At 50.1% G+C, this 65,910-nt stretch overlaps 2 protein-coding genes across 11 annotated transcripts; one reads left to right on the top strand and one right to left on the bottom strand.

Annotated features, from left to right (window-relative positions):
• Positions 1–10,352: 10,352 nt before the first annotated feature.
• Positions 10,353–20,348, top strand: Cd74 (CD74 molecule). Of its 2 annotated transcripts, XM_050158013.1 has the most exons (9): positions 10,353–10,563; positions 15,685–15,854; positions 15,997–16,076; positions 16,756–16,818; positions 17,584–17,676; positions 17,939–18,026; positions 18,958–19,155; positions 19,538–19,600; positions 19,788–20,348. In XM_050158013.1, the coding sequence occupies exons 1-9, from the start codon at positions 10,487–10,489 to the stop codon at positions 19,793–19,795; spliced, it is 840 nt and encodes a 279-aa protein (XP_050013970.1). In that variant the 5' UTR covers positions 10,353–10,486; the 3' UTR covers positions 19,796–20,348. The 2 variants fall into 2 exon arrangements, with proteins under 2 accessions (XP_050013970.1, XP_050013972.1); XM_050158015.1 differs by lacking the exon at positions 18,958–19,155 and having other exon boundaries at positions 10,367–10,563.
• Positions 20,349–21,435: 1,087 nt separating this feature from the next.
• Tcof1 (treacle ribosome biogenesis factor 1) lies at positions 21,436–52,496 on the bottom strand. 9 transcript variants are annotated; one of them, XM_050157988.1, is made up of 26 exons: positions 52,315–52,495; positions 49,803–49,858; positions 47,555–47,697; positions 44,270–44,343; positions 43,493–43,667; positions 42,874–42,947; positions 40,373–40,597; positions 38,513–38,725; positions 38,181–38,405; positions 37,885–38,085; positions 37,604–37,765; positions 37,289–37,444; positions 37,023–37,196; positions 35,041–35,172; positions 34,704–34,898; positions 34,382–34,588; positions 33,262–33,369; positions 29,048–29,234; positions 28,086–28,207; positions 26,923–27,142; positions 26,470–26,552; positions 25,624–25,807; positions 23,568–24,068; positions 22,545–22,642; positions 22,103–22,148; positions 21,436–21,899 (listed from the first exon to the last, which is right to left on the bottom strand). In XM_050157988.1, exons 1-25 carry the CDS (start codon positions 52,420–52,422, stop codon positions 22,122–22,124), a joined length of 4,050 nt encoding a protein of 1,349 aa, XP_050013945.1. In that variant the 5' UTR covers positions 52,423–52,495; the 3' UTR covers positions 21,436–21,899; positions 22,103–22,121. The 9 variants fall into 9 exon arrangements, with proteins under 9 accessions (XP_050013945.1, XP_050013950.1, XP_050013941.1 ...); XM_050157993.1 differs by having other exon boundaries at positions 38,181–38,402; XM_050157984.1 differs by having other exon boundaries at positions 33,262–33,387; positions 52,315–52,494.
• Between the last annotated feature and the right edge of the window lie 13,414 nt (positions 52,497–65,910).

Here is a 65,910-nt window from a genome sequence, read left to right as displayed (position 1 = left end):
ACTGAGAAGGGAAGATGACCTGCTGATGAGAGTCGTTTCAAGGACGCCTGAACTACTTACTTCATTCTCTTCCCCAAGTCTCTCCCCGACCCTAAATGGGCCTCAGAAAGGGCTGGCTGGAGAGATGGCTCAGTGGCTCGTTGCTGACTGATCTCCCAGAGGACCCAGGTTCAGTTCCCAGAAACCACACGGCGGCTCACAACCATCTGTGACTCCAAATCCCAGGGAATCCAAAGCCCTCTGCTGTCCTCCCTGGACGCTAGGCGCACAGGCATGAATGCAAGCAAAGCATCCATACACACAAAACAAATCAACTGATCAAAAAATGTCTAAGAAAGACTGCCCAGGAGAATAAGGGGCCTACGCAAGGCAGTGTGCGTGGTTGGTGGCACAGTGAGCTCTACAGACAGACCTGGATTCCAGTGATGCTTCTTGTGCTTAGTACCACTGAGAGTAATTCGCACCCCACCAAAGAGGTGGCATGAGCTCCCCTTGAGGGAATGACAGCCACAGCCAGCCTGTACGAATCCACAGTCTGCTTGTCCCTCCAACTCTCTGGGCAGCGTGCGGAATGAGGCACGGAGAAGTTCTGACTTCTGGAGCCAGAGTGAGGAGGGCGGGCGGCAGACATTTTGATTGGCTGCTGGGAAAGTCACTCCGGGGGCCCAACTGGGGCTGTTCCCGTGTCCTCCCAGCTAGGTCTGTGCTTCGTCTGTGAGACCCCCTTTCCGCCCCCATTTCAAGCATGTGACACATCTGAGTTCCTTATTATGCCGCCGTTCCTCTCATCCCTCACCCCTGTCAACGTCACCCATCCTCTGTGCTTGCTGGCTTGTTCTCTGGGTCGTTTGACATGGGTGGCCATTCTCTCTTTGGGCCTCTATGAGGATTCCTGTGTGTGCCCTGTCCCATCCCTCCTCCCGCTGCTCAGGTCTACTTTTCCATCCAGACTCAAAACAGGGGCTCCTTTCTCATGGTTTCAAAGGCTATCTGCCCGGTGACGGCTCCCGGATGACCGGCTCGCTCTTTTCAAGTTTCACGGTGGTAACTTTCCTACGTTGTCTACTCCATGTTCCAAGCGTGAGCACAGCTGTCACAGCTGGAAGAAAACTCTGGGTCCCACCTATTCCCATTGCGTCAGTCCTCCCCACCTCAGGGAATGCCATCACTGTGGACCCCCATCCTTGCCTCCCTCACCCTTCCTCTCTTCCATGACACCCCTCCCGCAGATCTCTCCCTCTCCACTTGAACCCAGGACTGTCTCCAAACCCTGACTCCCTCTCTGGCCCTCCTGGGACCTATAGGTCCTGATACATCTACTCCCAACATGAAACAGATCCAGCTTCCCTGCCCAGTACCTCCTCTAGCTAGTATCGTTTTGGAAATCATCTGGCCAGGACTCAAGGCTCAGGATTTGGATCTGTAAAGTCCAAAACCTCCCTCTACTCCCCCAACCCCGGGGGGGGGGGGGGGGAGCTCGCTGCCCTCAAACACACGGCACTTCTTTCTGTTCCTCAAATGTGGCAAGGACAGTCTGCTTTTATAAACAACATCACCCTTCTCCATCACTCAAGCGAGAAAACTCAGTGGAGTGTAGATCCCACTTTCTGCCTGTGACCAGGTACGAACAATGGCACCCACTTGACCTGGTACTCTCCCTCCCTTCCTTATTCCGTCTGAGCCTCTCACCACCAAGGCCCTCCCAGTAGCTTCCTAGCTTCGATGAGCCACAGACTTCTGATCTCCACTTCCAGCCCCTGGAACCTGGGCCACAGTCAGTACCCGATTCTTGCACAAACTCAGCTGTTACCCACCAAGGACTCCTGTGACTCCAAGGGCCTCGGGGGCCTCCTGGTCCCTTTCCTTGCTGGAATAGAATTGCTGCTTCACTAGGATTGTTGGACGGATGGATATGGATACCAGAGGAGAGATTCAGGAATTGTCCAGAGAGTCATGCCTTCTTCCTACCTGCCAGATGGTACCTCCCGCTGAGAAAAGTGGGGAGCCCCAGGTTGTAAACTGCCTGTGGAGTATGTAGCTCTGGGAGAATCCTGACTGAGGTCTGGACTCAGGAACCCATTCAGCTGCGAGGGAATGACCAGCTTCTCTCTCCTAGAAACAGTGTGGCTACCGGGAGACCTTTTACTACAGGGCCTCCCTAGTCAGTCTCCCCTTTGACCATAGCTGTCCCATGAGCCCCTGCGGCTATCTCAGACTCTCAATGGGGCAGCCTCCTACAGTATGAGTTTGATGAAGGTCCTCCTTTGCTCAAGACCTCCCCCGCTACCTGTAGAGGAAAACAAGACATGTGGGTGCCTGGGGTAGCCATGCTGGCTACAAGGCTCTCCTCCAGCCACATCAGACCCTGTATCACCATGTAGCCTTTGTTCTGACTACAGCATCTACCTAGAGCTTGCTGTCTAACCTTCTTCAGTCCTGACCTTGAGTCTGACCTTGTCAGCCAGGCCCATTCACTTCCCGTGAACACAGCAACCTGGCCCAATCCTGCTTCTCCAGCATCCTTCCTTTTCGCTGTGGCATGTACCTCTCTGTAGCACCTAATATAATTTGCTTGTTTTCCTGCCTCTAAGATATACGTCTGCATGGATGGGGACATTATGTCCCTATGCATCCCAAGCACCTGGGTCAGTGCCAGGCCCAAAGTAGACACATTGGTAGGTGAGCAAAGGAAGAGAAGTTCCATTGCCTGGGACCGACATATCAGATACAGGGCTAGAGCCCAGGCCTATTCCCTCCCGCAAAAGACCACCTTTCCAGCTGGGCAGTGGTGGCGCACGCCTTTAATCCTAGCAGGTGAGAGGTAGGCAGATTTCTGTAAGTTCGAGGCCAGCCTGGTCTACAGAGTTAGTTCCAGACAGTTAGGGCTGTTACACAGAGAAACTCTGTCTTGAGAAACCAAAAAAGAAAAAAACAAAAAACAAAAAAATCACCTTTCCGGGGCTGGAGAGGTTGCTCCATTAAGAGAACGTGCTGCTCCTTCAGAGGATCTGGGTTTGGTGTCAGCACACATGAAGGGCTCACAAGCACCTGTCACTCCAGCTTCAGGGATCGACACTGTCTTCTGGCCTCCTTGGCCTACATACGTGTGGTACACACAAACAAAAATAAAAGCAGATCTTTTTCTTTTAAATTTCACCTTTTCAGATCCCTTATCAGGACCAGACAAGTACTGGGCTTTGCTGGGGTCTATATACAGTCACCAGCTTGGGAGGTGGTGCATAAGATCTGGGGATAGGGGATGGGGTGCATCATCAGAGACTGAGGGCAAGGAGGCGGGGCCCGGGGACTCTCCACCTGCTTACCCTAGCCAAGGTAAACTGGAAGAAGTCACACTTTGGGGATTCTAAGTGCCAAGACTAGGGAAAAGCAGGCATCTTAGTAAGTCACTCAAACTATCTCATGGGTGACAGACAGCACAGGACCAGACAGACTCCAGGAAGGTCCAGAGAAGAAGAGGGCGGTCCTCCCTTTCTCTGTTGAACAGTGTCAAATATTATGGCAGGTCCCACAGTCAGACTGAACACATTTGCTGGAAAAAAAAACTGTATCACTCACTGAGCAGACTATGATTTAGGGCACGTGTGCATTTAACCTGTGCAGCAACTCACTGAGATAGGCCTTACCATACCCATCTTATAGGTGGGGAAACCAAGGCACGGAAGGGTTGGCTCATCTGTTCCAGATCCCACATCTATAAGTGGTGGGACTGAGGCTGTTTCGCCAAAAGAAAAATTGACAGTCGCTGGGAATTTCTCGAGGGATTAAAACACGCATGTCATGCTGCGGAAGAGTCCTCATCTCACATATCAACATAACAAGGATGTGGGTGTGGTAACACACCTTAAATTTCAGCACTGAGGGGAGAGAGGCCGGCAGATTTCCACGAGTCTAAGGCCAATCTGGTCAACAGAGAGCTCCAGGCCAGCCAGGGCTATGTAGGAAGACCTTGCTAATCAAATCAAATCAAATTGCTATTTAGCTGAGGATGGTTTTGAACTTCTGATCCTCTTGCCTCTCCCCGCTGAATGCTGGGATTCCAAGCATGTGCCAGCATGTTGGTTTTATGGGGTGCTGGGGTCAAATATTTCAGAGCTTCATGTATGCTGGGCAAGGGCTTTGCTAGCTGAGCTCCACTCCCAGGCCCTCACTTTCTACCTTTCCCTCTGCTTCCTTGTCTTCAGAAAGAGCTTTCCCTGGACAACTGAAATGGAGTCATAACTGTCTATGGAGGCAGGCAAATTATTCCATTGCGGTATGTCTTTGTTCTGAACGTGTCTGGCAGATGTCCCTTCGGGCTGGTCCCGGGTCCTTTTTTTTTTTTTTTTAAATATTTATTTATTATGTATACAATATTCTGTTTTGCGTGTATGCCTAAAGGCCAGAAGAGGGCGCCAGACCTCATTACAGATGGTTGTGAGCCACCATATGGTTGCTGGGAATTGAACTCAGAACCTTTGGAAGAGCAGACAATGCTCTTAACCTCTGAGCCATCTCTCCAACCCCCGGGTCCTTTTGATATGTCCCAGGAGCTTGAGTATTTGGGGGTTTGTAAGGAAAATAGGTGCCACAGTCACCCACATTTTCTCTTTTCCAGCCAATTCTTACTGACTCAGGCAATCTGCCGGAACCCCTGTGTTCTTCCCACCAACACACTGTGGGGACTAGTTCCTGCTCTATGGGTCTTGCTGTGTGGAAGGACTCAGTTCCCCTTCCCTTTTTGAGTCAGACTCTTCCCTACAACACTGGAGTACTGGATTCTACCCTCCCCACCCCACCCCCATGAGGGTACAACATCCAAGTCTTCCTGCTTCTGGGAACTGCTTCCCTCCCAGGCAGGCAGGAGCCCTTGAAGCAGGGGACCCTCACTGGGCCATGGGTCAGCACAACACCTAGTGGGGCTGTGACCTCTGCTTCTTCTAGGTGTCTTACAGGAGACTGTTGTCCAGGCCACCCTGGGTGTTGGGACTGGACTCAAGGAAAGCATGGCCTTGGGGAGAAGAGTCTGGGTTTCATTTCATCACAATCAGCTCAGCATCTATGGACTTTGAAATATTTTTTCTTTATTTTAAAATTTAGTTTTACTTTGTATCAAAGTTACCAACCAATTCAGCTCATTTAAAGAATCAAACATTTCAGCTGGGCGGGTGGTGCACGCCTTTAATCCCAGCACTCAGGAGGCAGAGGCAGGTGGATCTCAGTGGGTTCGAGGACAGCCTGGTCTACCCAGTGAGTTCCAAGACAGTCAGGGTTGTTACACAGAGAAACCCTGTCTCGAAAGACAAACAAACTAAAAAACAAGAACAAAAACAAAACAAAGCAGAAGAACAGGTACTTCCATAAGCCTAAAGTTTCCTGTGATAATAGTGGGCCCTTGCTGGCTTTCCACACAGCCTTCCCATGCTCAGCACCTCCCTTTGGTTATTTATCCCGTGGCTCTGAAAACATTCTGGTACTGTTTCGTCCTGAATTTTTCACTTTAGGCATTTTCTGGATAGCCTTTTGTTTGTTTGTTTTGTTTTTAGAGTCAGGGTTTTTCTGTGTAATCCTGGCTGTCCTAGAACTCAATGTAGATCAGGCTGGCCTCCAACTCACAGAGATCCCCCTGCCGGTGCTCTTAACCTCTAGCCCTCTCCCCGGCCCTATTACCTTTTTTTTTTTTTTTTTTTTTTTTGATTTTTTCGAGACAGGGTTTCGCCGTAGCTTTTGGTTCCTGTCCTGGAACTAGCTTTTGTAGACCAGGCTGGCCTCGAACTCACAGAGATCCGCCGCCTATGCCTCCCAAGTGCTGGGATTAAAGGCGTGTGCCACCACCGCCCGGCTCTTCAGTTACTTTTATCAGGTATTTTCATCGCTATAATGAGAAACTAATATCATCTCTGTGATGATTTGCCTCAGTGAAGACTTTAGGATGGAAATGAGTTTTCTTATAGGATTTCGAAGGCATTACTCCATCATCTGTGGTTTCCAGAGGCATGATTAAGAAGCGTAAAAGTGTTTTGAGACCAGGCAGTGGTGGCTCTCACCTTTAATCCCAGCTCTTGGGAGGCAGAAGCAGGAGGATCTCTGAGTTCGAGGTCAATCTGGTCTACAGAGCTAGTTCCAGGACAGTCAGAGCTATTACAGAGAAACCCTGTCTAAGAAAAAAAAAGGGGGGGGCATTTTGATATCAGAATCTTTGAGTATGTCTTATTTTCTCTTTCTGAAAATTTGCAAAATATCCTTAGTGTTTACTTTTTTGAACTTCATGGTGTATGCCTTGATGTGAAATTACTTTTTTGTTTGTTTTTCGAGACAGGGTTTCTCTGTAGCTTTGGAGCCTGTCCTGGAACTAGCTCTTGTAGACCAGGCTGGCCTTGAACTCACAGAGATCTGCCTGCCTCTGCCTCCCAAGTGCTGGGATTAAAGTGTGTACCACCACTGCCAAGCTTCTATTTTTAATTTTTTAAGAGTTCTTTTTAGAGTGCTGGGATTAAAGGCATGCATCACCATCATAAAATTACTTTTTATCTTGTCCTTGGTACCTACTGGGTCCTTTCAGTTTGGAAATTCATGTCCTTGACTTCTGGGAATTGTAGTAAATTACTTCACTGGTAATTTATTCCCCCTCTATTTTTTTTCTGTTCTCTGTTTCTAGAACTCTGGCATTTGGTTATTTGCCTTCCTAAATTAGTCATTAATTTTGTTTTTCAAGGCAGGGTTTCTCTGTGCATCCCTGTCCCTGGCTGTTGTGGAACTCACTCTGTAGACCAGGCTGGTCTCAAACTCAGAGATCCACCTGCCTCTGCCTCCCAAGTGCTGGGATTAAAGTGTGTGCCACCACTGCCAAGCTTCTATTTTTAATTTTTTAGAGTTCTTTTTAATCTCTCCAGGAGCACTCACACTTCTTAGGAGTCTCTTTTTGATTCTAGATGCAGCTCCATCCTTCACCACATTGGGAGGCTGACGAGTTTCTTTCTTCCTTCTGTTTCCCCCACCTGTGACTGTTATACTTGCTTCTTCTACGCTGATGCATTTCTTTGGATGTCTCATGACCCTCGATTTTCTGAAGCAGAGGCTGGCCCACGAGTGGGGCTTGGCTTATTCAGAGAATGGCCTGCATTGAGTTATCTGACTGGGCTGCCCTATTGAGGACCATTTCCAGACTCTTAAAATGTTTTCCCCTGTGATGGTCATGGCCCCCAAAGAAGCTTCCTTCAGTCTATGACCTGGAGGAAGAAAGCCTAAATCCCGGCATTCTCTCCACAGAAGACAGATTCTCGGCATCAGAGTGTGCATGTGCCTTGCTGTGTCAGGGGAGGAGACTTTCAGTCTGCTTTATGGGAAGAATGAATTAGTCTCTTTTGGGTCACTGTAACCCAGAAACTATCTGTGGAAGGAAAGATTCATTTTGGTCCATGGTCAAAAAGTTGTAGTTCATCATAACGGGGAAGGTGGAACCCAATGGCTCAGGCATGACAGTCGGGGTGGGGGACAGTGGCTATTCACATTAGATTAGGAATCGGAGAGAGAAGGCCCAATTAGGAGCATGTAGAACCTTCAAAAGCCACCCTGTAGTGTTCTATTTCTAACAGCTAGGTCCCAATTTCTAAAAGTTCCACAGCCTTCAGAATAGAGTCACAAGCCAGGGAATAAGCCCTCAAACAAGAGCCCATGGGGAACAATTTAGATTCAAACTGTGTCTTAATTACTGTTTCATTGCTGTGAAAAACACCTCAAAAGAGGCGACTCTTAAAAAAGAAAGCATTTAATTGGAGGCTAGGTTACAGTTTCAGAGGGTTAGTCCGCAATCTTCATGGCGAAAAGCAGACAGGCATGGTGCTGGAGCAGTAGCTGAGGGCTTTGTATCCTCATCTGAAGGCAGCAGACAGAGAGAGACTGGACCTGCTGTGGGCTTTTGAGACCTCGAAGCTCACCTTGAGTGAACACCTATTCCAACAAGGTCACACCTCCTAATCCTTCTCAAAGAGTTCCACTCTCTGGTGACTAAGCATTCAAATCTATGAGCCCATGGGGGCCTTTCTCTCCCCTCACTCATTCAAGCCATCACAGAACAAAAAAGGGGGGGCACCCAGGGAAACACTCTATTTTCCAGTTTATTCTAGGAGAGCCAGATGAAGAGGTAAAAGATACATGGTGTCAGGCGATGGTGGCGCACGCCTTTAATCTCAGCACTTGGGAGGCAGAGGCAGGAGGATCTCTCCAGGCTGGTCTACAAGAGCTAGTTTCAGGACACAGGCTCCAAAGTTACAGAGAAACACTGTCTTGAAAAACCTAGAGAGAGAGAGAGAGACAGAGAGAGAGAGAGAGACAGAGAGACAAAGAGAGACAGAGACACAGAGAGACACAGAGAGACACAGAGATACATGGCGTGAGGTATGTGAGGTGGGTCCCTGGCACAGCATTGTCTGTTTTAGTGTTGAATGTGCCACTGCCTTGAAGTATGGCAGCTATTCAGACCCTGTCCACTAGATTTTTATGGACGTTCTGCTTCTGAAGATATGGTTGAGTTATTTGTCAATGTGATTATGCTCAATCTTTATCCTTCTCCCCTCTGAACAGATTTCAAGCTCTCGTCCTCTCATCAAACGTTTGGTTCCTCTGGCAGCAAAGCCTTCATCCTAATTAACATATAAAATATACCCTGTCTTGAAAAAACGAAATTGCGGGGGCTGGAGAGATGGCTCAGAGGTTAAGAGCATTTGCCTGCTCTTCCAGAGGTCCTGAGTTCAATTCCCAGCAACCACATGGTGGCTCACAACCATCTGTAATGGGGTCTGGTGCCCTCCTCTGGCCTGTGGGCATACACACAGACAGAATATTGTATACATAATAAATAAATAAATATTTAAAAAAAAAGAAAAAACGAAATTGCGCTGGGGATGTAGGTCAGAGCGTTTATCTATCGTGCAAGAAGCCCTGGATTTAATTGTTGCGGGAATCTTTCCAGCACAAGCACTGAAACACAAACGAGAGGAGAGGAGCGGGGACGACGCAGTGGACCAAAGCCAGAAGGGACAGCTCCCGAAAGCCTTTGATACCGGGTCCCGTTTGTATTCTCGTTTTATACTCTAGAACCATTCGGTGGGTTGGGCAAGCAAGCAAATAAGACTTTACAGAACCGTATGTGACAGTCAGCAGGTTGTTAGGGGCAAAGACCCACGGTTCCAGCTATTTCTCTAAGTCTTTCTGTTTCAGGTAGCAAGGGAAGTCACTTTTGGCAAACAGGCAGAGCAAGCAGTGCTTTACCTAAATCACTGATAAACCGATAAACTAGCATCTGAGGATAATAACTGGCATTTTCTACCCACTCTGCTCCACAGTCCTCCCCACTCTGCTCCACGGTCCTCAGCACCATGCAGATGTGATGTGGCGGGGCACGTGTGTAACTCAGGAGGTGGCGGCAGGAGGATCCCAAGTTCATCATTAGCCACATAGTGAGTTTGATGCCAGCCTGGGCTACACGAGACCCTCTCTAAAACAACAAAAAGTCCTTAGCACTCTCGACCCCAAGGCCTTAGTGGTTCTTTTGACAGAGACCAAGAACAGGGCTAAAGATCTTGCTTCCTATGTACTTACAGTATAGGCACAGATGTGGTTGCTAAACACTTGCCTGTACAGCTAAGTCTCCATGGCACCCCCTTTGAGCCTCCCTTTCCCTGCTCCTTGTCACACTGGCACACATAATCTGAGCCCTGGGAGGCAGAAGAGAGTGGGACAGAATCTGGGCTCCATCCATCCCTGCCTGCATGTATGAGGCTAGGCACACACAGCCTCTCTGCATCATGGTCTCCACCCAAAACACGGGGGACAGAACACTTGTCTAAGGCACTGCAAAGATCCTATGGCCAGCTATGATTCGATCACGGTACCTCACAAAGATGGCTGTGATGGCAAGTGTCAGCTGAGAGCCTTCACACCATGGCACGGGGTGGATAGAAGCAGAGGGGACACCAGTCCAACCTTCATCTCCACTTTGGAGGGGACATGCACATCAGAGAGAAGGCGACTTGCCTGAGCCCCTTTCTTCCCTCACTTATCATGGATACGGTGGGTAAACAAAGGCACTTTCTGCTTCAAAACGATTTCTTGTCTAGGGAGACTGCCTGTTTCTAGAAGCATCCAAGGAGCCTAATGAATCCAGAGGTCTGCCTAGAAACAAGCGACAAGAGCCTTGGCCAGCCAATAAGATCGCGCCGGGCTTCTACCTGGTTAGGGAACTCCCCCTCATCCTGCCCAGGGAGGGCAGCTTTGAGTGAGTGGGGTATTTCCAGATTTGTGGCTTTCACTTCCACATCTACCACGTGGGCGGAGTGACCTGCTGTGGACGAATCAGGTTCCTCCCAGCACCAGCTTCAAGAGGTGATCCTGGGGCTCAAGGGTCCCAGACGAAGAGGAGGAGCGGCGGCAGCAGCAACAGCAGCAGCAGCAGCAGCAGCAGCAGCACCTGTCGAGAAGACTAGAGGCCATGGATGACCAGCGCGACCTCATCTCCAACCATGAGCAGCTGCCTATGCTGGGCCAGCGCCCTAGAGCCCCAGAAAGGTATGCGTGAGTACCAGCGGGGAGCCCTCAGTTCTGGAGGGCACAGAATGTGGGTCTGGGAAGGGACATGGCATTGAGTTGCGGGAAGGCTGCCTTTTAAGCACTGACTTTTTGACATATAAACATATATGTAAGGCAGGGTCTCTCTCTCTATAGCCCTGGATTTCTACATAATGAAAACTCACTCTGTAGACCAGGCTGGCCTCGAACTCATAGAGATCCACTTGCCTCTGCCTCCCAAGTTCTGGGATTAAAGGAGTGCACCATCACACCTGGCTCTGAGTATTCTTGACCCCGTCCCCCCAGCTCCCACCTGCTAAGAGTATTGACTTCCCCATCTGTAAACCGAGGGGCTCCTTGAGGATGTGTAAGTGTTAAGAGAGCCCTGGGTTCACGCCTCAGAGTTTCACCGACCCTTATGCAGCTGGGCCATGACTCTAGGCTGAGACGTAAGACCATAGTGTTCCTCCCTCGGATGAGTTCTCACTTTTCCTCAATAGATCTGTCTGCTTTCGTAGCCTCAGATTTTGGAAAAGTTCCGATGCCAGTGGAGATACCATTTCTGAGGGCAACAGAAGCAACTTAGTCTTTCCTTATTGGCCAGAAGGCTTGTAGGAGCCTAGATAATCAGTCTGGCCATATCCGCATCCATACCTGAAACAGGATTAGACTTTCTTTGTGTGTGGACGCTGGCTGCCATCTCAGCGGCTGCCAAAGAGAAGGAGCACCTGTTACATGAGTGGCAGGGGCTCAGAGCTGTAGCGGGGTCAGACCCATCTGCGAATCTCTTCCTGGATCTGCATCAAGAGGCTGCCCCACCCATCCACGTAGCCCCGGGTTCCTCTCCCAGACCCCGGATGACCTCATTCTTGTGCCCTCCACCTTCCAAAAACCCAAACAGGACTAGAATTCACCTGCCCTCTTGTGCTCCTTCCCCCACCCCAAGCTCTCAAACCTGATTTGCTTGCTGTCTATGGGGGAATCAAAAGCAGAAGTGACGTCAGCTGTTTCCAGGCAGAAGGGGTTCTGAGAGAGCCTCTGAGAGACTGTAGGGGAATTGTGTTCTGGAAAGAAGGTAACCAGATATAGAGCAGGAGAGCAGTGGGGACTTCCAAGGCAACTTTCACTGCTGTCATCGATGACCACAGAAAGGTCACAGCCTCTTTCTGGGTCTCCACTTAATGGCAACAGGTACAGTCCACCTACTGTACGCTCTTCAGCAATCTCTGATGCCACTGACCGCCATCAGAATCATAATCAAGCTACAGACACTACCTTCATTCTTACAGATGCTTGCTGTAGCTAGGAGTTGGCCTTTTCTATTATTTCCCCCTGCCCTTGTCTTTTTCTTTTTTCTTCGAGACAGGGCTTCTCCGTAGCTTTGGAGCCTGTCCTGAAACTCACTCTGTAGACCAGGCTGGCCTTGAATTCATAACGATCCACCTGCCTCTGCCTCCCGAGTGCTGGGATTAATGGTGTGTGCTACCACCGCCTGCTCTTTTTTCTTTTCTTTTTCTTATGTAGCTTTGGGTGGAACTCACAGTGTAGCCCAGGCTGGCCTTAAACTAATAGATATTTGCTTACCTCCCAAGTGTTAGGATTAAAGATGTGTGCCACCATGGCCAGCATTTCCCCCATTTTTACACAAAAGGAATCTGAATCCATCCATTCTGGTAAGTAAACTTACAGGTTGTCTCAGCTAGTGAGTGTTGGATAGAGCATTTGAACCGTGACTCATCTGAGCTTGTTCTCCTATGTGGGTCCTTTAGAGGCCTCATTTGTGGAGAGGGGAGGTGGGAGCCCCCTGACCTTAGGCCACTCAGGGAGGGCTGTGTTCAGAGATGGTGGCTTAAGCTCTCAGGCCATTCCAGGCAGGGTTTGACTTGGGGCATTTTCCGTGAACACTTCTGCCTGGCAACATCTGTGTCATGATTCCTGATAATTCTGATTGGCTTCTGACTTTAGTCAGTTACTTTTTTTTTTCTTAATTACATAAGAAGGAAGTACAAAGGAGGAAGTAAAACCAGAAGGTGACAGAGTTGGCACTCAATCAAAACCAAGGGCCAGACGATCTAGAGACAAAGAGGCTGAGTGTGATTGTGCAAGCCTATAATCTCAGCATTTGAGAAGTGGAGGCAGGAGGATCAGGAGTATAAGGCCAACCTTATCTACATGAGTCCATCTCTCAAAAACAAAATAACAGTAAATTTTATAAAAGAGGAAGGAGGGCAGATGCTAGATTTGAAGTATTATTGATAGAGTAAATGTGTTGGGTGTTGGAGCCAAGTGTTTCATCTCTATATTATTTTTATTTATTTAGGTTTTGTTTTGTTTTGTTTTGTTTTTTGAGACAGGGTTTCTCTTTGTACTCCTGATTGCCCTGGAAGTCAGTCTGTAGACCAAGCTGGCCTCGAACTCTGGGATCCTACTTCCTCTGCCTCCCAAGTGCTAGGAATAAAGGCGTGCATCACTACTGCCCCCTCCATCTCTGTGTTATTTAACAACCTCTCATCCCAAGCTTTTACCCATTTCACATATAGAAGGGTCAGCTTGCTCACTCACACCCCCCAGAGCTAGGCCAGTGGAAAAGCTGGGATGCCAGTTGCAGCTACCTGCTCTTGTCTACTAGATCAGAGTACAGGGCTGAAGAGCGGCCCAGGGGTTCCGCGAGTCACCCAAGTCGATAATAAAGCAGAGGACCTTGAGCCCAGGCTGCATCTTCCTTCAGAAGGCCAGGAAGGAGAACGTACTCCCCTTCCTAGTCTGACCTCCCTTCCCCAACAAAGAGGTTTTGCCTTCTCCTTCCAAAACAACTCTTCCTTGGCTCAGCTGTTGGCTTAGAAAACACAGAGAGTCAGCCAAGCAGAGAGCTAATGAGAATTAGCTGTGTCTGTGACATCATAAGTTACTAGGCAGACAGGTCTTCTGGCGTTTCCTAAATCTCCCTTCCTGGTTGCTGGAGGAGGCAAGACTAAGACTGATTATGGCAATTTCAAATGGAGTCTGTCTTAGTCTGAGTTACTATAACATATTATAATACATGTTTAATATATAAGATATATACTGTATATATATTACTATAAATACTATATACTATATACAGATTGGGAGATATGTGTCCAGGGACTTATTTCCCACAGGTTAGGAGGCTGGGAAGTCCAAGATCAAGGTGCTGACACCTGATGATGACTTTCTTGCTGTAAATGTTGGAGCCCAACTTCTTTTGTTAAGCCTTTTTTTTTTTTTTTTTTTTTTTGAGGCAGGGTTTCTCTGTAGTTTTGGAGCCTGATCTGGAACTCACTCTGTAGACCAGGTTGGCCTCAAACTCAGAGACATCCACCTGCCTCTGCCTCCCAAGTGCTGTGATTAAAGGCATGTGCCACTACTGCCTGGCAAAACCCTGTCATTTTAAAGGGGACAAGTTCAAACATCGGCAGAGTACTGATAGTTCTTTCCATCTAAGGGCTAAGTGGAGGAAGAATGGATGGGAACTTTCCAGGTCTGGAGTTATGATCCTTATGTTCCATACTGTAATACGGGCATGCACCCTCTCCACCCCCCACCTCCTCTCTACCCCCTCCCCCAGACAGTAGTCAAAGCATCAAACTGTAAGCAATCACTGAGGTCTGAGGGTCTGGCCACCCAAGAGCATGACACATTCATCCAGGCCTAGCCATCTATGTTGCTGTTGAATTCCCCCCAATTGGGTATCACTACAAGGTGCTTCTATGGCCAAAGGAAGATCTGTCTCAAAGAGAACTGTGCTGGGGAGACAGCTCAGCTGAGAAAGTTCTTGCAACACAGGCACAAGGACCTGAGTTTGAATCTCGAACACTCGTTTGAAGAACAAGCGCTAGTCCTAGTGTTGGGGAGGCAGAGACAAGAGGATCCCTAGGTTTGTTGACGAGGCAGTCTAGTGGAATCTTTGCGCTCCAGGTTCAGTGAGAGACCCTGCCTCAAAACATAAGGTGGAGAGCAATTGAGGAAAACGTCCGAAGTGAACCTCTGGTCTCTACATATATGTACACATGAGCACCCATATGAATACGGATGTGCAACACATACCCCCCCACATACCCCCCCACATACCCCCCACATATAACATACACACACCCCATATACTATATATACACACCACACACACACACTACACACATCCCACACACACCACAACACACATACCCTCCACCATATATAACACACACATCACACACACCACACACACACATACCCTCCACCATATATAACACACACACACACACACACTCACACACTCCACACACTATACATACACACCACATACACTCACCACAAACACATACCCCTCACCACAAACACCACACGCACGTACTACACATACCACACCCACACCCACGGGTTGGGGAAGAACCACATTTTAGACTTGCTGGGGTGAGAACGACTCGTGTGATGCATGACAAAAGCTAGGAGACTGGTGGAGATTTGTCCAGAGATTCCTGGAGACTGGCACACAGGCTGTGTCCCTGGAGCGGTGGCACCTGGCCCTGTTCCAGCTGGATAATCTCCTCCCCCCCCTTGTAAGATGTCTAGGTTCTACTTCTCTTTGCGGTCCACGCCACATTGCTGTCCCCTTTCTCTTTAAGTCTGACGTCACTGCAGGGGCTGGGGATAACACGGGGGGGGGGGAGGATGGAAACCCTTCTTCCCCTTACACAGTAAAAGCACCTATCTTTTCCTGCTAACTAAAATACATAAACAAACAAACAAAACCAAATTGTTTTCCCCTGAGGGTAGCTCTGCTCCTCGGATCTCCAGGGCAGAGGGAACCTGAATAAAGAGGCAGGACAGGCCATTTTACCCCGTCACTGTACAAAGGGGACACAAAAACCCAGAGTAGGCAAGGAACTTGGCTCATTTTTTTTCCCATAGAAGTTGGGCCCCAGGTGGATCTAATTTCTTCCCGGAAAGGACATTGGTGGTCAGCTGGGGCAGGGGGCAGGGGATGTCCTCACACACACCTCTATGGCCAGGGGAGTGGGGAAGGCTTGACAGAAGTCCGAAAGGGCATGGGTGAGGCCATATGTCCCCACTCCCAGCCAGCCTCCAACTCTGGCTCCTACCTTTACTCCCTCTTCACAACAGGTGCAGCCGCGGGGCCCTGTACACCGGCTTTTCTGTCCTGGTGGCTCTGCTCTTGGCTGGGCAGGCCACCACGGCTTACTTCCTGTACCAGCAGCAGGGCCGTCTAGACAAACTGACCGTCACCTCCCAGAACCTGCAACTGGAGAGCCTTCGCATGAAGCTTCCTAAATGTGCGTGTCCCTCGCCTTACAAGCCCCACCATTTCTCCATCTAGCCCCTCCCCCCCCATTCCCGGGTTCCAGATCTCAACCCCTGGCCCCCTACTCCCTTGGACCTGGACTCATGCTGTCTGTTCTCCCTGCCTCCTCACAGCTGCCAAACCTGTCAGCCAGATGCGGATGGCTACCCCCTTGCTGATGCGGCCACTGCCCATGGAAAACATGCTCCACGGGGTAAGGAAGGAAGGTGGCAGGAAGGGAATGGTATAGCTGGTCTAGGCAGAGAGCAGGTGCCAAAGTGGAGGGGCATAGAGTAACGGCTGGCCAGGAAGCAAGGTCCTAACTGCTGGGGAGGAGCAGGGGCCACCTCAGCGAGGCTTGCCAGGGTGATGGAGGTTACCCTGATGGGGAGAGGACAGACCCACAACTCTTACCCGCCACAGCATCGTACAGTCCCTCGCCTCCTCCAAGCCTCTGACAGCAGCGTTACTCATAAAACTATTGGTACTTTCCCCAGGGAAGAGCATGCCAATTGGTAGCATTATATGAACTAGACTATAATTAGGAAATATAGTATATACATAAACATATACTCAAGCAATAACAGTAAATAAAAGAGAGGCCATGAATTTGAAGGAGAGCAGGGAGGGGCATAGGGAGAGATTGGAGGGAGAAAAGGAAAGGGAGAAACGTGGTGATTAAATTATAATCTTAAAGCTTATGCCAGCCTGACCAGTGGGGACATGGAGGCAGAAAGGGGGTGAATAGCTGGAGCTCCCATGTCAGGAGGTGACAGAGCTGAGCTGGTGAGCGCAGGGACTTGATTCTCTCTAGACTCCAGCCGCTGTGTTCTCCCCTCCCTGCCCTTCCCGCTTCTCAGCCAGTGCTGCTAACCCTTTTCCTCTTCCCACAGCCTGTGCAGAATGTTACTAAGTACGGCAACATGACGCAGGACCACGTGATGCACCTGCTCCTGGTGAGTGTCAGAGCCGGTGGACGGTCCCGTTCCACGTGGGACCCCGACCCCCGCTCACATGCTAGGCTCACTATAAACTCAGCACTGCTCACCCCAGGGAATAGAAGGTGGTCATTAAATACTGCATCCAGTCCAACCCAATTCCCATCTTCAGACAAGTGTCTGTGTAGCCCTGGAACTGGCTGTGCTATGTAGACCACGTTGGCCTTGCACTCAAAGAGACACGCCTGCTTCTGCCCACTGAGTTTTGGGTTTAAAGGCGTGTGTCATTACACCAGGCTCTAGCTTTGTCACTTTTGGGGTGGAAAAATTAAGGCCCAAGTCTTGCATGTGACTTGTCATGATATTCCGTTCTCCTTCTGAAATTAATATCTCACACGCCTGCTCTGGTCCGGGTACTACACAGTTCTCGGTCTGCAGCAGGGGAGCAACTTTAACAGACCAGTGATCAGGTGATGAGGGACAAGCGCTGGCTATGTGGACAGTCAGAGGACCCAGTCTAGCTAGGGGTGGTCAGGTCTTCCGGAGATGAGACCTTCAAAACAGGCAGGCATCTGTGGGGAGAAAATCAGTGGTGCTGGTAAGGTTGATCTGGACCCTGACAGGAGCCACACAGCTGGGTGGCCCATACCCCTGCTCTCCGTCACCAAAGCCAAGGTCCAGGCTTGCTGCTGCGAACATCCTTCCTCAGCACATGGTGTGCCCATTTCCCCTTGCCGATCATGGAGTTCTTTGTAACGTTCCTCTTGCTCTGCCAATCTGCAGAGGTCTGGACCCCTGATGTACCCACAGCTGAAGGGAACCTTTCCGGAAAACCTGAAGCATCTTAAGAACTCCATGGATGGTCTGGACTGGAAGGTGAGCAGCTTCTGTCCACCTCTTTCCACGGCAGCCTCAGGACTAGAGTGGCAAGGGGTGGGCAGGCCAGGGGAGCTGTTCTCTGGGCTACAGGGGGCATTCGAAATCCACAAAACCCCTGTGGGTCTTCAAGAGGCACCCAGGCTGCAGCTGGACTCCAGATGTTGGGCCTGTCTGATCCTCCAAGTTTGTCATCAGGGTAAAGTCCGGTAGGGGGCGGTGTTGACTCCTGACCCTGATGGCCTGCCTCTGTTCCCATTAGGTCTTTGAGAGCTGGATGAAACAGTGGCTCTTGTTTGAAATGAGCAAGAACTCTCTGGAGGAGAAGCCCACCGAGGCTCCGCCTAAAGGTACTAGATGCCAGGGCCCCCTGGAGCTGCTGAAGTTAGGGCCTCCAGCACTCTTAAAGGAAACTTGCTGCAGCACCCCATCCTCTCAGCTCACTGTGTCTTCTTGTTTGTTCCTGACACGTTGTCTGTTGGCCTGTTCTTTCACACACATGCCGAGTATAGAGGCCTCTTGTCTCTCTGTCTTGGAGCAAAACCAATTCGAAACATACCAGGCATGGGTCCTCGGAAGGACACCTCCCCAGCAGCACACCTCAGCACTTGAGGAGCAGAGGGTCATAGAGTCAGCGAATGCCCAGGACTCTAGGCACAGCTCACCTCACCAGTCATACCGGCACACAGGAGGCTGGAGACCTAAAACATGGGGAATGATTTTTTTTTAACCCTGGCGCTGTCTCTTAACTTGCTGTGCAGAGCCGGAGAGCTGGACAAGCCTGTCCCACTGGGCTTCTCTGTCCCACAGATGGAAGGCCAATGGCCCATTCTTCTCTAGACCTGCTTCTCTGATACAGAAGAGAGCTCGCCTGTGATCTCAACCAACTTCTAGCTAATTTTTTTAAATCCCCTTTCCCAGCATCCCCAACAAATGACAACCTCCATTTTTACTTGGGTCATCCAGCTAACAGGAAGGTCAGGTTCCCAAAGGTGCCCATTACTGTCCTGCAGAAACCAGAATCACAGGAATAATCACCAACTATAATAAAGTCTGAGTGCTGGAAGTAATCATTTTGAGGCAAATGATCCAGCCATGCTTTTTCTTTTTGGAAACCTTCCTGGTTTCAGCCTCCAGCCTCAGTTTCCCCATCTGTGCCAAGGGAGGAATGAGAAAGTAACTTGGATAGGCATTAGGCCCATGGCAGTGGTGTGTGGGCCTCTGCTCTGCTGAGATCCCGGCCCAGAGCCCACTCACTCACTGTCTTCATCATGCCTGTAGCTTCAGGGCTGACCAAGTGCCAGGAAGAGGTCAGCCACATCCCTGATGTCCATCCGGGTGCGTTCCGTCCCAAGTGCGATGAGAACGGCAACTATATGCCGCTCCAGTGCTACGGGAGCACTGGCTACTGCTGGTGTGTGTTCCCCAACGGCACTGAGGTCCCTCACACCAAGAGCCGCGGGCGCCATAACTGCAGTGGTAAGCAGGGGCCGCTGTGTCAGTAATCTAAAGCACTAGGAAGCATTAGGAAGGCTGAGGGTCCTGAGGTCCCTCTTAGTAAACATGGGGTCAGGACATGGGTTGGCTGTGCCCTGAGGACGGCCACTGTTAATCATGCATCTGGCCCTTCATCCACCTGGGCACTCCTGTGTGTCCCTTGCTCTCCTCTCACGTTCTCCACACACACGCTGTCCTACAACCCCCGTCCCTCCCCCATGTCACCGTACCCTCTAACCACACTACATACTGTGGTGCCTCCTTTCCCGGGCTCAGGGCCATATCTGATTGGGAAATACGCCTTTGGGCACAATGGCAACCAAGTGTGTGGTGGGGTAAGGATAGCATGATGATTCTTTTGCAGAGCCACTGGACCTGGAAGACCCATCTTCTGGCCTGGGTGTGACCAAGCAGGATGTGGGCCTAGGTAAGGGGACCCGTGGAGGGTATAATACTGGGCCGGCTTTTATAGAATGGGCTGGTGCTTGGAAACAGAGTATCAGACCAGCACAGGGGAAAATGGGGTCCCTTGACTGCTCTGCAGTTCCAAGATGCTGGGAAGAGGCAGGTCCAGCAGGAGAGCCAACCATATTAACGTCTGCTTCCCTTTCTAGCCATGTGAAGACAGAGGCTGGCTCTGCACAGCGGCAGCTTTCCTGCTCTCCTGTGGTGCCCCAGCCTTCCTGCCTTCCCTGACAGTCACATCCCACTTCTTGTCTCCCTGCACCTTGGGGCTTAAGGCTGGTTCTGCGTCATCATCCCTGGACACGACAAATAAAATCAGAACAGAATGAGGATGCTGGAGGGAGGGCCCTGCTGCCCAGCCCTATCTAAAGGGACACAAAGCTCAGAGTGGGCAATGCTAGGTGGACCCCATTTCTGACCCATTAGCAGTCTCCAGTGTGGGGCTTTGAGATGTAGGCCCACAGACAGGGATAAGGGGTACTCAACCCTTAACCCACACTGAACACCTCTGCTGTCTTCTCAAGGAAGAACCCAGGCCCTCCTCCCAGCAACCCTTCCTCACTTCCTGCCAACCCCCCCCCCCCCCCCCCCCCCCCCCCCCCCCCCCCCCCCCCCCCCCCCCCCCCCCCCCCCCGGGTTCCTTGCTCAGCCAAGCTTATCAGCAGCCTGTAGGATCATGGCTCACGTGACAATAAAAGGTAGTAAGTAAACATTCTTGCTCCTGGCTCTTCTGTTGGGATCCAATTAGTTTACCCTAAGAAAGTCAATGACAACCTTAACCCCAATCACCTAGGTTCCCAGGGCCTGAGGAGTCCAGGGTGATGGGCCACAGACACTCAGTACCTGTTTAACATTCAGAACAGATTCTTGCCCAGTTTAAAAAGCACAGCTCATCGTGTCCCAGCTTCCATTCCTCATGTCCCCAATTCCATTTCTGTACTAAGAACAGCGTAAGTGTGATGACAGATGGACACAGGGGCCTGGGTGTCAGGAATGGATGCACACGGGGCTGCCACCAGCTGGGTATCTGTGCAGGAACCATGGCTATTCAGCTCCAGTCCACTGTCACTGGAAAAGGGAGCAGACCCCTTACCACCCAGGAGTCCAGCATGAACAGTAGTGGCAGCGTCCCGTTTTTTAAGTTTAAGTACTTCTGTGAGCGCTCAGCACAGCCGTTGAGAGCCTTCTCTGCAGACTGATCTGGGCCAACAGTGGGAACGAAAGGAACGGCTGTCCATGTCGGGTGGTGCATCCCAAAGCTCTGCACACAGGGTGCCCAGGGCCTACGGCCTTTGAGGCGAATGCTCCGACTTCTGGCGCTCCACAGACTCTGATTATGCAGAGGCAGCCAGACTGACTGCCACTCTCCTCCCTCTGTCTACCCCAGTTACTGTCCCAACACGTCGCCGTCAGCTTTGTTCCCTTCTTGCCTTCACCAGCACAGAACTGTTCCCTGGACAGAGGACAACTCGTGGCCTGGCTTACTGGTTCTTCTACCCTTCCCATGCCAGCCACCAATGTTTTCCTACCTTCCACACCATCCTAACCTCCAAACTTCCAAAGGCCCCCAGCCATCAACTCTGGCATCTGACCCACCTTCTCTCCCCAGGCTCAGTGGCCATCTCCTCCAGGGAGCCCTCCCTACATCAGCGCCTGGGGGGCTTCACAGAGCAAACTGTCAGACTCACAGTACCATAGGCCTTGGCACAAGGGCAGGAAGGAGCCCTGAGTGACCTGTGCTCCTCCAGGGTCACCAGTCTTTCCTAGTCAGTAACAGTTCGGGGACAGACGCATGGGTAAATGCAAATCTTTAAAGTCTTTTATTTTGAGTTCTTAAAAAAAAAAAAAATCAAACAAACCCCAAACAGCTGGAAAATTGATAGGACAAGGCCTTGGGATAGGCCTGGAATCCAGGGAACAGGATGAACTACAAGCAGGACCTCGTGGGTCTGCAGTGCAGAGATGGAGGTCCTGAGGCCTTCGGGCATGTTGGATTTGAAGGGAGAGAGGCAGTCACTTAAAATATATATATATACTGTACACATCTTATGCAGCACTTGGAGGGGGTGGGCGTGTTTCATCCCACTTCCTCCTGGACTGCCACCCCCTTGCAGGTTCTCCCTTGCAGGTCCACCGGCTTGGCCGGCAGTACATGCTGGAGCTGGCCATCATCTTCTGTTGAGGGAGGCAAGTTAACAAGTCCAGTCCCAGATTACTCTGGCCAGAGCTCAGAGGTCAGGAACAGTCACACCGACAAGACTCTAGGAGAAGAAAACAAACCAGGCCAGGAGGAAAAAGTCAAGGGAGAGGCAGCAGCTTTGCTCAGGGCACTCTTTGCATGCTGCTGTACCCGCTACCAGTGTCCCTCAGTCCCACTGACGCCGGGGAAGGGAGTTGCTGTCTCTCTAGCTCCCTCCATTTGGGCCCACCCAGCTATCCAGAAAGGCAAGAAAGAGTCAGGTACCTGTTCTATGTGCTGGCCCTCACACGGCAAGCTCGGCTGCCTTCTTCTGTGAGGAAAGAAGGGCAACAGGGTCTCAGTGCCGTGGGTCTTCATCTCATGGACTGTCTTAAGAGTCAAACTCCTGTAGCTCCCACTGCTAGGCTTTCCTGTGCTACCAGCCCTGGGCCAAACAGCCTTTGCCTCATGAAGTGGATGGCTGTTTCTTCAGTGAGCACCCCTCCTGGCCAGGCCATGCAGGCCAGGCACATGCTCAAACCCCTTCTTCTCCCCTGGACGCTGGACTGAGCCCACCCAGTTTCCTACCCAGGGTGGTCTCTATCACCTCTCCCCTGCTCTTCCTCACAAGGTCCATTAAAACAAGCCTGGAAGGTGGCATGGCCAGGTCTGGGTGTTGGAACGGGAAACGTTTGAATTTCTGGCCCAGGAGCTCCCAGGAACTCACTTTCACCTTTTTTTTCTTTTTCTTCTGTATTGACTCAGGGTCTTTGGCTGAGGTCTTTTTGCCTTTCTTCTTTTCCTTTTTTTCCTTGTCTTTTTTTTCTGAGGGAAGAAAGACAACTTCCTGAGCAATAGATATTGACACCGAATGGGTCGATGTCAGGAGGCCAGACAACTCCCAGCTCTTACACCATGGGGAAACAGGCCCTGGTGGGGCCAGGGCTCCATTCTTCCTGCTTGTGAACCACATAATCTAGGGCCTCAATACTAGTTATGCCAGTTCTTTATCACTGAGTTATAGAGCCAGTCTTGAATTAATTCACCTTAAGAGCCTCTCCCCCCTCATTTATTTTAAATGAGCCCTATAGGTTCTGGACATCAAGGGGCAGCAGACCCTCACACAGGGCTGGGTATCTCTTCTCCCCCTCCTGTCATGGATGGGCAGGCAGTGCTCAGGAGGATTTCCATGCTGGGTGTGGTGGTGCCCAGGAGGCAGAGGCAGGTGGATCTCTGTGAGTTTGAGGTCAGCCTGCAAAAGGCCTTTCCTTCTCAAGGCCTGTTTTTCACTTAGAAAATGAAAACAAAATACTCTCACTGCCCAGGGTTGGCAGGATGACTGGAAAGGCTCCAGCATGGAGGGCAATTCTAGTGGAAAGACAGCTCTGGACGAGGGCAGAGGTATGTTCTGTACCCCGGGAACTGGCAGTGGACCTCTTGTGTAACTTAAGTTGGAGAGGAGTGCTCCCTGTTCTCCAACCTTGTGAAGTGCAGTTGAGCCTGTGCTTTCTAAAAGCCTGAGGCGAACGTGGGTGTAAATGCCGGGCCCTGTAAGGGGCCTCCTGAGCTGTGGGGAGGGCTGTAGCACCGGCCCAAGTGCTCTGCAAACTACTTTTGGCTCTGCAACCAGATGCCTGTCGCTCTGGAAAATCCACTTCCCAGGTTCTTACTCTTTGTGGAGAGCGAGATAAAGAGGCCTGCTACCCCCTCCCTGCACCCGCAGTGTATGCCCAGGAAGGCAGTCACTTACTCTTACTGGATTTCTTCTTGTCCTTCTTGCTCTTTGAGTCACTCTGCTCTCGGCTCTCAACCTTTAACCCCAGCTCACTTTTGGGCTTCTCCTTAGCCCCTCGGGAGCCAGGTGACCCCTTCCCCTTGCCATCAGCATTCACTTTGTCTAGCTTGGATTTTGCCTTGGAAGTCTTTTCTGGGGTGATGGCACCGGCTCCATCCTCCAGATGCTTCTTCTTGCTCTTTGGGGCCCCAGCTGCTAACTGGTCCTCCGAAAGCTTCCGCTTCCGGCCCTTCTTCTTATTCTCCTTGGCGATCTCTGTGGTCTTCCGCCTTTCCTGCTCCAGCAGTTCTGCCAGGACCTTCACCACAGAGGCCTGCACCTGCGCCTCGCTCAGGGGCCAGGGCTGCTCCCGGAGGCGCTGGGTGATGCTGTCCTGTAGAGCCTGTGTGGTCCAGGAGCTTTTCTTGGCCTTTTTGGACTTCTGAGGTGTGGAGCCTGAAGAGGGCTCTTTCCTACCTGTGGATCACAGGTCTCGGAGGTCACAGGTCTGGAAAGCTGAGGGACAGATCTTATACAATATATGAGAACTGAGGGGGTGCAGCTCCTTACAACCAGACAGATGGGAAACTGAGGCCCAAGGGTCATACTGCCCCATCTACCTCTAATGCTTACGCCTTAAACAGGGATCTCACCTCTAACTTCCAGCCCTGCTCTATGTCCTCACACCAAAAACTCCACTCAGTTATAGTTGGGGATGGGCAGTGTCCCCAGAATGTTAGTGAGATGGAGGGGACAACAGGTGGACGTGAGTCACTCAGGTTCTAGGTCTGCCTTTACCAGTTTACTGTAAGGCTTTGGCCAGGTCATAGTCCCGCAAGGCCTGTATCCCACTGTGGAACAAGCTAGAAAAGCAATGGTATCTTCTGCCATGACCTGTGGATTTATAACACGGGAGAATGTCCTACGGGCTGCTGTTCAGCTCTTGTCTGTGGACATACAGTGGGTCCCTGGCCCATCAAGGCTGGGGCAAGAGGCAGATCAGGGAACTCTGGGTATGCTGTGTATGCATGTGGCGGCTGACTAAGCAGGTTTACTGCCTGCCAGAGTGACTTCTGGTGCAGCCTTTGTTTAGAATTTTCCACGCCTCTGCTTGCCTTTGATAATTGTGTGCTGACTACATGTGTAAAAAAAACCTTCCACAGCCCCCTCGAAAATGTCTCCCTGTCGCACCCGCCTCTCACACAGACAAGAACACTGGGGAAGAAAGTGAGCAACAACTCCGCCTCTGACCCAGCGCAGGAAAGCTCAAGTCACAGCCCAGAGTTCTCGGTCCCATCACCACTTCTAGCCTCCTGGGTCACTTGGGCAGGTCTCCACCATTCTGTGTACATTCTGAGTAGAGAATTCTGACACTGTGGCCAGGGGCTGACCCTAGTAATGTTTGCCTCAAGGAAAAGCTGCCCAGGAACTCGCTCTGTAGACCAGGCTGGCCTCAAACTCACGGAGATATGCCTGCCTCGGCCTCCTGAGAGCTGGGATTCTTTAATCCATGTGCCACCACCAATTTTCTATATGATATACTTTTGCCAGTACACAGTGGCATTACTCTTGCCTTGCATGGTTAGGACATAGGCTCCCAGGAGCTTTTGCTACAGAGTAAGTCAGAGCAGCCCCAGAGACCAATCCATCACCTAGGGTGTCCTCTATATACTGAATCCTCCAAACAGGACTGCTGGCCAAGTCCGAGTCATTCTGAGTCCCTATACCCAATACCCTGGCCCACTAACTAAGAAAAGTCAGTAGGGACAGCTGGGGGGCCGAGGCCTCCTCCACAAGCCAAAGAAGCTGCTACAGCTTCACTAGCTCCAAAGGGGTGGATATACCCTCTCCCAGGGTGACGAGAGCCAGAAACCTAGGCCTGGCCTCCAGCTGTGTTTGAGGGTACTCCAGTCCCCACAGAGGTAGGCTTGCATTTGTGAGACATAGGCAAACACTGGTGAAACTGTTGCTGCTGATGGCAAGCAGGGACCAGCAGCCTTGCCCCGCCACGTCCTGCTGTCCCCTGACTCACCGGTTTTGGGGAACGTGGAGTCTGCTGCATTCTGGGATTTTGCTTTCTGTTTGCCATCTGGGTTATCTTTGGTGACCGGAGCAGAGGAAACCAAGGAGTTGGAGGAATCTGACCTAAGAGTGGCTTTTGAAGTCTGGGAATCGGCCACAGTCACCCCAGGAGTCACATAACCTGAGAGGAGAGACTGACGAAGCCCAGTGTGAAAGACGCAGTGAGCCCCTACCCTTATCCCCAGAGGCAAGGCCTGCTCTGAGGAAATCAGTTCAGTGACCCAAGACCAGGCCAAGCCAGTCAAGCATCTCTGTGGCACCAAGCCACAGAGCCCAAAGACCCTTGGGGCATACCTTCTAAATCCATGTAGTTAGAATTAAAGTGTATTTAAGGCATATTCTCAAAGGGGGAATTTCTTATTGCCAATGGACCATTACTGTAATGGAAAAGCATTAGCATTTTAGACCGGGAAGATGGCTCCGAGGGTAAAGGCGCTTGCTGTGAGCCCAACAGCCTGGGTTCCACCTAGTAGCCCACATAAAAGTGGAAGAAGACAACAATGGACTCTACAAAGTTGTTCTGACCCCCACAAAGGAGAAAATCACCACTGTCTGTCCTTACACAGATGAGCCTTAAGACAGATCTAAGAAGTAGTTTTATCTGGGCGTGTCTTAGACTTCATCTGCATCTCTTCCCTAGACCCCAGGGCAGGAGCTGAGGCTCCATTCTGCTAAGGGCATCCCCGAGGCAGGACCTTGCCCAGGGCCCTGAGAATAGGATTTTAGACACTTGACCCAAGGAGTAGCTGAAGTCTAAAGCTGCAGCTACAAGTTTTAGCTCTACCCTGGCAGTTACCTGTGAGGGGGCCACCAACTCATCTTCGCTGGATTCAGCTGGGGTCTCCTCCACCACAGTCTCCTTCTGGGAAAGGCCCGGATCTAGTGCAGAAGCAAAGGTCTGTTGGGTGTGGGTCCCTAGTGGCCCTGTTAATGAGGCTAGGCAGAGCTCCTCAGGAAGGCTGCAAAGCCTGGGTCTTCCTATGTTCTTCATCCTCCCGCACAAGACTCCCATTTTCCACCCATTGATGCTATCCAAAGCACTCTGCCTGACGCATCTGAATGCCACGGTCTTCCTTTCTGGTTCCCGAGGCTCCCATTTCTCTGCTTTCCACTGTTAAGGAAAGCAGAGTCCCGAGGCTTTCAATAAAGGGAGTCTGATACCAAGAAGCTGCTCAGGTCTTTAGTTGTGGACAAACAGGCCCAGGCTGGGCTATGTCTCATCCCCTGCCCTCTCTCCTAGAATCCTCACCCAGTCTGGGAGCTGACTTGGCCATCTGGGGTCTCTTGGCATCTTCCTCGCTCCCTGAAGAGATGTCACTGCTGTCACTTGAACTTGTGGAGGGTCTGGGAGAGCCCGAGGGAGGCTGCTGCTTCTCAGGAAGTTTGGGTTTTCTGAGCTTATTGGCTGCTTTGGACTGGACAGGTTTGCTCTGGGGAGTCACGGGGAGTGTTTCCAAGGCACTGCTGATCTGTTCGGTACAGAAAGAGCACAATGGAAGTCACAGCAAGAGGGACCTAACACGGCCAGGCCCTATGTGGGAAGCACCACACGTGGCTCCCATGACTTTCCCCACAGCTCTCTGGTGGGCACTGTAGTTTCTTATCATGTGCCAGGACATTAAGGCCTGGAGACATAGAGTAGGGGCTGGTGGTAGGACACACAGTCATGCTGGGCTCTCACTGACATACAGCAGAGAGAACCCAGTCATGGGTGGAAGGAGAGCAGGGTCAAAATGGTCCACACAGCTCCCCAAACACAAAGCACTTGAAGGCTAGGTCCTGGCTGGGTCTCACTGGCTGTGTGTGCATAGAGCGTGTACACACATACACACACATGCTTTAAGTGCACACAAGCTCATGTTGAAGCTGTAACTAAAATTCAGGAGTTGTTCACAGGAAGCTATCTACCTTCTCCATGTGACCTGGGGCTCACCAATTAACACTAGGCTGCCTGGCTAGTGTGCCCCCCGGGATTGACACATTTTAGTCACTCAGTATTGGGATTACAACCCCCTGCCACCATGCCTGGCTCTTTCTTGTACTGGACTGACCCTGGTGGGATGCACCCTCAGTTTTATTTAAACAGCGTCCACTAACCTTGCCCTACTAATTAGCAATGCACTGAAATGGGCGATGGCTAGGAGAAAATGCTAAGGAAGGCAAGCAACTCGTATTCACAGCATTTAAAACCAGAGCTAGACAACAAATTCAGAGTCCATCAAGCTGGGAAGAGAAGGGATTCCACTTGCCTTTGGATCTCAACCTGCTCTTCCTGACAATGCCGTGGGGATTTGGGAGCTTGGCTCCAGAACCAAATGACAGTGCTAGGGTGCTGGGAGCAAGCCACTGACTGCCAAGCAACACCACGGTAGCAGAGTGACCCTACCACAGCCCTCTCTTACCCGACAGTACCTGAGTGGACGCTGCCTTTGGTTTCTTGCCTTTTGGCGCCCGACTAGACTGCTCACTTTTGCTGGGCTGGGGGGCTGTCCGTGGGAGGGACGTGGGCACAGTCACCACATTGGCTCTAAGGGCTGAAATGGAGGAGAGGGCAGGCACGTCAGGGTACAGAAGCCCCGTAACTCCCCAGCAAGGTATTACCCCATTACCAGTTCTTCCCGTGGACCTGGTGCTCGGCTTAGAGATCATAAAGCAGATGCTGGCTTGCTTTCCGCCCCAAGCCTGCCAGGCAGCAGCTCTCATGCCATCTGACAAGGCTCAGGGCCTTCAAATGGCTCCTGTGGCAGTGACTCCGAGCCTTTTCCTCTTGAGCAGGCTGCTACTCCTAAGCAACAAGCTAGACCATGGTGCCAGAGACTCCTCAGTCAGGAATCAGTGGGACAGCCACTGGATGCTGAGGAAGACATGCTTATCACAGCCCAACAAGGCCACATGTCCCCATCATGTACTAGTCAAATCAATGCTGTTCTGCTGCCAGGAGGAATCTTGCTGTCTCTACTTAATGAGAGAAATGTCACCGTGTCCTGATACACAACTGCAGATGTCTGAGCTTCTAGAGGGCAAGCCACGTACAAATACACTAATCTACCTTAGGTTTGGGATGAGACCAAGTATATAAAATGTTACCTGTCTTCTTTTTCTATGCTACAAGGGATGGAAGCCTACTGCACAGCCAGCTGGTTACAGCAGAGCTGTCTTAAGACTAGCCTGGTCCCCCAAACCTTGGGCTCTCAGGCTTGGAGACGACACACAGAAGCCTTGAATGTAATTCCTTCAAAACAAGGTAGTAACGCAGGGTCCAAGACTGAGCTCCTAGTCTTCCACTTGGCTAGCGTCTGGTCCCTTCTAGTCTCAATGGGGAAGAGCAGGCATGGCAGCAGCCCTCCTAGCTGAGCAGCTCAAGCAGAACTCACCAAGAATGGAGGGTTGTGTGGCAGGAATCATGTCCTCATCCTCACTTTCAGAGGAGGAGCTCTGGGCTGTGGAGCCTGAGGCCTGGGCTTTCCTCGAGGTGTTCACAGCCTGGATTTGTGTGGGGGTAGCAGCTGGACCAGCTGGACTACGATTGGGGTTGACAGAAATCAGAGGGGATTTAATTGCCTTGAAAAACAAAAACAAAACACACACACACTCAGTGATTAAAGGCTTAGCCAGGGGGAGGGAAAGGGAAACAGGTGAGGGAGGGTTTTATAATAAGGCAAGAATTTCAAGGTGCTTGGGCACTTGTAGCCCACTCCCACCTATACCAGCTAACACCCAGCACAGCAATTCATAGGGGCCCAGCCAACCTTCAGTGACCCCGAGTGTAAGCAGTACCCACACCACTGGACAAATGAGAAAGTCTTAAGTCCACAGAGGAAGACACACAGACAGGCAGCAAGGCGAGAGTTGGAATGTCTAATTTAGCCTCTTTCTTCTGATGACATCAGATGGCCACCTGCTAAGTGGGGAGTTCTAAAAAGCACTTCCTAAAGCAGTCTGGCTATAAGATATGATTTTCCTGGAGTCTCATTGTCCCCTCCCCCAGAGACCCTGATACAGACTCCCCGAGGTGTGGCCCAGCATGCAGCTCCCAGTGATACCAATCCAGTTTCCTTAGTACCTAAACTGCCCAGGGTAAAACCAGCAGATTAAGAAAGGGTTCAAGACTTTAATGTGTGTGTGTGTGTGAGAGAGAGAGAGGCCCTTACTTGTTTTGAGACAGTCTGGCCTTGAATGAAGAGCTCTACCTGCCTCTGCACCACCACACACTAACCTTATCTGGACTCTAAAACAGGAGGACAAGCATAAAAAATGTTACTCATCAGATACTTCGGTAAACAAGCACACTGCCTGCGGGTCAGCTTGCTAGCTGTCACACTGTCTTGTGGTTATGCTTAAGAGGAAAAGGAAAAGCCCTATCATTTTGAGCTGCATACTGAAATCCTGGCGGATGAGATGACATGCTTGAGGCCAGCAGGTGTTGGAAAGCAAGCAGAGTGTGCACAAAGCCAATCTGCTCAGGACTGAACTGGTGAGGGTTGGGACCGTGTGTAGGGTGCATCATTTTACTTTACGTATTTTAAAATCCTGAGACAGGGTCCTACTGTGTAGCCCACCAGGCTGGCCTCCGACTCTTGACCCTCCTGCTTTGTCTCCTAAATGCTGAGATTACAGACATGTTCTTGCATGTCCTGACTCATCATTTTACCTTTGGGTCTGTTTTGCAGGTCACTGAGATGGTAAAAGCAGCGGCAGACTCTAGACAGGGAAGGCTAGCTGAGCAGTGAACCACAGGTTCCCAAATGTGTCACTGCACCAAGGGACTCTAGGGTCTATTTCCTTCCAAAGCCCCAGCTGACAAAGGCACAGAGTCAGGAGACGGGATTGGAAGGCTGCTCGCGTGCTCTGGCCAGCAGAGGGCTGCATGAGGCCCACAGAGGGACAGATAGTCAGGTCCACTGCAACACCCTGCCCACCTGCTGCGCTTCATCAGGCTCCCACCACCCCAGGGGCCGTGGGACAGGAGGAGAGCGACAAGCTCAGCACTACGGTACCCACGAGTGTGGCAGCACTGCACTCAGGCCCTTCCTACCCTGCCAAACAGCCTCCCCCGCGGCCGCTCTGATCTGCCACTTCCAGAGCCTTCCTTCCCACGTGATGAAAAGGAGAGGGATGGAAAGTGGGAGAAGGCTTGTGGTGGAGGGAGGGGGATCTATATATATGTGAGAAGACAGAAGAACAGATTGTTGGGGACCAAGAGAGGCAGCAAACCCACTGAGGCAAACAATAGCGTCTTGGGATGTTAAAAGCAGCTCCGCAGCACAGCCTCCTCCAGTTCCACCTGCCCACACCACCCCAACCCAGTGCAGGGAGGGCAGGAGAGGGAGGTGGTAGTGGCCTGGTTGCTGAGGGCAGGCTAAGTACAGGGAGCAGTGCTTAGGCCTGAAGCATTTGTTCCCCACCCTGTTATCATGCCCTGTGTGGTCAAGCCCAGCTGCCCATCTGCTGAAAGGTGTGCCCACCTTGAGGAATGCACAAAGCCCAGCACATGTGGAATGCGCTTTGATCAAAGAAGTCAGTCAACAAAGGCAGAACAGCGCAAGAGGACAACACCTTCACCAAAGCCCCTCACCCTGTGGGTACCGAGAGCAGAGTAGGTATGGGGATGCCCTTCCCATTTGCAGGAATGATGCTTACAGAAGCAAACTTGGGGTGCTTTGGGCAGTGCCTACGACCTGTTGTCTCAGCTGGGCTCATACCTACTGTGCCCTTATTCTGTAAATCTGGGGCAAAGTGGGGAGGCGGGGCTGGCTGAAGGGACAGCATTAGGAGCTTTTCTCAAAGCGGCTTTGTGGGGCTAGAGGAACAGTTCAGCAGCAGGGTATGTCTTCAGCACTCATGAGGTCCTGGGTTCCACCCCAGAACCACCAAAAATAGGGGGGAAAAAGAGGAGGATTATCATCATCACCTGGGGGACAGCTAACAGACCCTCGGGGCCAATCCTACCCAAGGACTTGGAAATAATACTTCTGGGGGTTTAGCTAGGCGATCCGAGGTTTATTCTCCCCCTACCCTACCCCAAGAGCTGAGGCTGATGCTCAGAAAAAGCAAGCATCTCACCCAGGAAGACCAGAAAACTGTTTTCAGATGTAGGATTGAAAGACAGCTCTCCAGGGACCAGGCAGGAGTTCCCTCTAGACATAATCATGCAAGCTCTAATACCACAATTTAGATTTTTTTTTTTTGTTTTTGTTTTTGTTTTTCGAGACAGGGTTTCTCTGTAGCTTTGGAGCCTGTCCTGGAACTAGCTCTGTAGACCAGGCTGGTCTCGAACTCACAGAGATCCGCCTGCCTCTCACAATTTAGATTTTTACAAGTTCCTTGTTCTCTGACTCAGGACAGGGCCCATGCCTTTGTTTTGGCAAGAAGACAGAGGAAGTAGCCTTTAAAATAATTAAGAGGGCTGGGGAGATGACTCAGGTTAGAGGACTTGGGTTTGATTCTTCATCTTCAAACAGTGGTTCACAACTGTCTGTAACTGCTGTGCCCACTCCCCTGGAACCCTTCCGAGAATCTAGACACTACAGGCTCTGCTTTTTCCAAATAGAGACTCCAGATCTTTAAGCATAATGTACCAATTTAACAGTAGTTCCAGCGACGTTTGCTTTAACTGTGAGTCCACTCACACAGACAATCAAGGCAGCCTTCCCTCCGAGCTGTGAGCCCGCTAGGAGGGAGCTGACTCAGAAAGGCTGCGCAGCACACCGACATCCTGACGGATGAGACAATGGGCCCGAGACCAGCAGGCATTAGGACTAAGCCAACCTGCTCAGAACCGGGACCGCTGAGGTGGGGAGTGTGAAAGTGGAGTGTAGGGCAGCTGAGCAGGAGACCGTGCAGACCACCATGATTTAAACACCATTCCCAGAGCTCTTTCTGAGCCACAGTCCCCTCTCCTCAACAAGAGGGCAGTGCTGTCTCTAAAAGGCCTGGCTTCATGAGAACATGTACCATCTTGCTGGATATAGTGGGCCTCTGAAGCCAGAGAAGGTGCCCTGGGCCTCATGCTTGGGGACAAGGCCAGGTAGAAGCAGGGAACAGCAGAAAATGAGGTGCAATACGTTGCCCAGGCTTGATCTGGGGTGAGGCCCATAGATTCCGGCTAGGCTTGCAGGGAAGGCTCTAGATTTCCAACAGTACACGGACCAAAGAGGCTATGGAGCAGTGCTGCGTTCAAGCCCCTTTATGAGAAGGTAAGGAAGGGCGTCTTAATCCCTGGCCTGGCAAACAGGGAGCCGGGACAACCTGCCCTCCCAACAGTGATCAGGCATTCCTATTCAGGAAGGGGACTCAGCCAAGGACCTGGGCCACCTGTATCGGTACATAGTCACCATTATCAACTCCATTTTACACGGAATACCTGAATCATAAGAGGACCCTGGCCAGCATGGGAGGGCTGGGGGTGTGAAGCCTGCACCCTACCATGTTCTGTGGACTGTCCATGTCAGAAGAGTGTATCAGAAGACAGACAAGAGCTCAGAGGCTGTGAAATGCTGTCTCTATGTGGTGAGACATTCCCTACACTCTTTCTGAAGAGTGACACCCTGGCTCAGCCAGGGGAGGCGTTAGAAAAGACACGACCTACCTGGGCGGACGGCAGCTCCTCATCACTGCTCTCTGAGGACTCTTCTGTGCTCTTCTCTGGGGGTGCTGGTGCTGGGGCCCTGCTCAAGGCAGGCTGGGAGGTACCATCCTTCGGAGGGGACAGGACCTGAATGAACATGTGACAGGGAGGGGAGCCCAGTGGAGGAGGAAACATGGCACCTCTTGTGCTGAGGACAGTGTGGCCTATCTTTTTTTTTTTTTTTTTTTTTTTTGAGATAGGCTTCTCTGTGTAGCCCAGGCTGCCCAAGAACTAGCTCTGTACACCAGACTGGCCTCAAATCCACAGAGATCTGCTGGCCTCTGCCTTCAGTGGCAGACAGTGTGACATGTCTGCATGAGCCTTTTAGGAGGAGGCTTCATGGACCATGTGGTCAAAAACCATAGAACTTGTCAGTCACTGAGGAAGAGCTGGTGGTGACGCCAACTCAGAGGGGCCCAGGGAGGGCTCTGTGCCTCTCAGCATGGGTGGGACTGTCCTCACTCAGCAAGTAGGACCTAGGTTGCCAGTTTCTCAAGAGAAGCTAGAATATCTCAACTTATATGTGACACTTCCTACTTTCTATCAAGTCATGACTGGCCAAAACTGACAGGGACCATTTTTTCTGATGATCTCAGCTGCCATCTTCCTAAGGTGCCACCTCAGATGCCATCACCTATCAATTCTACCAGGCTGCATCAACAATGTCTGAGCTCAAACCAGACCTGTCACCATGTCTCTCTGTGTAGCCCTGGCTGTTCAAGAACTCTTTCCCATTTCCTGGGCCCAGGCTTCACTGAACTAGACAGGCCCTCCTTAGACAAGACTGGCAACATAGCCCAAGCTCCCTGTGGCTCTCTGATAGGGGTATCTTTGTAGGCTGGATTCACACACCTTGGCAGAACCTGCCTCGGTTTGCACAGGAGTGCTGTGGAGGCCCTGTGAGCTACAGGAGAATCTAGGATGGTCTTGGTTAGAGACTTACAGCACATTTCACCAGGGGACGTGGGGGCCCAGGGAAAAGGGATCCTGGAGTTAGAATGTCTATCTGCTCTTCCTTTTCACCAGACCAAGATCAGTTTATGACCAAGGAGTTGGTGACAGTGGCTCTCAGGCCACTCACCTTGGCTGGGGTGACGGCTGACGGCATCTGCCCATCACTGTCGGATTCCTCACTACTGCTCTCTGAGTCCTCCATCTTCCTCTTCTGGGCCTGGGTAGCTGTAGGTCCTGTCTTGTTGGCAGTTCCTAGTTGGCCCCCTTTTCTAGGAGACTCCTTGGCAGGGGCTGAGGCAGCTCTGACCTGAGAGGTCTTCCCCACAGGTTTTATCTGAAGAAACAACAAGGGGAGAGAGCTCGAGGACCCAGGTAGATTCTGAGGCACACCGAGCTGTGCTGAGAGGCCTGGGCCAAAACACACCGCCGTAACTCCAGCTCCGCCTTACCTGGGTCGGCGCCTCTTCCTCACTGTCTGATTCCTCTTCACTGCTGCTCTCTGAGCTCTTCCCCGCTCCTGCTCCAGCCACTGGCCCTTTCTGTGCTTGGGTTGCTGGAGCCCCTGCTTTTCCTGCAGCTGGAGCCGATCGCTGGCCCTTTGCAGAGACAGCACTGTTCTGAACAGTACTAGCAGGCGGTTTCCCCTGGATTGAGAGGCGGCAATGGCATTAGAAGAGGCTATAATAGGGGGTACCCTGCTTCTGCAGAGTGTCATCAATGTTGGATCACTGCTGGACCCCCGTTAGACTTATCCCATCTTGTTTTGTGGTTTCTGGTCGCACTTGCCTTGGAAGGGACCTCCTGCTTTGCTGCAGCGCCTGCAGTGCTCACTTTCCCAGAGGCAGACACTGGTCCTTTGGCTGGAGATGTCTTAGGTGGGTTGGCTTTGGCCTGAGGAGGTTTCCCCAAGGGCTTGGCCTGGAAGGAAGTAGGGGAATTAGTAAGGTGGAAGGTGACCTGAAACAGCAATAATCCACGAACTCTGGCACTGCAGACACTGCACTGATACTCTTCCCAACTATCAGCAATGTGAACTTAAGAAGTCACTTGAGCCAGGTGGTGGCGGCACACACCTTTAATCCCAACACTTAGGAGGCAGAGGCAGCAGATCTCTGTGAGTCTAAGGCCAGCCTGGTCTACAGAGCAAGTTCTAGGACAGCCAGGGCTACATAGTGAGACGTGTCTACAAAAACAAAACAAAACTACAAACCACAGAAGCCACTTAAGTTTAGTAGGTCTCACTTCCCCTGTATAAAAGGAGTATAATAAAATGCATCTATGAAATTTTTGCAAAAATCAAATAGGAGATTGAATGTTTAACACAGCGCCTGTCACTAACAAACACTCAAATTCTATACTGTAAAGCCAGTAGGCATCATCCTACCTAGACAAAACTGCTTTTAGGCTCCCTTTCAGCTAATGTGCCGTGTCATTAAACTCTACTTTTCAGAACGGAAGCTGAGCACCATATAAACTCTGCTCCCTGGAATGCCGAGGGAGGTGGAGCTCAAGCAGCCACCTCAGTCCATGCAGTAGAACTGAGTAGGAGGCAACAGAACAAGACAGAAACTTCATTTCGGGTTTTTGTTTTGTTTTCTGTTTAACTTCATCCTTTTTCCTTTCAAAGATTTTTTTTTTTTTTTAATGTGGATGAAAGTTTGCCTGTGCATATCTACAGGTCACCTCACGCCTGGTACCTGTGCAGGTCAGGAGTCAGATTCCCTGGAATAGGAGTTTGGGACTGTTGTAACCACCACGTGGGAACCAAACCCAGGTCTTCTGCAAAAGCAACATCTCTTCAGATGCTAATTAACCTCATCTAACTACTATCTAGAGAAGTCCTAAAATGTTTGTTAGGGCGTCTAATTTGTACAAATTCCAGGGGCCAGAGAAAAAATGAGAAATCATTCTAGAGTACGTGCTGTGCTGGGGATGGAACCCCGGGCTCTGTGGACGGCAGCTAAGCACTAACCACTAAGCTACGGAAGGCCCCAGCCGGCGTGAGACAACTGACAGACTTTCAGGGCAACCCCTTCACTGCGCAACATTTAAGGCATCCAGCAGCACTTCAGGCCCCGACTTATCCAGAGGTCATCTGGTCAGGACTTAAGGAAGGTCCCCACAGTGCAGACTGTGACAAGGCCATCTTCATTTCCTGTCTTCCTGGGCCAGGTGGTATGGCTCTCAATTCTGCCACCAGCAGCCCAGCCCACTGCCAGTTAAGGCAGGTTCCTGGGCAGTAGGTGGGCAGGTGAGGTCCTACCCACACCCACCACAAGGGTGGATTTCTGACAGGAAGGTAGCCAAGGCCCCAGGAATAGCACCACCATTCATGAGGATGGACCTGCCCCTGGCCACTGCCACTTACCCTGCTTGTGGTGCTACAAAAGCCAGCTTGCTTTGCTTTTGTGCTGCTGCCTCTCTGTCTGAAGCCTACCTTCTACCTCACCAGGTGACTTTCAGTTCCTCACCAGGTCCAGCATTCCTCTTAAACATCTGAGGCGCCATGCCTGGCCAGCCCTACTGCTAAACACCCCAGAACAGCCCCACCGTATCCTTCTGGGATAGTGTGCATGCTACCATGAAACTCCTGCCCAAAACAACAGTGGGCAGAGTGCACGGGACACATCCAGATCTGTGAGAACCTAGAGATGGGGGCTCAGGAAACAGAGGGCAAGGGGAACTTGAGGCCCAGTCGAGTCTGAGCCCCAGAACTATCAGCTGAGCTATCCTCAGTCTCAGTCCAGGCTGGCTCCTCACTACCTCACCTGTGCTGGGGTCTCATCTTCTTCACTGCTGGATTCTTCCTCGCTGTCCTCTGAGTCTTCCTGAGTTGTAGCCCTGACCTGGGCAACTGCAGACCCTGTCCTCCCAGGGTGCACTAGGGCCACCCCTTGTCCCAAGGCAGCTTTCCCCTGGAGGCCTTTTGCAACAGACTTCCCCTAGAATGACAAGGGGATAAAAGGGTTTCACAGGGGCCTGAACTGCCCCGTGGGGGACAGCAGGGAGCCACCTGGGCAAACGCAGGCCTCACCTGTACCACCTTCATGGTACCAGGAGCAGCTCCTGACTCTTCCTCACTAGAGGATGAGGTGCTCACTTGCACAGGGGCAACCATGGTAGATGCAGGGGTGGCGGGGGTGCCTTTCCTAGGGGAAGCCTTTGTCTGTTTTTCCAGAGCTGGTTTGGCCTGTGGAGAAAGTGTAGATGGAGGCTGGAGGAGACCCCTTGATTCACAGGCCACATGTGTTGTGAGATGCAGCTCATCCTGGCCTCCCTACCAACAGAAAGGAGGGTGTCGATGAGGGCGGGAGCAGCAGCGAGGTTGCTTCCCCTCTCTGGTCCCCACCTGAGCCGGGGTTGGAGCTGCTGGTGCTGTTTCCTCCTCACTGTCACTCGACTCCTCGCTGCTCTCCGAGTCTTCTGTACGCCTTTCAGTCTTGACCTGGGTGGTCACAGACCCCACCTTCTGAGGGAGTGCAGGAGTGGCCCTTATCCCCAAAGCCTTTGCCTGGAACGAGACACGTGAGATCAGTGGGGAGCCTCAGGGAGACAGCAGAACCTGGAGTGAAGGGGCTGGGGCTGGCAGGGCCGTGTAGACCCCCGTGCCGAGGCCGTGCAAGGTCTTACCTTTGCTGCGGCCACAGCCCCATCGTCGTCAGACTCCTCCTCACTGCTGCTGTCTGAGTCCTCTCCGACCTTTCCCATCTGGACCCTGATTGCTGCCGAGCCTGCCTTCCCAGGGCAGGGTGGGTGGGCGCCTTTTCCTGAGGACCCCAGGCTGACAGCGGAAGCAGGTCTGACCTGGGGGCTTTTCCCCAAAGGTTTCATCTGTGTGTGACAAAGGGCAAGATCAGGGGAAGACACTGGTTTTGAACAGAGGATCACAGCCCTGTCTAGGCAGAGCATAAGGCTCCTGGCCTCACCTGGGCAGGACTTGTGCTTAGGGCCACAGCCACTGGTGTCTTTACACTGTTGCTCTCTGACTCCTCACTGCTGCTGTCCGAGTCGTCTGGCTTTGCTGCCCGGGCCTGGGCTGCTGCAGGCCCTGCCTTCCCCGGGGTGACTGGAGGAGCCCCTTTCTGGGAGGACCCCTTGGCAGGAACTGAGGTACCCCTGACCTGAAGGTTCTTCCCGGAAGGCCTCGCCTGCTGTGAGACAGTGAGGAGTGAATCAGAAGGAAGAAAGGATGGGGGCCGGGTGAGTGCAAAGCTCTGGCCGAGCAGACAGGCCCGGCAGGTCTAGGTCTAGGCTTCACCTGAGGCGTGGTCACAGCAACTGGCTCCTCATTCTCACTGTCAGAATCGTCCTCACTGCTGCTCTCTGTATCTTTCTCTGGCCTTCCTGCCTTGGCTTGGGTGGCTATGGGCCCAAGCTTCTCTTTCCCTGCTGAGATGGGCCCTTTCCCAGAGATCCCCTTGGCAGCGACTGAGGCAGCTCCGGCATGAGGAACTTTTCCAGAGGTCTTTACCTGGTGAACGAGAAAGAAAAATTCATTCTTCCAAGTTCCTCTGGTGGTGACACTAGGAGAAAGCCCAGAGGCTCCCGAGAAACCAGTTTCCCGCCTCCCTTCAGTGGTGCCCTAGCTGCCCCGGCCCTCTGGTTCCTTAGCAATGACCAGCTCCATATCCTCTTAGCACAGAGACCTTCCCATTTCACCTCACCACACACCTCAGCCCCCAGTGATACCAGTATGCGGCCTTCACTCTGGCCATGGACAGTCTCAGTGTGTAAGAGGTCAAGTCCTTAGCTGGAAAAGTCCGCTCTATGGGTACAGGCACCGGCCTTTGTCTGGCAGGGCTCAGGGCAGTGAAGGGATATGCAAAGGTAGTTGTTAAGGCACAGCCTGAACACGGGAAAGAAGTAAAGCTTCCCTAGGCTTCCTAGTGTAGACAGCAACAGGAGCCCAGAGTGCCTCTCCTCCATCTCCTAGATCCAGTTCCCACATCTCTACAGATCTGAACCAACGCTGAAGACACAGCCCTGAGTAGGCAGGGTCTGTACACTGTAATTTACCTCAGAGCCTCAACACCCAACTCTGCTCCCTGCCCCCTTCAACTTCAGGTCTTTGGTCATATCTCCTTTGGGGTCCTTCCCTGGCCACTTCAGGTTGTTAACCACCTCTTCTTTAACATCTTAATAATGGCCACACACACTTCAACCCACCCTGAGCCCTGGATATGGACTGTTCCTCCTCGCTCTAACTCTAAGGGCTTTCTAGCTCCTTCTGCATGTCCCAGACTGTGCTCAGGGCTATGAGATTGCTAGCTGAACTACACTCCAAGGGAAAGTCCCCCAAACAGGAACACAATGTTCTCTCTAGCGTTTGATTGCTCAGGGTCTGGTACGGCTAGAAAAGCTAAGGTGAGAACAAGAACTTAAAACTTCTCAGGACTCACCAGGACCCGTGTGATGGTTTCAATGAGAACGGCCCCCAGACTCATAAGTCTGAATACCTGGACCCCCCATTGATGGAACTGTTTGGAAGGATTAGAAGGCCTTGTTTGAGAAAGTGTGCCACCAGCTCTGAGGTTTCAAAAGCCATGCCCTTCCGGTTAGCTTTCTCTCTGATTGTGGATCATATATAAAAGTTCTCAGTCGCTACTCCAGCCCCATGCCTGCCTGCCACAATGCTCTCCCTTGATGGTCATGGACTCTAAACACCTGGAACTATAAGCACCCAATTTTAAATTTTCCTTTATAAGTTGCCTTGGTGATGGTGTCTCTTCACAACAATGGAAAAGTAACTGAAGACAGTATGATAGTACATGCCTGTAACCCTAGAATTTGCGGTTAGAGGCTGGGCTGGACTACAAGGGGAGACTCAAGATGAAGAAACTGCAGGTCTCTTCCTAGCACGGCCACCTATGTTGAGGACAGTAGTATACTCACCACTATGGAAACCAAGGCAAAAATGCAAACACCAGAGCAGGTGTAGGACCTGCCCCCCAGGAATCTGCCATTCTGGGGCAGTGCAGGTCCAAAGGGCCATTTCCAAGTACTAAAGCCCCCTGGCCAGATGTTGTTTTTCACCTTGCCCCTTCTTCTCCCTCCCCATGAACTCTAGAATGGGTCCTCTTACACAGACAGCATCCAGAGCCCTAGGCAGTGGGCTAACCTGGCTGGGAATCCCAGCAGGGGGCTTGTCCTCACTCTCAGAGTCCTCCTCACTGCTCTCCAATGTTTCTGTGCCTACGCTCCTTGCCAGTACAGCTGGTGTGCTTTCCTGGAGGCGCGGAGTCACACTCCCTAACTTGGTAGGGCCTGGAGCTGTTTTTGCTGGAGACTCCTTGGCAGGGGCTGAGGAAGCTTTGGTCTGGGCTGGTTTTACTGAAGGCTTCACCTAAAAGCAGGAAACAGAAACAGCAAATGAAGAACCATTTCCCCTTTGCTGTCAAAGGGGTGTCAACCTCATCAGGCAATGTGAATAAGAAAGGCAACCTTAGGCTCCTGTTTGAACGCTTGGTTCCCACAAGGTAGAGCTGTTTGAGAAGGGTAGAGGTAGGCTTATGTTTCTAAAGACTCACGCTGTTCCCAGTGTTCTCTCTACCTCCTGCTTGTGAGCCCCCAGTTCCTGCTGCCATGCCTTTGCTTCACCATCATGGACTCTAGCCTTATGAAACCCTAATTAGACTCGTAAAACTTGCCTTGGTGTCTCAGTCAGTGTTCTATTGCTGTAAAGACAGCACGACCAAGGTAACATTTGTAAGAGAAAGCATTTAATTAGGGGCTAACTTACAGTTTCAGAGTGTGGTAGTTTGGGTGTAATTGGTCCCCATAAATTCATAGGGAGTGGCACTATTAAGAGGTGTGGCTTTGTTGGAAGAAGTGGGGTGGGTCACCCTGGTGGCAGGCTTTGAGGTCCCAAATCTGCTCAAGCCACACCCAATGTCTCAGACCACTTCCTGTTGCCTGCAAGTCAAGATGTAGACACTCAACTACTTCTCCAGCACCACATCTGCCTGCACGCCACCATGTCGCACCATGATGATTATAAACCAACCCTCTGAAGCTGTAAGCCACCCCAGTTAAATGTTTTCTTTTATAAGAGTTGCTGTGGTCATGATGTCCCTTCACAGCAATAGAAACCCTAAGACAAGGAGGTTTAGTCCCTTATCATCAAGGCAGGGAGCATGGAGGCACGCAGGCAGGCATGGTACTGGAGTAGTTCAGAGCTACATCCTGATCCACAGGCAGAAAAATGGGGTCTGGCATGGATTTCTGAAATTTCTGAAATCTCAAAGCCCACTCTTAGCAGTGACACAATTCCTCCAACAAAGGCACACCGAATCCTTATAATTCTTTCAAACAGTTCCACTCCCTGGTGACCAAGCATTCAAATGGATGAGCCTATGGCACCATTCTCAGCAAAAGAAAATTAATCAATACAAGCCTCTTGCTAAACACACATGCTCACCCAAAGGCAGGCAGAATCTTACACCCTTTTCCCAAAAGGCACAGATGTTCAAGGGCAGCACAAGGCTTATAAGGCCCTTAGCTACCTTGGGGCAGAACTTGGCCCCCATGCCTATCTATCCACTGACACACAATAAGGCCCATCCTGAACTACAAACTAAAAAGCATTTGTCTGTAGTAGCTACCCAGGGAGAGGTGCCTGGTATCTGCACTGGCACGAGCTTCTCTTCCTGAACATTCTTTAGTCTTCCAAAATCCCGACACAACTAAAGTAGCTGGTAGGTCAGTCAGCCTCTGCTCTACTTCTGCATCTCATGCCCAATACGACCCTTCAGTACCAGGTTCTTCCTAAATACCTCACTGCCGCCAGAGGACAGTGGCTTCTGGCCCACCAATGCACTATATTTAGGTGGCAGATCCGGAGTGAAGGGATCCAGGTGTCCTTATATATTATTATACTCGGGGTCCAACAGCAAGGAGTGGTCACGTCCTGGCTAGACAGGGTTGGTGGGGCGGCACCCTAGGCACCTGGCTCCTGCAGGCACTCCCTCTCACCTGTCTCACCTTTTGACATTAGGTGACAACACTGTAGTTTACAAAGTTCATGCCCAGGATCCAACAACTGAAATAAATAAAACACCCTCATGTTTTACATAAGCGTATGGCTTTGTTGAGCTGTGGCTTGGCCGTACCTGCTAACCATACTTCTAAAATGGGACACCTTGGTTTCTGCCATTGGCACCTTGTTACTATTATCACAGCCCTCTAGTGGGCTCTGCTCACCAGGTTTTCCTTCCCCGCTGCAGTTAAATATTCAATGGTCCCCATGAAGCCAGGAGCTCTGCCTACCTGGCTCACTTTGTATTCTCAAGGTCTGGTGTTAAGTGCTCAAAATTCAGAGACAAGGCTGCAGACCAAGGGTCCTGCCCAATCCTAGCCCAGCACCCACATTCACCATTAGGCTGAGAGTCCTCTAGGTAGCCTCACCACTGACCACACCACAGTTATACTCCTACTCAGGGTCTCTGCTCCTGTGTCTCCCCCTCCTAACGCTGGACCCCGATGCTCTGCACGTCCTGAGCAACACTGTGCTCTTCGTTCCACAGCTACCAAGCCTTGGCCATCACCTTTCCAGCTGCTGAGGAGCCAAACACTAGCAAGGCTTCTGGGAGGGCCAGAGGCCTGGGGACGGGTGGCAGTTACCTCTACATCTGTCTCATCACTGGAGCTCGAGGTGTCTTCACTGGAGCTGCTGACTTGGCTGGCTGACAATATCCCTGAGGGTGGACACAAGGGTCTGAGTACCTTTCCACATCACCTCCCTTCCCAGAGCCCCCATGCCAATTGCTAGTCAAATTGAGGTGCCAAGAACTCCTTCTCAAACCTGTACTGGATTAGGTGTCTGCCTTGAACCAAAGCCCCCCAACTGGGGTGGGGACCCTCGCTACCCATTTCTGTGTATCTCTGAGGCCTTGGTAAGGCTAGCAGCATCTGAAGATTAAGCAAGTCACTCTTTGCCATCACGCATGGGGGACAGGCTGGGTGTCTATTCTGCCTAAGAAATGAAGACAGACCTATGCCTTTCCATTTATTGTCCAAGGGGGCACAGTGGTCCCATAACCCACCCAAGAGAGAAGCCAGGAAATGCTGCCCTCTGAAAAGCCCAAGTCTTGTCTAGACAGCTGACTCAGGAGGTCAGGGAAGGGGGAAATGGCTCTGTGCAGGACCCTGACTGTCAGAGACAAACCTGTGTTCAGCATGTCTCAAATAGCTTGGCAGTGCTTAGGCCTGCCTCCCTGTCTCCGACTCTGGGGCCTCTTACCAGGCTTGGTAGTGGCTCCGTGGGCTTTAACGCTGCCCTCCTCCTCGGTTTCCGAGGCCAAGACAGTGTTTACCGAGGGCTCTGCTGACTTCTTGGGTAACTTCCCAGAGAGCAGGTGGACCACTGCCTTTCCTGATGCGGGGTGCAGCACAGAGTTCGTCATCTTGGTCTTTGCCTACAGAGTTCAAGAGATAAACTCTGTTATCAGAGAAACAAGAGCCCCCCCCCCCAACCGTGGGCCCAACACGGCCACTTCCTATGTCCCTCTCTAGCCTCTGGGCAGTCACCTCTGGCCTGTAACTGCTAACTGGCATGTCACCTCTTCTTTACAGAGGACGAAGGAAGACACCTTTCTCAGGCACTGAGTGCATTACCGTTCCTAGGTCACAGTGGTTCCTGCTCTGCATTAAGCAATAGTTCATTGTGGTAGCATTATTTCATCGTTACTTTTAGATATTACTGCTATGTTCTGGTTTGGGTGACACAACCATTTATGAATCTGCAGTGGGGTTTACAGATTACCGACAAATGACATTTTCTAAGTACTTTCTGATCCAGAGACTCTGCAGAGTGCATAAACACAGGGGTACTTAGTGAGCAGGTGAGTGTGGGGGAGAGGAAGGGAACCACCCATGTGCCAAGGAGTTTGAGGTAATGAGTGACACTTCTATTTCACAGAAAAAGCACCCGATGGAGCCTTACAACCATATTCCAACACAGGAGACTACGTTCACTGGATATAACTCCCACGGTAATACGTAACTCGGAAATACTCACCTGGGCCTTTTCCTTCATGCTTGATGGTAACTCTGCAGCCGTGGCCGAGGAATTGACAGATATCGGTCTTGGGGCTGAAAGACACAAACACCGTGCGGAAGGCGGGCTCCTCTCATCTGAGAATGGCAGGCAGAGTTCACCTGGTCTCACAGTCCTACTGGTACTGGCCGCTTGGCGCTAGCGTGAGGATCTGAGGCCTAGCCCAGGGCCTCGGGGAAGAGCTTTGTGTCGCATCAGTTTGCTGACCATGTCTGCATCCCTGAGGGACTCGGAGGCCCCCAGAGTGAAAGGACAGGCTTACATTCCTACCACCTATTACCCCTCAGTCCTGACAGTTACCAGCAGGCGGGAAGGGGATCAGGAGCCGGCCTCAGGTGACAGAGAAAGCTATGTGGAAGTCAAGTGGTTTCTTGGTGGAAATGGTGCTGGGCCTCGTTGGAGAGGTTGAGATTCAGACTATTATGGATTGTTTTAGGGAACGGTCGCTGTAGATCTTGGTATTCAGGGGAAGTTATCATTAAATGGACAATTGTTGAAATAAACAGCAGGACTGAATTCTTTCCTGGGACTTCAATGCTCCCTTTCTGCACTTGTGCCAAGTTTTCAAAAACCCAGCAGCACAGAAGAGGTACCTAGCTCCCGCATTAACTGTAACTTCGCATCAACTCGTGGCCAATCATACTGCCTCGTTCTCCCCTTCAGATCACAGGTTATTTTGAAGAAAATGCTTGACACCCTGTCATGCTACCCACAAATACTTCAGAGAGGACTCTGGTGATGGACTTGTAATTGACTTTTTACATGTTGCATTTTTGTTTCGGTTATTTTTGCTTAGTTCTTGAGACAAGGTCTTGCTATGTAGTCCGGACTGACCTCAAACGGAGGAACATCCTGCCTCAGCTTTCTGAGTACTAGCATTACAGCCATGTGCCACCACATCTGGCTTAAAATTCAGGGTTCTAAAAATTGATTACTGGCTCAAGAGATTGTAGCGTGGGGGTGGGGGTGGCACACATGGGACAGGACCTACTACTGTTGATGTCAAATTGCTCCCGTGTGTGTACGTATTCACCTTTCTGCAGTGGGTAGCAATGCAGAGACCCATAACTTGTCATGGTTGAGAAAGTACCCACTGAGCCCTCCATCCTAAATGGGACACAAATCAAGCCAACAAGGCTCAGGGAACATTACAGAAGAGCAGGTAGAATGAATGCAAGAGCTGGTGAAATGCTGTCTTAAGAACATGACAAGGTCATTCTCATGAACTCACCGAAGCCAACATTCTAGCAGGCAGCACTAACTGGACTCAGTGGACTGATCACAACAAAAAACAAACATGAAAAAGGGATATTAAGGTGGGAGAACACACCAGGGCTGTCCTGGGGGAGTCACACTGTACACATTTGATGTGGGATTCCCCCTGTATGATGTGAACATCATTGGTTAATAAAGAAACTGTTTTGGGCCTGCACAGGGAATAGAGGTGGGTGGGGAAAAACTAAACTGAATGCTGGGAGGAAGAAGGCAGAGTCAGAGAGAAGCCATGAAGCTCCGCCAGAGACAAACACTGGAACTTTAGCTGGTAAGCCACAGCAACGTGGCAATACACAGATAAATAGAAATGGGTTAAATTAAGATGTAAGAGTTAGCCAATAAAAAGCTAGAGCTAATGGACCAAGAAGTGATTTAAATAATATAGTTTTGTGGGATTATTTTGGGGCTGAGCAGCAGGGAGCTAACAAGTGGCCTCCCCCAACACATTTATGAAATTGTCAAATAAATAAGATATTTTTTAAAAGTTGATTACTATCAAATACCTTGTCAGTACAAACATTTGAAGCAGTATGTAGGCCTGTCCACAAGCACATAGGTGGGCACATGTCTGACTGGAAGAAGCTTACAGGCTGCCTGCCCATCAAGGGACATGGGTAAGACGTGATGGGGATGAGAACAGGAATTCCCGTGTTTTTCTTCTGTATGCTTTTTATATACAAATTGGACCTGCTTTGTATTTATAATTTAAGATTAAGATATAAAATATATATTCAACATCCTCTCAAACATCTGGCACAGTATACACAGGAAAAATAAACAAACAAAAGACAAGACTGCAAGAATAGTAGGTGGCAAGAATGTGGGCGATTTCTCCCCTGCCTTCTCTTGAAGCAAATTTTCAAATGTTCTGTAATGAACATTTTATAATGAACCCTGTATTTCTTTTATAATCAGAAAACCTACCTAAAAATCAGGAAACTGTTCTCTATGTAAGCAATATGATGCCTTCGAGACATGGAGACACAGCAATAGCTGCTGCCAGGAGAGAAGAGGCCAAAGAGACTGCATTAGGGCCACTCTGCTATGGGGCTTATCACACAGGCCGCTTTGCTATGGGACCTATCACATGGGCCACTCTGCTATGGGGCCTATCAATCACATACTGCCAAATGGGGAAGACCAGTGAGGTCTGAATGGAAACATAACTGAATGTTTGGTTCCCCACTGGTGGATTGTTTGGCAAAGATAAGGAGGTATGGCTGTATTGGAGGTGTGTCGTGTGGGTGAGGTTTCAAAAGCCCACACCAACCCGTCTCTGGCTCTCTGCCAGCTGCCTACATAGCAGGATGTACCTGCCACCACAATGATCATGGACTAACCCTCTGAAATTGTAAGCAAAAGTCCCCTAATGAAATGCTTCCTTTTATATAAACTGCCTTGCTCATGGTGTCTCTTCAACGCAACAGTAACTAAAACAACCAACAACTCTTGAAGCAGCCCCAAGGCCACTCACAAATGGGACCACCAACACCTTCTGAAGTGGTCCCAACACTTGTACAAATGTGGTTTCCTTCCTGTCTTTAGCAGTAGCATTGAAAACAGCCCTTGGTGAGTGACCTGGACAGCTGTGTGGGCCCTCAATTTTTTTTTTTTTTTTGAGACAGGGTCATAGTTCTTATTAGATTGGAATTTACTATGTAGACCAGCCTGACCTCAAACTCACAGAGATTCATTTATCTCTGTGCTGGAGATAAATGTGTGTACCACCACACCCAGCCTTCTGGGATCTTATGATTCTCCTTAAACCCTCAGAGTTTGGGGTCACAACGTCTGCTACACAGGAAGGGCTCTCTGGTACTTCCTAACCTCCCTCTGAAAAGCCCCACCTCTTCTGGCTTACGCTAAAGGTTGATTCAGAGGGGGAGACTGCTGTGGAGCAGAATGACATCCCACAGCTGTCCCTGGCGATGGCCCCAACTCCACACACCGCCCGGCAAGGGGAGTTCTTACTGGCATTGGCAGTTTCGGTTTCTGCCTCCTCTCCTTCCTCCTCCGAGCTCTCCGAGCTGCTAATGGGGTCTGACACCCGGGACTTCTTGGCTTGCAGCGCAGCATCGTCCTTTGCCTTCTGCTTCTGGCCAAGCTCTGAGGTCCTGCAGGACAGGGGAGACGGGGGACATATTCATGAGCTCTCGGGGGAGGGGGGGTCAGACTGCTCATCTCCTCAGCCTTCACAGGACATGTGCACACAGTACAGTTTAAATGGTGACCCCAATACAGTGTGGACTCATCCATGCTCTGCATCCGCACCCATTCGCAGTGTCCATGGGCACTGGACAGAACCATCCAGGTTCTCCTCACCCTAGAACTGGGACCTCCTCTCATGCTGGGGTCCTTGTTCTCCCCTTCCTGAACTTGAGTTTGGCGTAAAGCATCTTTGCTGACACCCCTCCCTCACAGTACTCTGCCCTGCCATTCAGTTTCCTTCCTTCTCAGCCTTCTGCCAACTGCTTCCTGGATGAGTCCCCTACGCTGCACAAACAGGCCCCAGAGAGGAGGACAGCAGCTCACTCTAGTCCCCCAGTGCCTGACAGATGCCCGGAGAAAGCATTCATGACGGAACTGGCCTGGGGCAAGGAGGAAGTGGGGTGAGGTGGGGAGTGTGTATGTAAGATGTAAATCTTTACTCAGGCAGCTTAATCCCCCATTTTGACCCCACTCTCCCACCTGCAGGAAGCCACGGTCTAACCCCTTTTCTTCCCAGCTGGGTTTGATGCTGCTCTGCCAGTTTGAGATATGCTGCCAAGGTCCCTTCTTCCTAGGAAGGACACTCCTCAGGAAGCTGCTTTTGTTACATGTATCAGTTTGTTTCACCCTTCTCCTTCCAACAGAATTCGGGTTTCACAAGGACAGAGCTTTAACCTTCTTCTTGGTTGTTTTCCGCTGTATCAAGAATAGTATCAGAGAAGCAAACTAGGGCAGGGTTTTCATTGGCCAGTTTCAGGATTTTATTAACAGACGACTACGTTGGAGCTTCACAATGCAATGAGACAGTAACGTTCTCTTCAGAGTTCTCTTCAGAGATGAAGATATTCTAGGAGGTCCCAAAGTTGCTCAAGGCCATTCATTTGAGCTCATTTCTAGGCCTGATTTTATAGCCTAACCACTGGTCAAGGCTGGCTTGGTGGGTGAGCTCTCTGGTCCACTCTGTACCCCTCACCCACAGAGGGAGCCAGAGGCAGGAAATAAGAGTGTGGCACAGCTCAGACATAGTTTGCCGGGGAAGGAAGTAAAGTAAGCAACACCCACACACCTGGGCAAGACAGAGAGGGCAAGGGCGCATGCCCTGCGTCCATCAAGTGGCAGAGGAGGATTAAGCACGGAGGGGAGGGTGACCTTAGCTCTCCCCCAGGGCCTGGCATCCCCTACCTTCTGAGTTTCATAAGGGAACAGTCACTACCAACCTCACCTTTCAGTAGCTTGGAAAAGTGCTCGTGTCCAGTGCCAGGCTCCTGCCTTCACTTGCCCTTATTAACACGAGTGCCACCTTTGACCTGCCCACCTGCCTCCTTGATCACAGTATGAGTGAGAAGAAAGAAACCAGCCAGGGAGAGGTGGCCCAGGCCTTTAATCCCAGCCCTCGGAAGGCAGAGGCAGGTGGATCTCTGAACTTGAGGCCAACCTGGTCTACAGATCGAATTCCAGGACAGTCAGGGTTACAGAGAAGCCCTGTCTCAAAAAACAAACAAACAAACAAAACCCTAAAAGCCAAAACAAACAAACAAATGAAAATAAAACAAAACAAAAAAGAAGAAACCAGCTGTATTAATTCTTTTTTGAACCCAGAGATCTTCTTGCTTCTGCCTCCCTAGCGTGCTGAGATTAAAGGTGTGGGCCACCTTTTATTTTTAAGAGATTCAGCTTTCATTGAGTGTGATCGGGCGTTCCTTTAGTCCCAGAACTGGAGGTCAGCCTGGTCTACAGAGTGAGCTACTGTCTCAAAAACAAAACAAAACAATTAAAAAAAAAAAAAAAAAGGAAAAAAGAAAAAGAAAGGTGAGCTCCAGCTCTGATTGTTTCCCCCTGTGATAAGCTATATAGAGAAACACCCAGACATGTAACCTGCCTTCTGAAAGTGACAAGTATGTTCACAGTGGGCTCTCAGGCCATATCTTAAGCCACGTTAGTATATTTGCTGGTGGCAAAGATGATTGGTTCGGGTAACCCTGTTCCATCCCTTCCATTCCACCAGACTTACTGTTGCCAGTGTGTATAGATGTCCAGAAGAGTGACGGGCTGAGTCAGGAAACTCTTCTGTAGAGAAATAATAAGTAGAGAGTTTCAGCAAGTACCCAGCCCAATAGGAATGTCTCCTCCCTGGGCTTGCAACAGATGTTTCAGAATATGCTCTGTTTGCTCTTGGGTATCCACTTGGCATTACCAGCAGAGTCAAGAAGGACAATCAGTTCCAGTTACAAACCTTTCAATATAATACAATGGTAAGTAAGAGGTACCTTTGAGAGGTGGGCACGTGAACAGTCCAAACCAGCATGACCCAACATCCCTAGCACAGCCAGGGATGGAAACCGTATGGCAGAGCTTTCCTTACTAACCTCTTAGATGGTTTGCAAAGGCCTGGCTAGTCAGTCTCCCCCAAACACAAGATAGCCCAAATCCTGAAGGCGTCAGGTGACATACTGGAGCCTACTGGATGCCTGGAAAGACACTGAGCCCAAAAAGTGCAAGGGCCATTTTTCTTTTTCTTTCTTTTTCTTTTTTTTAAAGACATGTTTTCTCTGTGTAACTGCCCTGGCTGTCCTGGAACTCGCTCTATAGACTACGCTGGTCTTGAATTTACAGAGATCTGCCTGCCTCTGCCTCCTGAGATTAAAGGCGTGCACCATCTGGTGGATGCAAAGGCCTTAGTTAAAACAAAAACAATTACCAGGCCCAGGCAGAAAACACACTGTGTGAACATCAAGACTGGACAGCCAAAGTGCTCCAACGGGAGTTAAAAGAGCCACACACAGGGGGAAAAAAACAAGCCAGCACCAAATAGATTGGCCCAAGGTCAGGAAGAGCTCCTACTCACTGGCTGAACTCATCCTTGCTAACTCCAAGATCCTTCTCCGCAGCGTAGTCAATGTATGATGGAAAGGGCTGTTGTCAGTCTGAAGGGGACCATCTAGTCAGCCAGCTTCATTCTGCCCCACCCCAGTCACATAAAGTGTCATAATAAAGTAAGTCGGGCCACCAGTTCCTAACAGGGTTTTGCCATTCTTGTTACTAAAATGTTCTCTCTCTTGTCAACCACACAGCTCAACTTTTCCTTCTAGACTCTACTTCAAGGTCATCTTCTCCATAAGACTTCTCTGACCACCTTAGTTGTAATTGGAGTCTGACATTCCATATCCCCCTTGCTCGCCTCATTGTGGCCAGCACCTGCCACAATCTAGACAGGCTAGCTCACAAGCTGATTTTTATGTGTCTGCTCTGTGAGAGCAGGACACACCCTTGCTTGGGCACACAAACCACGAGGATGGGAACTATGTCCCGCTCCCCCCAGCTATTAAGTTATATGGTTGGAGTACAGATGGGAAGGGAACCGAGGTACAGGGAGGTTAGGAAAGCCACAGATAACATCTTAGGGCCCAACAACCTTCAGTTTTGAGTTGTTTCTGAGACGGGGGTCTAACGACATAGCCCTTTCTTGGCCTTGAACTCACTAGGCAGACCAGGCTAGCCTTGAACTCACAACAGATGCACTTACCTCTGCCTCTAGAGTGCTAAGATTAAAGGCATGCACCACCACACCCAGTGGCCCTTAAGTTTTCACTGTAGCCAAAGTGGTATTGACTAACTCTGTCAATATACATCTCACCACTGTTCTTCTGGAAGATTAGCCATGGATCATTCCAGCCTGTCTGCTTTGCCTCCATCTTTCTGGGAGACTCCACAGTCGTGTATTTCAAACTTTAAACACAGCAAACTCTCTGGAGGCTATGACACTCAGAAGTTCCACTCCAACCTCCAGACATCAGCACCTCTAACTATCCAACTCCCTGGAGCTCTCAAACCAACTACTACATCCTCAGGGAAGCAGTCCTGGATAGTCCTCACCCAGATTCCGGAGATTTGAGATGCCAGATGTTTTAGCATCTCAAATCTCCCATTCTACAGCTTAAGACAATGTTAACTGTATTCTTTTGTGTCCACTACTAGGCTGTGAAATAGGCAGAGGGGCCTGAGACTGGCGTTACCCATTTCATTATCTGCACCTCAGAGACAAATTAAAAGTTGCCAAGTATAAGAACTTTGAAATCACTGCACCACGAGTTCGAGTCTTGTCATAATCGACAAGGGGCCTGCACGATCTGCAGAATCCAGATCGTCAACGAAGGGGACCTTCCTCTCGGTGTTCCCAACAAGAGTGGTGACAATCCACCCCGAGACCAGCTGCTAGTTGGGTGCCCTTGGAGAACTTGCATAGAGCCACGTGGCCTGAGACTAGGGAAACAAACTTGCGGCTACCGGGAACCAGGGCGGGAATTACAAAGCTGAAAGACTCGGATCAGAGGTTCCGGCCCGCCCACTGCACCGATGAGAAAACTGAGCCCCGGGAAGAGGCTGGAAATCGCAGGGGGGTAAGGCTGAGCTTAAAGCTCCTCCTGTACCCCTGGCCCGCATTTCAGACCCGCGCTGGCCGAGCCTCCAGGGAGGGGCGCGGGCTACAGTTCTCTAGGTCTTGCACTCGGTCCTCCGACGCTTACCTGGCCGCTCTGCTCCTTCACTTCCCGCGCCGCGCGGACGTAACCAGCCTGCAGCAGATGATTGTAGATGAGGGGAAGCAGCTCCCGCCGCTTCCTGGCCTCGGCCATGCCAGAGATCCGGCCAGCCTATTCACGTGCACGCCCCCTCGCCCCCCGCCAGCCTCTTCCCTCGCGCCCTAGGACCTCATGTTCCTCACTTCCGGTTTTGCGTCACCCAGCCGGGAGGCGCGCTGGGAAGTGTAGTCTTGCAGCTGGAGTGGGCCATCCCGTTCTAGAGGGCGGAGCCACGAAGGCAAATCAGCTCTGCCATTGGCTCGAAGGCGTGGCCTGATCTGATCCCGCCCTCAGGACGGCCATGCTAAAGAGGGCTTCTTCATCTTAAGTCTGGTTTACTCCTTGAAGGGGTTGCTGTCCTGGTCTTTTGTTACCTGCGACATATTTTCTTTTTTCCTTTTCTTTCTTTCTTTCTTTCTTTCTTTCTTTCTTTCTTTCTTTCTTTCTTTCTTTCTTTCTTTCTTTCTTTCTCTCTCTCTCTCCTTCCTTCTTCCTTCCTTCCTTCCTTTCTTCCCTCCTTCCTTTTTTCTTTCTTTCTTTCTTTTTTTTTTAGACAGGGCTTCTCTATAGCTTTTTGGAGCATGTCCTGGAACTCTTTCTGTTGACCACGCTGGCCTTGAACTCACAGAGATCCTCCTGTCTCTGCTGAGATTAAAGGCATGTGCCACCACCGCTTGGCATACCTGTGACATCTTTATTCATCTTCGAATTACCTGATCACTGGCTCCAGCTTCTAATTACTAATTCATTTCACATAGTGTTTAGACCCATGAAGCCGGCATCAGCTGTCATTAGTGTGTTGAATCACTAAGTAAATCCTTACCTGACCCCCATATGCTAGGCTAGGAGCCAGCTATGCTGGGGACTTGTAAAGAGAAACAAAACAAGGAGTTGACCTCAAAGATCACCCAGTCGGAAGATACAGTGAATCACGGACAATTACAGATGTCTGGTGCGTCTTGTGGAGAGAAGGCTGAGCCCATGGAAGCTTGGAGGAGGGGCACCTAACTCCAAAGAGACTATGAGTTTAGACTCAAGAAACTTTTGTTGTTGTGGGTTTTTTTTTTTTTTTTTGAAACAGGGTTTCTCTGTAGCTTTAGCGCCTGTCCTGGAACTTGCTCTATAGACAGGCTGGCTTTGAACTCACAGAAATCCACCGGCCTCTCTGCCTGCCTAGTGCTGGGATTAAAGGAGAGTGCCACCACTACCCAGAGACAGCAGAAACTTTTGCACACCAAGGAGAGGATAAACTGGAGTTACTGCCTGAATCAGAATGTGGGAATCCACCTTTGGTGTTTGGTAAGGGAACCCCAAGCAGAGCTCTGTACTGCAAAGGTCCAGAACACCAGAGGATGGAGAAGCAGGCTTATAGTACCATTCTCCCCGCAGAGTTCTGACATGCTCCAAGGAGAATATAAAACCAGGTGTGGTGCCCATGCCTTTAATCCTAGTGCTCGGAGGCAGAGACAGGCGGATCTCTGTGAGTTTGAGGCCAGCCTGGTCTACAAAGTGAGTTCCAGAATGTCTCCAAAGCTACAGAGAAACCCTGTCTTGAAAAACCAAAAACCAAAACAAAACAAAACCCCAAAAACAAAAAAACGAAAACAAAAACAAACAAAAAACAGGTGCTAGTGGGTGAACCATGCCTTTAATTTTAGCACTTGGGAGGCAGATCTCTGAGTTTGAGGCCAGCCTGGTCTACATAGCCAGTTCCAGGACAGCCAGGGTTACATGGAGATTCCTTGTCTCAAACAAATAAACAAAGAGCCCCAATGTGGGCTACTGTATTTGATGAGGGGACATTGACAAGGAGAGAATGGGAGTGTCTTGGGCATAGTTGAGACAGCCGTTTTTAATTTTATGGACGGGCTGGACATCTGCTGATAGCTTTTACTCTAGGAATGTTATATGTGTAGACATCCATTTCCACCCAAATTTAGGATCCACATAAGCATGTAGGATGATTAATCTTCAGTGGTGACTGGACTTTAGAATCGCCTAAGAGATACTCGCATGGGCGTGTCTGGTAAGGCGTAGGGCAGCTAGCCTGGAAGCCTAACAAAGGCCTGCCTGCATTTTTCTTTCTCTGCTTCCTGGCCTGCTGACCTGTAGCTGAAGTTCCTGCCGCCTTACCATTTCCTGCTGCGATGGGTGGAGTCCTGTGAACTGTGAGCCAGACTAAAGCTTTCCGATTTAAGTTGCTTCTTGCCAGAGATTTGGTCATAGGAACAAGAAAAGCAACAAAGGCGCATTCTAGGGAGAAACACAGAGGACCAGGTGGCCCGAGTGAATGCTGTGCGTGAGGAAGCAGACTAATCTATTCAGACACTGAGCAAATGTTTATTGAAAACCTGCTATTGGAGACCAAATTGTCTGTACTCCTGCAGAGCTTGCAAGGCGAGCGAGGCAGACACATGCTAAACAAATAACCATAGCATACACTGAAGAGCAGGATAGCCTTTTCTTGGGGGAATGGTATAGTATTTGAAAGCCACACTGAAGTCACCCTATCTAGGTTTAAATTTTGGCTTCTTACTTAAGTGATCTTGGCCAGTTTTATAACTTCTCTGTACCACCAAGAAGTGGAGACAATTACCCTATCTACCTCATGAGGGGGGATAGAGTTCTAAGGAGAAATGTTTAGAAAGCCTCTTAATGATAGAATGGAGTACCTCAGCAATTACTGTAAAATAGCAGGAAGGAGAGATGCCTCTCTTCTTAGGAGAGGTAGAAAGATTCCCAGAGAAAGTGATTGTCATGAATATTTCAGTGCGGGTGTGTGGGTTCATGCGGGTCTGAGAAATGAAGACTCAGAGACACTTGAGAATGAACGTAGCTCTGCGGCTGCAGGGGGCTCAGTCTCGGTGAACTGAAGCACCTTGCCTTCACCTCCCAGCATCTTTATTTTTGCTTATATTTACACTTTAGTTAGAAGATTTCCGTATCTCAAAACAAACTGAAAGAAGTTTCTGACAATACAATACCAGGTGCAAATACCTGATTCGTGAGGTACCACGGCTTTCCAGGTTTCCCCTGAACTAAGTGTTGCATAGGCTTTGTAGTCACGGGACTCTCCCAGTCAAGATTCCCATAGGACAACAGAAGTAACTCAAAAGAAGGCCAAGGGGCTGTGTGAAAACTCCGGAGCCAGGCCAGGTATAACCCAGCTGGGTTTCATGACTTAGTGGAGGTTACTTGCTATCCCTTTGGCACCAGGCCATTGGGATATTCTGCAACAGATCCCCTTTTTTTCTATACAAAATTTAATTTTTTCAAAGGTTATGCAGCCTCACAGTATATACAGCCTTTTTTTTCTCTCTATCTGACTTATAATCTTACATAAGTAGGCCGAAACAAATAAGGCAAGACCACGAACAAGAGCAACACCTGCTACAATAAAAATTCTATTAAAATGATTCATAGGGCTGGGCGGTGGTGACGCACACCTTTAATCCCAGCACTCGGGAGGCAGAGGCAGGCGGATCTCTATGAGTTCGAGGCCAGCCTGGTCTAGAAGAGCTAGTTCCAGGACAGGAACCAAAAGCTACGGAGAAACCCTGTCTCGAAAAATCAAAAAAAAAAAAAAGATTCATAGGGTTGAATGAAGCTATGGCATCTGCAAGACTTTCCATAATATCCATAATATCCATTTCCATCATATCAGGTAAGTTTTTTAAAGAGAAAGAAGGCAAGAAAGGAGGTGCTACCAGAGGTGGTTTTGAGGCATGTCCACAGGTTGGAGCTGTTCAAAAGACAAGCCTGCTGAAGCTGAAGAAACAAGCCAGAGGGTGTGGGCTCCTGGGAGGGAGCTGAACGAGGAGTTTCAACGTCGTTTGGTGGGGAGTGTTCTGAGATGCCAGAGGAGATGGACCTGAATCCCGCTTGGCGAGAGTACCACCATGGAAGATTGACTCAGGAGTGCTGCATGCAGAGCAGGGAGGATGGTGGAGCTGCTTGGCTCTTGGGAAGTTTCGTGTGGAGTGGAGAAAAGAAGTGTGTGTGTGTGTGTGTGTGATTTGAGGAGGTGTGTTTTGAGTTGGGAGAGACCTAAGTTGGTTTAAAAACTGATGCAGACTCGGGAGAGAGCTGCGGGGGGGGGGCGTTTTTTTAGGTGGAAAAGCTGGGGAAGGAACTGGGAAGTGATGTTCAAGGGCAGGTGGGAGGGAGGGATGGGGTGTGGGTGGAGGGCTGGTCTAAGAGAGGGGGAGGGAAGACGTCAATAGAGCCCCAAAGCCAGAGCCTGGATAGAATGGGTGCACATGTGGATGTAGGTTTTGCAGTGGGATGCTAAGGGAGATTTCATCTTGAACTTCTATTTTTCTCTTCAAAGTGGGAGGCGAGGTCTGCTGAGAGTGAAGAAGAGGGGGTGAGGAGTTGGAAGGAGGGAGAACAACCATTCAGAGCGGCAAGCAACTTGCCCACAAGATCCTTGCTAGCTTGCAGGATCTGATGACCCAATAGGGCCTGAGAGTGGCCAGTGCGCTGTGTCCTAGCCTGTCTTGCTGAATGATGTCTGTGGCCAGGGCTCACCTGCCCAGATGCAGGCAAGGAAAGCACTCAGAGAGTTTTTCCGGGGCCGGGGTTTTGTCAAATGGCCAGGAGACAAAAGCACGTGGGAGGGTCTAAGGTGTTCCCAAAAGACCATAGTGCCCCACCCCTAGAGCCTAGAAACCAAGCCAACAGGGGAAAGATGTGAAGGGATTCAGCCTTAAGTTTGGAGAGCTAGAGGCGAGGATCTAAGAAAGCTGGCAGTGGGTGAATGACAAGCCTGGGATTCTGCTTGCTTGCTCAGCTGGTTGTGTGATGGGCATGAAGAATGAACAGACAAGATTCAAAGATCTGTACTATTTCTTACTACCCTCTCCTCCCATGTTTCTCCTCCTCCAGGGCGTTCTCACCCCAAATGATAAAGAAAAGGTGATGAGCGGTTCCCCTCTGTATGATGTGAATATCATTGGTTAATAAAGGGACTGCTGGGCCTATAGCAGAGCTGTAGGGGAACAGAGCTGGGGAAGGGGACTAAACTGAATGCTGAGAGAAAGAAGGGCAGAGTCAAGGAGAAGCCATGTAGCCCTGCTAGACACGGACACACCAGAACTTTACCCAATAAGCCACAGTCTCGTGGCAATACACAGATTACTAGAAATGGTTTAAATTAAGATATAAGAGTTCGCCAATAAGAAGCTAGAGCTATGGGCCAAGCAGTGGTTTAAATAATATAGTTTCTGTGTTATTATTTTGGGTCTGAGCTACTGAGCTGGCAGGAACCAACAAGCGGCCTCCTTCCAACAAAACACCGTTGAAAGGGCCTTGTGATGTTGTGTGGCTGTGCACAGTAGGCTCTGGTCAGTAGTAGTGAGCGCCTTGAGAAGAGGTCAGGATGCCTTCCACCAGCAGGAGTATAAGCAGAGAAGGAGCTGGGCATGTATCCCCAACTGACCCTGGAAGGAATGGAGAGCTAGTATTAAATTAAAAAACCAAACCTACCCTAAACCAGAGCGCTCTAATACCTCAGTCTGGCGGCAGGTTGTTTTGTTTTGTCCCTAATAAAATTCATTGTCAGATGCCTCTTTGGTGGACAATTTCTTTATTTCCTGGGTTTTCTAAATCATATCCTTCAGTGAATCGCCTGAGGACCCATGCACAAAATTGAGACCCATAATATATACCATGGCAACAGTTAAGGCGGAAGCAAACAGCGACGCACATTAGAAACATTAGCCTTGGAGCGTTTCTCTACCAGTTAGGAAACGTTGACTTTGTTCATGGAAGAAGCTAGAAGCTTCCAGAGCATTCAACTTTATATCCTTGGTCACTTCAGGTTCCCAGGCAGGTCAGGAAAAGAAGGGAAAAACCAGGCTGGTGGGATGGCTCAGGGGATAAGAGAACTCCCTGCTCTTACAGAGGACCAGTGTTTGGGTCATACCACCTACATCAGGTGGCTCATAACTGCCTGTCAATTCAGCTCCAGGGAATCCAATAACCTCTTCTGGCCTCCTTGGGCACCTTTGCTTATGGGCACATACCCACATACATACATACATACATAAGTCATTTAAAATAATAGTAATCATTTAATTTATAATTAATTAATTTGAGACAAGGTCTCACGGTGCAGCACTGGCTATCCTGGAACTCACTATGTACACCAGGCTGACCTCAAGTTCACAGGGATCTGCCTGACTCTGCATCCAAGTGCTGGGATTAAAGGAGTGCACCCCTCTGCTCAGCATAACACTACGTTTTAAGAAGAAAGTTCGTTCAGCAGGTGGGTCTCTCTACACTCTTCCAAGCAGGAATGGTTCTGCTGCTCAGGGGATAGGTAGCAGGACCAGGGACCACTGAAAAGCTTTTATGAGCCAGTTCTGCCATATGGCCTTGGGTCAGTGTCTCCTGTCCTCTCTGCTCTGAGAGCCGCCAGGTTGCTTCTGTCATTACGCCCACTCAAAAGATAGCTCCGTTTCTCTCCGTCTCAAGTTGCTTTGGCTGCAGTTTTCCTAGTTCCTTCTTTCTGTTTGTTGCTCTTTAATCAAAAGTTTCTGAAGGTCATTAAGTTGTTACTAAAGTAGCAGGTTAAGCAACTCCAAGATGTTACTAGACAGTTAACTCCTCTCTCAACACCCCCACCCTGGGAGGCTGCCTTCCAGCTATAGCCTTCCAGCCCAGCACACCTCTGCCCTGTTCCCACAAACAGCCTCCCTCTGGCTTGAGTACTGTTCTTTCTCACCTACCCCCTCCTTTCCTTCTTTTATTGCTTAGGGTGTTTGCAGTATACACAGAATCCTGTGACCCTGTCTTTTGCTTACCAGTAACATGTTAGCTCCAATTCTCCTGACACTGAGGTCTGCCTAGGCTCAGCAGTGGACTCAAAGTGGGCTTATTCTTGTGACGCGGATGCACTGAGCCGGAGTTAGCCCTCCAGGCCGATAAGCATGCATCAGTTCAGCACTGCAGAAAACATCTGAGCTAGTTACTGGCCCTGCTAGTGGATGAGGAAAGAGATGCTTTGAGAGGTGGAGGCCTGGGCCACCGCTGCTGGTATATGGCAGGATTTGGGCAGCTACCAGCTGCCATGGCCTCTTAACCTGACCCAGGCTGGACCATAGGCATAGAAGTAGGACATAAGCCATATGATTAGCCTAAAAACCAAGTGCAAGAAATACATACTTATGGACTGGTCTTTCTTTTTTAATTAATTAATTAATTTTTTTTTTTTCTGAGACAGGGTATCTCCGTGTATCTCTGACTGTCCTGGAACTCATTCTGTATACCAGGCTGGCCTTGAACTTATAGCAATCCACCTGCCTCTGCCTCCTGAATGCTGAGATTAAAAGCAAGCACCACCACTGCCAGGCTTGGATTGAAGTTTTAATTCTACAAGATGTAATCAGTGGGCAACAGGTAGATAGATACACGTTCTATTTTAACAGGTAGAGACAATTTAATTGCCCAAAGCAAGTTCTCCTCAGCAGAATTTCTTTCTTTCTTTTCCTCTTTATTTGGTGTGTGTGTGTGTGTGTGTGTGTGTGTGGTTTTCCTTTTGAAGACCATAAGGAAGGGTCCATGAGAGCACCTAAGCTAGTTCCATCTTTTCATGGTTAAGGAATGAGGCCTAGGGGCAGGTAGTGAGTGGGTAAGGTCCTTGGCAGGTAAGGAGCAGAAGCAAACCAGTTGGCCTATCTCCCCTGGGCTGCTGTCCTGTTTTTTATTCTTGGTGCTTTTCCTCCTCTTCCATTCCCTCCTCCACATAAGTGACCTCACCAAGTATCTTTGCCTATCAGACTTCCCTAGTGGACCCATTGACCACAGGCTCAGGACCCAGCTGCTGTTTCTTTTTAGAGATAGGGTCTCATGTAGCCCAAACTTGATGCATAGCCAGGGATAATCTTGGGCTTCTGATTTTCCTGCCTCTACCTTCTAAGTGCTAGGATTAGAGACACGTGCTAATTTAGTGTGTGTGTGTGTGTGTGTGTGTGTGTGTGTGTGTTGAAAGAGAGAGAGAGAGAGCCTCATATGTGTGTCAGAGGATAACTACTTTCTCATTGATACTCTCCCTCCACCATGTAGGTTCTGATACTAAATTCAGGGTCCTCAAGCTTGGCAGTAAATGCCCTTACCTGCTGAGCTATCTTTTCAGCCCCAAATCCCAGCTGCTGCTGCTGTTGCTGCTGCTTCTTCTCTTCCTTCCCCTCTCCTCCTTCCTTCCCTCTGCTACCTCCTCCCCTTTTTCATCTTCCCTCTTCCCCCTTCTCTTCCTCCTCCTTCTGATTTTTGGTTATGTGCTTGTGTGTGTGTGTGTGTGTGTGTGTGTGTGTGTGTGTGTGTGTACTGTTTGTTCACATGGGTGCAGTGCCCAAGAAGGCCAGAAGAGGGCGTCATATCCTCTAGACCTGGAGTTACAGGCAGTTGGAGCTGATGATGTGGGTGCAGGGAGCTAAACTCAGGGCATCTGTAAGAGCAATACATGCTCTTAACCACCGAGTTGTCTCTCCAGCTGGGTCCCAGCTTCTTAACAGTCACTCTCTGTGTTCCTGCCTGAGCCAGAACCCAAATCCTGAGAACATGGGAAGGTGTTGTTCTCAGAACATCTCATTCCCTTCACCCCATTTGGGTAGAATTGCCATTTTCCTATCTGAAGATGCACTGTTTCTTCTTTCTGCTTCGAAGCCAAATGTAAATGTCACTTCTTCCACAGTGTTTTCTCTGAGGCCCCAAGCTTCTCACCGAGGCCAGTCATCTCTGCTTGGTCAGGAGAGGAGGCCCCTACCTCCGGGCACTCCTTTCCAGACACGTGCTACCAAAGGACTAGCCAGGAGGGGGCAGTACACAACCAAAGAAAGGTCTTTGAAAGGTCAAGGTCACTAGGGTCTGTCTAGTCAAATGCCCAATAGGGAGGGCGGTGGGCACACGGGGTTCAACCCCAAGGCCAAGACCTCTGGTAAGCTGGGTCTCCTCCCTGGGATCTTGATTTGTTTGCATCTCTGTGCAGTGGCTGGGTTGGGCTAGTTTAGTGTTTCTGAAAGCTTGGTAACACACAGTGTAACTTCAGGAGAGAAATAGATGGACATATTTAAATGGAAGTTATTATGCATTTATTTTAATGCGTATTAGACAAAAAAGAACCAGCACATCAAACCTGTTATTTTGCAGATATTATTGCTTAGGATGGTGCTAAATAGACATTCAAGTAAAAAAAAAAAATCCAGTGATTCAATGTAAAAGAAAGTACCAATTAAATAATAGTGCACACAGAAAGCCAGCAGTGAATGGCTGTGATCATCATGGGTCTACCTTCAGCTTCTGGATGCTGTGATCCTCTGCAGGGATTGATCTGCAGGGATGTCTGTCTTTGGTGGGGGTGGAACGGGGGAAGGAATTGCCTGAGGAGCTAGGGATGGTGTAGAAGGGCAGGAGCTTAGCAGCTGTACCTGCTGTGTCCCCACCCCAGACCCTCCTCCACCTGTGTGTGGAGGGGTGAATGCTCGCTCCCCTCCGCCGCCTCCTTTCTCGGCTTCCCTGCAGTTACCAGGGAGTGGGAGGCTCAAAGGGGCTGCATTCTGGAAACTCATCTGCTCCCTCATTCTCACTCAGCACCCTGCTTGGCATAAGCTATTCAGGGCGATGATTAGCAGAGCTGCGGAGAAGCACTGGGGCTGAGGGGAGGGAAGAGGTAGAGACAGCGTTTTCCCGAATGCATGCACACCCAACCTGGAACGACTGTACAATGATTCCCAAGCTTGGCTGTTGGGTGGAATCTCCATGCTACCCAGTGGAAATGCAGTTTCAAAGTTCCACCGTGGCGGTTCTGATCCCGGGTCCCCTGCATCTGCATTTTTAGCAGCTCCCTAGGCAATTTGGAGGCTTCTGGGTTTGGAACCACTACGGATCATCAGCGTATCTCCTTCGTGCACGAGAGGAGGATCAGAGAGGTTGTGCCACTGATGGAACTCAGCAAGTCAGGAGCAGTTACCCAGACACAGGGCTATCCACGGGCACATGGAGTTTATTTCCGTTTTCCTGGCATCTGGCCTGGTCAGGGACTTTCTCAGCCACCTGCTGAAGAGGCCAGAGGGGTAGTGAGAAATGGTGATGGGGAAAGGTGTTTGTAGGGGTGCCAGCAGAGGCGGTAACTAAGAGGTATAGCTTTCTCATAGTGGCTGCCAGGCTACCAAGGGCAAGAGTCAGTGTATCAGTGTGTGTATACCACTCAGGACTGGGTTTCACTTGGGATTTTTACAGTGCAGAATTCAGACTAATAAGTAGGTGGCAAATTCTAGGAGGAACTAACTCTCTCTCTCTCTCTCTTCATTCCTTTCTCACTCTTTTTTGTTTGTTTGTTTGTTTGTTTGAGACAGGGCCTCACTATGTAGCTCTGGTAGTCCTGGAACTCACTATGTAGACCAGGCTGGCCTGATCCACCTGCCTCTGCCTCCTGAGTGCTGGGATAAAAGGTGTGAGCCACCACTGTCAGCGCTAGGGAACTTTCTAACAATGATCAGTGGCCCAGAAGACAGTCAACCCAGGACAACTGACCTGCTCCCTACTACATATTAAATCATGAGATGTCTGACATATTTTGAACCAAACAATAGTAACAAGGAGGCCGCTGACAGATCCCCATGGCCCAGATTATGAAGAAAGATGTTAAAGGTAACGAGGACCTTCTCGTTTATTTCCTTCTCCGCTGATCAGAGAGGAGCACGGACTCCTTTCTCTGAGGGTGAAGGAACCATTCCTATGGGTGGACTCACACTTCTGCGGCTCATGGGTGTGCTCATGAAACAGAGACAGCGTTGCTTTCAGATTCTTTTCTGCTTCTTTGTACATGACATAATGCATAATGAGCCTTCTCGTTTTCACCCCACGTTATGTTTGGAATTCATCTGGGATGATGCACAGAGCTCCAGCAAATAATTTATTCCCAGTATCCAGTTGATTGTGTGCGAGCCACAGTTTATTAGTCCGTCCTCCTGTGGGTGAGCATTGAAGCCGTTTTTAATTCCCCACAATAAGAACCACCCCACTGTGACTACTCCCTACGTGTGTCCTGCATGGGCCTGGAGAGAGGACTCACGTGAATGTCTTGGGTTCATCCATGTGGCCCAGCTGCTTCTGCTGGCGTGTGACAGGTTTCAAACTGTTTGGCACCCTGATGAGTCAAGTGATTGTGCTTCTTGCGGGTTTTATTTTTTTGAAGCAGGGTTTCAGGCTGGCCTTTGAAATTCCTCCTTGCTCCTCCCAGTGCTGAGATGACAGATGTGGCTCTCATTCATTCATTCATTCATTCATTCAAGTTTTCGTTGTTGTTTGAGACAGAGTTTCTCTATGTAACAACACTGGCTGTCCTAGAACTCACTCCATAGACCAAGTTGGCCTCATACTCACAGAGATCCACCCGCCTCTGCCTTCCAAGTACTGGGATTAAAGTGCCTGTCTGTCTGTCCTTCTCATCAGTCTTTTTGACAAGTAGGAGATCTTATCTTGGGTTCTGTTGCTAGGGTATTCTGCCAGTTTGTGGCTTGACTTTTCTCTTTTTCTTTCCTTTTAACAATAAAGACAAGCCGGCGGTGGTGGTACACGCCTTTAATCCCAGCACTTGGGAGGCAGAGGCAGGCGGACCTCTGTGAGTTCGAGACCAGCCTGGTCTACAAGAGCTAGTTCCAGAACAGGCTCCAAAACCACAGAGAAACCCTGTCTCGAAAAAGCAAAAAATAAATAAATAAATAAATAAATAAATAAATAAATAAAAGACAACTCTTATGAACTGGGTGTGGTGGCACACGCCTTTAATCCTAGTACTCGGGAGGCAGAGGCAGGTGGATCTCTTTGAGTTCAAGGCCAGCCTGATCTACAGTGGGCATTTCAGGATAACCACGGCTAAGTCTCACAATAAATAAGTAAGGAAAGGAAAAAAGGGGGGAGGGGGAGGGAAGGAGAGAGAAAGGAAAATGAAGTCTTACGCATCCCAGTCTGGCTTTGAACTTCTAATTATAAGACTGTATCCACCTGTATCCACATGCCTCTTCCTTCCTTCCTTCCTTCTTTCCTTCCTTCCTTCCTTCCTTCCTTCTTTCCTTTTCTTTTTTCCCTTTTTCTTTTGGTTTTTCAAGACACAGTTTCTCAGTGCAGCCCTGGCTATTCTAAAACTTGCTCTGTAGGCCAAACTGGCCTCAAACTCAAAGATCCTGTCTGCCTCTCCCTCCTGAGTGCTGGAATGAAAGGGGTGTGCCTCCACTGCCCAGATACTGCTTGTTTTTGTACACAAAGCATTAGTGTCTTCTTTAATATATATATATATATATATATGTATATATATCATATGGGTGTTTTGTCTGCATGTATATCTCTATACCACATATATGCCTGGTACCTCAGAGGCCAGAAGAGGGTGTCAGATCTCCTGGAACTGGAGTTATAGATTGTTGTGAATTGCTATGTGACTTCTGGGAACTGAACCTAGGTCCTCTGGGAGAGCAGCCAGTGTTCTTAACTACTGAGACATCTCTTCAGCCCCATGAATGTCCTCTGTTGTGGTGTGAGACATTATGATCCTCACGAAGCTGGGGCCATCTGACCGTGTGGTATAGTCAGGAGTGGAGCTGAATTACAGGCAAGTGAGCTTGGGTGAGCTGCTTTTCCTCTGGGCTTTAGCTTCCTGACTAATGAACCAGGGACAGGAACAGCCCCCCAGCTCCCAAGGATGCTAAGAGGCTGTAAAGGGGAGGTCGAAGGAGCACTGACACCTCCACAGAAAGCAGGGTTCACACAAAGCCTTGAGAGGAGTTGCTGCCTGAGAGCCAGCACCCATGGCAACATCAGCATCTTGATTTGCCCTGATGGGTTCAAGGGTCCCTTCTGAACTCAGCTGAGGAGACACAGACCCATTTGGACAGGCAATGGTGACCTCTCTGGAAAGGAAGGTAGGAGGAAGGTGCGTTCATGACTTCTACATAACCCACTTGCTCAAGTTCCTTGGTCACCTGTGGTGGCATGCTTGAGAGAGTATCAGGTGGCTCCAAGGAAAATATCTGGGGAAAGAAAAGGGCACATATCTGGTCACTTCCATCCTATCCATGCTAGCCCTCACACACCCTTGTCACTTCTGAGCACAGCACACACCATATCGGGGCAGGAACAAGCTGGGGATAGGGTAGACAGAAGGCTCTAGGGTCAGCAGCCTTGTGGACAATGTTGCAGAACCTATGGTCAGTCGGTTTCCTGGACCCAAATTAGACTGCTGCCACCACCTCTGGGTGGTCAGCCTACTCCAAGGGAGGAGAATGCCGTACTTGGTTAGCGTTAGCGAGGAAAGTTGTTCCGAGTGGGATCTATGCACAAACTCATCACAGAGATGAGTGACCTCCTGTCTCTCACGTCGTCCCCTCGCCTCCCAGCAGGAAAGCCGTGCTGCCAGAGATTGTAAATCTGTGCTATATAGCATCCGTGGGGTGTGTTATAGATTCACAGTAAACCTTGCTTATTTTTACCCTCTTGTCTCTTCTCTTCTGAATTTAGTAACTGGAATACAATAGGCATCCGAAA

This window comes from Alexandromys fortis, unplaced genomic scaffold, assembly GCF_014885135.2.
Source record: "Alexandromys fortis isolate MF-2015 unplaced genomic scaffold, M_Fortis_MF-2015_v1.1 scaffold_94, whole genome shotgun sequence".
NCBI lineage: Eukaryota > Metazoa > Chordata > Mammalia > Rodentia > Cricetidae > Alexandromys > Alexandromys fortis.
The sequence above is the reverse complement of the archived record's forward strand: the minus strand, read 5'-3'. Positions and strand labels throughout refer to the sequence as shown.

Bases quoted from the DNA above. Each gene is read 5' to 3' on its own strand.
- Cd74 (XM_050158013.1), top strand. From the start codon at position 10,487: ATGGATGACCAGCGCGACCTCATCTCCAACCATGAGCAGCTGCCTATG. The intron at 10,564-15,684 runs GTATGCGTGAGT...TCTTCACAACAG, and splicing joins CGCCCTAGAGCCCCAGAAAG to GTGCAGCCGCGGGGCCCTGT. The intron at 16,077-16,755 runs GTAAGGAAGGAA...CTCTTCCCACAG, and splicing joins TGGAAAACATGCTCCACGGG to CCTGTGCAGAATGTTACTAA.
- Tcof1 (XM_050157984.1), bottom strand. From the start codon at position 52,422: ATGGCCGAGGCCAGGAAGCGGCGGGAGCTGCTTCCCCTCATCTACAAT. The intron at 40,598-42,873 runs GTAACTGCCACC...TCCTGCTTTTAG, and splicing joins GTGATGAGACAGATGTAGAG to GTGAAGCCTTCAGTAAAACC. The intron at 38,406-38,512 runs GTGAAGCCTAGA...ACTGTCTCACAG, and splicing joins TTGCTGTGACCACGCCTCAG to CAGGCGAGGCCTTCCGGGAA.